Below are 72,089 nucleotides of genomic sequence, written 5' to 3' on the forward strand. Positions count from 1 at the left end.
AATCGGCCTGAAAATGTAGCTAAAACCGTCAAAATACCGTAAATCGGGGGGTACCGTTATATGGGGGCTATACCAAAACGTGGACCTATGTCCACAACTTTTGTTATATAAGTTTATTGACATTTAAGAACCCTAAATGTCAAATTATAGCTAAATCGACCTGAAAATGTAGCTAAAACCGTCAAAATACCGTAAATCGGGGGGTACCGTTATATGGGGGCTATACCAAAACGTGGACCTATGTCCACAACTTTTGTTATATAAGTTTATTGACATTTAAGAACCCCAAATGTCAAATTATAGCTACATCGGTCTGAAAATGTAGCTAAAAACGTCAAAATACCGCAAATCGGGGGGGTACCGTTATATGGGGGCTATACCAAAACGTGGACCTATGTGCACAACTTCTAATTAATAAGTTTATTTACACTTAAGAACCCTAAATGTCAAATTATAGCTACATCGGTCTGATAATGTAGCTAAAAACGTCAAAATACCGCAAATCGGGGGGTACCGTTATATGGGGGCTATACCAAAACGTGGACCGATATAGCCCATCATCGAACTTGAGCTGCCTGCAAACAAAAGACGCATTTTCCCAAAATTTCAGCGTCCTATCTCCATTTTTGTGGATGCTAGAGTGATTACCACAGACGGACGGACGGACGTGCTCAGATCGACTTAGAATTTTACCCTGATCAAGAATATATATACTTTATAGGGTCGCAAATGAGTATTTCAATGCGTTACAAACGGAAAAACAAACTTAATATACCCTCCATACTATGGTGGAGGGTATAAAAAAAAGTGACCAAGGGCTTTTTGACTGGCCATGTATTGATCTTAACCAAGAATACCAATTGTTTGGGGCTTTTACAATATCGAGAAAAATGTTGAGAATAAAATTATATTTTTCCTTATTAATTTTACTTGTTCAAATCTAATGCATCCTATTTTTGGGGTCTAACTATTGATTCTGGTTTGTAGCCATTTTTCTCGTCAAAATCTGCAAAATTGGATATTAACGGAAATTCCTTTATGTTTGAAAATTTCACATTAAGGGTGTATAGCGAAAACATTTTCGGAAATTCTATAGAGCAACAGTTGCATCTGCCTTCTTTAAAAATAAATGAAATCTCTTTACCCTCAAAGAAAAACAAAAACAAGAAAGAAACACGAATTTATGCAGTTTTCGGTTTCTCACAAACTAAGGATTACAATGTAAACAGCTGTTCACATACAAAGTTGTTTTTGTAAGGATTACAAAAAATACTTGTACTTTCTACCTGAGTTGCAATTAAGGCATTTTTCTAATCTTCAAGTAAACGTTTAAAGCAAAATAAAAATAAAATCACAGATCAGTTGATCTACGACTGTGGAGGGAGAAAAACGTGCAGGATAAAAAACACACACACAAACATGGATTTTGTTACACATTTTATCGTGCTGTTTGCTTTGGCCGATGCAGGTCATTCGTATACACAAGGAAATTCAGTATTACATTTGGGATTGTTCTCCTCAGTGTGGAATATTTTTGAAATTGTGATTTATTTTATTTGTGGACTATATTTGACAATTTGTATTTTACAACTATTATTTTATGTAATTTGGTGGCAAACTGTCGTTGTACGCAAAGTATATGAGAAACTGAGAGGATTATTGAATTCAAGAACATTTAAAAATTATATAAGGTAAAGATTAAAGATGTTAAACGAAAGCTTTTAATAATCTCAAATAACGAAAAATCATTTTTTTCTTTTGCAGATTTTTGGAAGCAAACTTTTGTCCATTATGAGGTCGGCTGTTTCTCTTCATCTTCTACTGTTTTGAATTGCCTTCACTTGTTTCCATTTTTTTGGTCAATTTCAATTTGTTAATTAATTTTTAAATATTCTACATTATGTATAAAGTCAAGCAATCTGTTTTTCTTAATTTTCTTTCTTTAGTGGATAAAATGTTTCTCTTTTTTGGTAGAATTAAAATCCTTAAATTTATACAATGTAAAGAAAGCATTCTGTTTCATGGTTTCTTTAGAGTAATTAAAAAGTAATAATATACAAATATATAATCCTAATTGATTTTTCATCTAACGCTGTTGTTCATTTGTTTTGCATTACCACTACAATGTTGGTTAGTATTGTGGTGTTCGTTATTTTAGGACGGTATGCTTTCATAGCCTCGCATAATATTTTGAAATAAATATAATAAAATCATAAAACTTCAATGGAAAGCAATAAATTGCGGTACCGTAATATAGATGATAACCTATACGTGGACATCTGTTGACCCAAATTATAAGGTTATTTTTAAACCTTTGAGTATATAAAATTTGAATTTGCAACCTATTCGGGTGGAATCATGGATCAGTGATGTCCAGTTATTTGGTTATTTTGTGCATAGAAATGGTGCTATTGCAACGTCAACGTTTTTGCAAAGATACATATTATGTATTATACCTCCGCCTACTTCGTTGTTGTTGTGTTTGTATCCCTCTCATTCACAGTGGAAAACACTGCCTTAAATTAAAAAAGGATTGCCTAACCAGCAAACAAAATGCCCGATACACTTGAATAATTTCTGAAGAATCTTCAGATAAATTCGTTTCGAGTTCGTTTCGATTTCAATTCTACTTGTCATATTATAAGGGAATTTTTGACTTTGTGTTGAGAGAAAAGAGGATTTAGCGATTAGTTGCCTGAGTTGTTTGTGTATTTTTGTTGCATATGCTTATTTGTTTTTTTTTTGCATTTCTCTATAGCGATCATTTTATTATTGAAAAAAAAAAAATGAATTTAATCTTATTCAAATTTCGGTTACTTTGGTTAGATAATACCGGATAGAGGTTGACGCCGTTATATGGGGGCTATATTAAATTGTGGACTTATTCCCCCAATTCTCTATACCCATATCAAAGACTAAATAACAACTTCAGTCATGAAAAACGTCTCTACAAGTGGCAATTTAGGACCCGCCGTTCGGGCTCGGCGATAAAAAACTAGGTCACATATCAATAACTTAATATGAATCCATTGATATAAGAGAAGCCTCCCTTGTCCCTCCCTTGGACCATTATTTCAGGAAGAATGGCCTTACCCCGGACAAATTGTACCGTTGCAATAGGGAACGCGAAAAAAAAACTCCTTCAAAAAATTGAAATAGATCCCTCAAACTGCACTTTTCCCAAATTTTGTGTGGGAGGTACTCGAAGTACAGAAACAATATAGTCCATATTCCAACTTGATACATGACTGGATGAAATAATACGATGTGCAAAGTTTGGACCAATCAGAAAATCCCCTTGAGAGTTATCTTGCGGATTTGCAATTTTATTTAGGTTTCTTGTTTATTTTTCAGGGTTTCTTGGAGCTTTTCGGCCATAATCTCAGGAAGTTTGGAATTGCTATTGCAATTGTATAATACAATAAAAAAATTTAAAACGGTTCTAGAGGACTCTTAAATTTCACTTTTACGAATTTTGTGTGGAACGTCCCGAAGGTGTGGACCGATATAGTCTTACCCGATCAGCCGATCGGTTGCTCACTTAGCTAGTTATCGTTCACACAATTTTTCGAAAAAATTTTAAACTTGGGGTCTAAAACCATTATTTCGATGAGACACATCTTTGGTCGTATTTTGTATGTATTCCCTTTACAGTAAATCCGGAGGTATAAAATAGGTGACGAGGGGCCCCTATGCTGCAATGTTTGTATAAAAAATTCAATTGGACAACTGAATTGAAAATTTCTCTGTCATAATAGAGACAATTTGTAGCATGGGAGGCACATGTACTTTTCTACACAAAACCCATTATATATTAGGCAGTAGGCCCGTTATCTAGCAGACACATTATTGCAATTTGCATCAGGGGAAAGATCAGTAGATATTTTCCCATATGTAGGCTACTTTGCCGGTATATGCCCTCCAGGAATTAAAATATAGACCAAAAATAAAATTTGTATAGTTCTCATACGAAAGTAATGGTCTATGTCATCCGCTAAATAATATCAGATCATCATGCAAAATTATAGGCATTTTCTTCAACCTATACTCTTACCTCGTGCAAAATTTCGTGGCTATTGAGTTATAATTGCGACCTCTAGCGTGCTTATGATTACACTACAAACAAAAAAACTGGATATATTAGGCTGTAACTCTGTTATCTCATCACGTACATCGACATAATTAACATCAATGGAAAGGTGAAGAGATCGTCTTCCAAATATAGCTCCCAAGGGAGGAATGTGTCCTTCAAGAACAAAGATATAAGCTGTATATTAAAATTTTTCACAAGCCAAGCCGAACTTGTTATACCTTCCACCAAAGTTGTATTAAAGTAAAAAAGGAACAGCTAGTTGCCTTTCGTTTATGAAGAAGACTAAATACCAAATTTCAGCAAGTTCGGTAAAACAATGTAGCTAATCTTCAAAATGTCTTTCGGTGAAATATTGACGTCACACCCTTCAGAATTAGACAAATCGGGAGGTATCGAAACGTGGACCTATACCGACGAATTTCAGTCAGAAAGGCTTGTACCTCCGACAAAGACTTAATACCAAATTTCAGACATTTCAGTGCGTTGCTGTGACCACATCCTTCAAAATATCGAAAATCAGGAGGTACCGTTCTATGGGGGCTATATGAAGGCGTGGGCTTATACCGAAAAATTTGCTGTGGCCCGAAACCTTCAAAATATCGAAAATCGGGAGGTACCGTTCTATGGGGGCTATATGAAGGCGTGGCCTTATACCGAAAAATATCGGGGAGAAAGTTTTATACCCTCAACGAAGGCTAAGCATAGTGATACTGAGGCCACAACCTTCATAATACCGGAAATAGGGAGGTAGCGTTATATGCGGACTATACTAAGCAGTGGACCTATAACAACAAATCTCATATGGAACGTTTAATGCCCCAAATGAAGACCAAATACCAAATTTCAGGCATTTCGGTGGAATATTGAGGCCACAACCCTCAAAATACCGGAAATAGGGAGGTAGCGTTCTATGGGGACTATACTAAGGTGTGGAGCTGTAGCGACATGTTTCTCGGGGAAAGTTTTTACCCCCAACGAAGACTAAATATAAAATTTTAGCCATTTTTGTGGAATATTGAGGACACAACCTTCAAAACATCGAAAATCGGAAGGTACGTCCAATGGTATAAAGGCGTGGACCTATACCGAAAAATTTCTCGGGGAAAGTTTTATAACCCTATGGACCTATGTTGACGATTTATAGTGAAGAAGTTTCGTGACTACTGAAAATCCAAATGTCAAATTACAGCTAAGCAAATTTTTGGTGGAGAAGTTTCATGACCACAGAGAACCTCAAATGTCAAATTACAGCTAGTTCGGTTAAATATTGTAGCTAAAATCTTCAAAATGCCGAAAATCGAGGTACCGTTATATGGGGTTATACCAAAACATTGACCTATGTTGACGATTTTTTAGTGGAGAAGTTTTGTGGCCACTGAGAACTTTGAATGAAAAATTACAGGTAGTTTTAGCTAATTTCCCCAAAATACCGAAAATCAGGAGGAACCGTTTAATGGGGGCTATACCAAAACATGGACCTATATTGACGATTTTTAGTGGAGAAGTTTTTTGACCACTGAAAACATCAAATGTCAAATTAAAACTAGTACGGTTAACAATTATAGCTAAAATCTTCATAATATCGAAACTCGTTATATGGGGGCTATACCAAAACGTAAACCTATGTTGAACATTTTTGGAGAAGATGTTTTGTGACCATTGGGAACTTCAACTGTCAAATTACAGGTAGTTCGGTTAAAGTCCTCAAAATACCTAAAATCGGGAGTTACCGTTATATGGGTGAAATATCGAAACCTGGACCTATGTTGACAAGTTTTCATGGAGATGTTTTGTGTCACTACGAACCTCAACTGTCAAATTACAGGTAGTTCGGTCACAAAATGTAACTAAAATCTTCAAATCCCGAAAAACCTAAACCTATGTTTACGGTTTTTGGTGGAGATGTTTTGTGGCCACTGGGAATTTCAAATGTTAAGTAATAGGTAGATTGGTTACAAAATGTAGCTAAAATCCTCAAAATACCAAAAACCGGGAGGTATCGTTATGTGGCGGCTACACCGAAAACTGGACCTATTTTGACGGTTTGTGGTGGAGATGTTTTGTGACCACGTCACCCCAAACGTCAAATTACGGGTAGTTCGGTCGAAGAATGTGGTTGAAATCCGCAAAATATCGAAAATCGGGACGTACTGTTCTATGGTATGCTAGAGTGGTTACAACAGACGACATGGCTACATCGACTTAGAATTTTATTCTGATCAAAAATATACATTTTATAGGGTCGGAAATGTATATTGCAATGCGTTTCAAACAAAAAACAAACTTAATCTACTCTCCACTTCCATACTATGATAGAGTAGGGTGGGGCGATTTGTGTGGAAGGAAAAAAACCTTAATGAGCCCTTCGCGTTTCTGATTCCTGGGATTGAACTGAGCAAAAAAGTCCACTGGACCATATATCTGCCGTGAAAATCGAGCCTCCCGATTTTGACTTTAAGTTTTTTATTGACGTTTTTTGGATATTTTGGCATATAACAGCCAAACCATTGAGATTTTCGATCCAACACAAAGACAAACATTGTAGCCAAGACAGTAATTGAAAACTCTCTAATACATCGCAAAGGCATTGGAACGCTCCTTCAGGCAGTTTTGGCCTTAAGAATGTGCAAACTTTTCGGAAAATGTCGATAAATGACATTGTGCTACAAAATTTGACCCGAAAAATATTCAAGTGTTCTGATGCAAAATTATATCGTTTCGGGATCCATGTACAACGACAATGCCTTTATTTCGTTTGGGTCACTTCGTTTTATTTTTTTATAACGGTAAAAGTAGTGAACATCTGGGTTTCTTACATTTTCAAATTTAAACGGGCATATCTTATTTTTTCCACAACGGATTTCTTTTGATCCTTCTCTTTTTTAAAGGGGTGAATAATGTCTTTTGAATAAGCTAATATTGTTTTAAATCGATTAACAAATGGCTAAGTTATAGTGCTTTATGTCTGAAAACCCCCACAAAAAACCTATAAAGGAATTTCTCATAATTTTCAAAATAAATATTGAACAAAACAAAAAAAACATTATATTTTTGAAAATTATGAGAAATTCCTTTATAGGTTTATTGTGGGGGTTTTCAGACATAAAGCACTATAACTTAGCCATTTGTTAATCGATTTAAAACAATAATAGCTTATTCAAAAGACATTATTCACCCCTTTAAAAAAGAGAAGGATCAAAAGAAATCCGTTGTGGAAAAAATAAGATATGCCCGTTTAAATTTGAAAATGTAAGAAACCCAGATGTTCACTACTTTTACCGTTTTAAAAAAATAAAACAAAGTGACCCAAACGAAATAAAGGCATTGTCGTTGTACATGGATCCCAACACGATATAATATTGCATCAGAACATTTGAATATTTTTCGGGTCAAATTTTGTAGCACAATGTCATTTATCGACATTTTCCGAAAAGTTTGCACATTCTTAAGGCCAAAACTGCCTGAAGGAGCGTTCCAATGCTTTTGCGATGTATTAGAGAGTTTTCAATTACTGTCTTGGCTACAATGCTTGTCTTTGTGTTGGATCGAAAATCTCAATGGTTTGGCTGTTATATGCCAAAATATCCAAAAAACGTCAATAAAAAACTTAAAGTCAAAATCGGGAAGCTCGATTTTCACGGTAGATATATGGTCCAGTAGACTTTTTTGCTCAGTTCAACCCCAGGAATCAGAAACGCGAAGGGCCCATTAAGGTTTTCAAATCGCCCCGGCCTAATGATAGAGTCTATAAAAACACAAAATAAAATTTGAATTGTCGAAACCCTTTTTCCCCTACGATTGAGACACCTCCCAAACAATGGCTTTAAAAGATTCAACAACACAGCACAGCGACGAATATCGTTGGCGACGCATTTTTTCTTGATGTGCTTGATGCCAGTGCTTTCGGCGAATGAGCCATCAATTCCAGATTTTTGCCCACATTTTGGCTCCTATTGTCATGGTGTCCAATGTTCGTTTTTCGAATTCCTTCTAAGACATCAGGCAAACAAATGTTAGTGTATCACTCGCCAGATTACCGTCTTTTGATTGAAGAAACCGTCGGCCATTTGCTTTGGTTCGATTTGGCTCGTCATTGAAGGCCAAATCACCGATTTGTTTCTGGCTCATACGCATAAATCCCTTATTTCGTTCAAAATCGCAAAATATATATTAAAGCTGATACATATTCATAGAAATAAGGATAAGTACTCAGCAGGAATTATAACACAAAATGCCATATAAGAGCGACGAATGTGGTTGGAAAATTCTGGGATATACCAAACCTTGAACCTATGTGCTTACAAATTTCAAAACACCGAAAACCGGACGGAACTTTAGTATGGGGACTATACCAAACTAAGTTTGGACGCAATATTTCAAGATCCAGAGTTTGAAGCAAATCGATTGCTTCGATTATGAGATATCGCGCATACAGTTTTTATATAGATTATATATACTTTATAGGGTCACCAAATGAATCTTTCGATGTGTTATAAACGGAATTACAAAATTGGTCATACTCTCCATTTTATGGTGGAGGGCGTAACAACAAAATTGAAGCTAACCTAAATTACATTGGAAATTATATTCTCAAGCCTAAAATATAATGTACACTAACCGCTAACAAATTCCATGGTAATGTGGCCCGTAGAACACCCCTTATCGAAGGCAACACAAATTTGAAATTAATCACTTTCGTTGGCGATGAATTTTTAGTAGCATTCCTATGTAAACATTAGCCACAATATTTTTGAGTGCAGCCAAAAGTTTGCCATCCTCCTCCATACTGCTTTGTATTCCATTGGTCATTACACGGTGAAGTGATTTGTAGCTAAATGTTAACTGGATTCGAAACAACCACTCAATAAATAAGAAGAAAAAAACTGCCAGCACAAGTGCCGGTATTTGTTTATTTGTAATCCTGTCACGTCCTTACCGTAAACATGGCAAAAACAGGGAAAGGCACAATTACATTTCACCTTTGCTGGGTGCCGGCAAGAATGATTTGAATTTTTTGGCGTCTTGGTTGTATTCTTTTGGAATTGAAAAGATTTGTGCAAAACTGTCAATTTTGGAATTAATGTGTTGTCCCGGGTATTTGAAAACAATTCGTAAATTATTTGTTTTTTGTAAATATTTACATTTTGGGAATTTATTTGAATATGTAACAAAACTAGCATGACAAACTCGCCTGATTGGACAGATGTTAAAATCGTAGCTGGTGGCATATGATGGAGTACGAAGGATCTCTACTCTATAGAGTGTTTGTTGAAGACGAGCAAGGACGTAGTCGATTAATTGTTAATTTCCACGGAATCACTAAAAGCATGAGTTTTGTCACTTACAGAATCCAAAGTCAATACAGTAGCTTTCACTTAGCTGCATTAGTTTTAGCTGCGTTTTGGCGATAGCTGCCCAATTTCATTTTTCTTGCGTAGAACAAATATGCTATTTATAGCCTCAGCATTTATGCTAACGAGGGTATATACACTTTCATACGGGTAAAATGTGCCTCATCGAAATAATGGTTTAGACCCCAAGTATATTTGGACGAAATCCGTTTCAGACAATTTGGAGTCGATTTAGCAATGTCCGTCCGTCCGTCTGGCTGGCTGGTGCGCACGATAACTCTCGGACGGACGAACCGATTTGGTCCAACATTTGGCTTTCGTAATATTTTGTTCAAACTTAGTTTAAGTTCCAAGATGGATTATATCGGCCCACTCCTTCCGGTACCTCAGACATAGATGATGTTTTAGTATGGACTCTATCGGTCAACTCCTTCGGTTACCTCCCACACAAAGTTTTGGAAAAGTTCAGTTTGCTCTCGAATCGCCTTGATTTTTGCTGAAACAACTTGTATTCACTGCCCTCCATACGACGGTACAAGTTTCATCAGGGAAGTCCATACTTCTTGAGAAAATAGCCTGAAAGGTGCAAAAACACCAATGACACCATGTGAGTGGTTGAACGCAAGATAACTCTCGAACGGATCCACCGATTTGGTAAAAAATTTGTACTTCGTAATATTTTGTGCAAACATAATTAAAATTCGAAGAAAAGCCATATCGGTCCACTCCTTCAGGTACCCCCCCCCCACAAAAGTTCAAAAATATTCGGAAAAATTGTTCGCAAGATAATTCTTGAAGGGAGTGACCGATTTGGTCCATACTTTACACAACCTAATATATCTACCAATTGTAGATCAGTTCACTTTAAGAACTGCTCTCGAATCGCTTTGATTTTTGTTGAAGCAACTTGCATTCGCTGCCTCCATTACGATGGTAAAAGTTTTTTCAGGGGCAAGTCCATACTTCTTGAGAAAACAGCCCGGAAGTTGTAAAAACCCCTATGGCACCCTATGTAGTGGCTGGAGAGCACGATAACTCTCGAACTGATCAACCGATTTGCCAAAAATTTGGCCTTCGTCATATTTTGTTATAGTTTTAGTTCGAAGATAAGCTGTTCGACTGTTCGAAGATCCTTTGGAAATGTATACCAATGCTGTTCGCTGTGGTCCTGTTTACAGCGATATTATATTTTCGTGGACAAGTCCATGCTTCCTGGCATACTGGTCCACTGAAATGACAGGATGTTGAGTTCGGCTCGGTTGTTGTTGTTGTAACAGTGTTTTTGTTATGTTTATTTGTTCGTTCCTCTGTTCAATCTGGCTCTGGGTCTATCTACAGTTCCAGAAAAGTGGCTGCTTCGAATCACACAATCTCGGGGACCAGACTGGAGCCGCATAGCTTACCTCAGACCGACCTATCGCGTTATACGTGGTCAACAAGGTTTCTTTATCTGCACCCCAAGTGCTGCCGGCTAGGGACTTGAGGACCTTGTTCCTACTTTTCAACTTGTCGCAGATAGCTGTGGCGTGTGCGCACGACGTGAATGTAGTGTCGAATGTGACCCCTAAAATTTTAGGGCAGTTTGTGGTCGGAATTCTGCTACCGTCGACCACGACATTCAACTCACGTCCAAACTGCGCTGTCCATGTGGTGAACAGAGTGGCTGTAGATTTTGTGGGGGAAATCTGCATATTCCTAGAATGGAAATGGTGGTAAGATCGGTTAAATAGTTGTTCAGTCTCTCACAGATGTCATCAGGATAGGTACCCGACGCCAGGATCGTGCAATCATCCGCATACGTCACGATCTCAATGCCGTCTGGAGGGGGTGGAATACAGGAGAGGTAGAGGTTAAAGAGTTCCGGAGATATCACCCCACTCCCTGCTTCACTCTACGGGGTTTGGACTTCTTATTCCTGAACTCCACGTACGACTGGCGTCCACACATATAGTTGACTATCCAACGTTTCAAGCTTGGCCGGAGGGTTGTCTGCTCAATGTCCTCAAACAGCGTGGAGTGCCTGACTGTATCAAAGGCTTTTGATAAGTCAAGCGCCACCATCACTGTTCTATCGCACGGCCGTCTCTGGTTGAGTCCTTTACAGATATATGTGGTAATGGCGTGCAGCGCTGTTGTCGTGCTGTGCTGCTTACGGAATCCATGTTGATGATCGGCAACTTGATAGCTATTTCTGATACTGGGGAGGAGCAAGGCCTCAAGTGTCTTTGCTACGGGTGACAAAAGCGAAATCGGTCTGTACGATTCACTTTTGCTGGTATCCTTGCCTGGCTTCCGTAGTGGGACCACCCTGCCCATTTTCCAGACTTCGGGAACAACGAGGGTGGCTAGCGACAAGTTGAAGACTTTGGTGAGATACTCGACTCCCGGCTCATCCAGCTGCTTCAACATTACCATGGAGATTCCATCAGGGCCCAACGCTTTGGATGATTTAGCGTTCCTGATGGCATTGGCAACATCATCCATTGCAAATTGTGGTGGTTCATCCTCAGCAGGAATACTCTTCTCTTCGCCCTGTCACTCTCGGGATGCTCGACAAACTGTCGATTGAAATTACTTGCGCACTTCTTCGGGTCAGTCAACGTAACGTCGCTAAACGTGACTGAGGTCCTATCTTCCCTTCTTCCAGGGTTCGAGAGTGACTTAACCGTTGCCCACAATTCACCTACACCGGCTCCAATGTTGCAGCTCTTCAGATGTTCAATCTGGCTCTGGGTCTATCTACAGTTCCAGAAAAGTGGCTGCTTCGAATCACACAATCTCGGGGACCAGACTGGAGCCGCATAGCTTACCTCAGACCGACCTATCGCGTTATACGTGGTCAACAAGGTTTCTTTATCTGCACCCCAAGTGCTGCCGGCTAGGGACTTGAGGACCTTGTTCCTACTTTTCAACTTGTCGCAGATAGCTGTGGCGTGTGCGCACGACGTGAATGTAGTGTCGAATGTGACCCCTAAAATTTTAGGGCAGTTTGTGGTCGGAATTCTGCTACCGTCGACCACGACATTCAACTCACGTCCAAACTGCGCTGTCCATGTGGTGAACAGAGTGGCTGTAGATTTTGTGGGGGAAATCTGCATATTCCTAGAATGGAAATGGTGGTAAGATCGGTTAAATAGTTGTTCAGTCTCTCACAGATGTCATCAGGATAGGTACCCGACGCCAGGATCGTGCAATCATCCGCATACGTCACGATCTCAATGCCGTCTGGAGGGGGTGGAATACAGGAGAGGTAGAGGTTAAAGAGTTCCGGAGATATCACCCCACTCCCTGCTTCACTCTACGGGGTTTGGACTTCTTATTCCTGAACTCCACGTACGACTGGCGTCCACACATATAGTTGACTATCCAACGTTTCAAGCTTGGCCGGAGGGTTGTCTGCTCAATGTCCTCAAACAGCGTGGAGTGCCTGACTGTATCAAAGGCTTTTGATAAGTCAAGCGCCACCATCACTGTTCTATCGCACGGCCGTCTCTGGTTGAGTCCTTTACAGATATATGTGGTAATGGCGTGCAGCGCTGTTGTCGTGCTGTGCTGCTTACGGAATCCATGTTGATGATCGGCAACTTGATAGCTATTTCTGATACTGGGGAGGAGAAAGGCCTCAAGTGTCTTTGCTACGGGTGACAAAAGCGAAATCGGTCTGTACGATTCACTTTTGCTGGTATCCTTGCCTGGCTTCCGTAGTGGGACCACCCTGCCCATTTTCCAGACTTCGGGAACAACGAGGGTGGCTAGCGACAAGTTGAAGACTTTGGTGAGATACTCGACTCCCGGCTCATCCAGCTGCTTCAACATTACCATGGAGATTCCATCAGGGCCCAACGCTTTGGATGATTTAGCGTTCCTGATGGCATTGGCAACATCATCCATTGCAAATTGTGGTGGTTCATCCTCGGCAGGAATACTCTTCTCTTCGCCCTGTCACTCTCGGGATGCTCGACAAACTGTCGATTGAAATTACTTGCGCACTTCTTCGGGTCAGTCAACGTAACGTCGCTAAACGTGACTGAGGTCCTATCTTCCCTTCTTCCAGGGTTCGAGAGTGACTTAACCGTTGCCCACAATTCACCTACACCGGCTCCAATGTTGCAGCTCTTCAGATGATTTAACCATTTGTTCCGCTTATGCTCGCCGACCAGCCTGTTAACTTCCAGTGTCAGCTCCCTGACTCTGGGGTCATTGGGGTTGATACGACGAAGCTCATCACGCTCATTTGCTAATCCCGTCGCCTCTGCTGGGAAATTTGGTCTTACTTCGGGTATTCGACCAGCAGGGATATGGCGAGCGGCTGCAGCAGTGATGATGTCCCGGAACGTCCTTTCCGTTACCGAACATCAGAAGGATTGGGCAATTCTCTGAAGCGGTGATTAGTGAACTCTCTGAAACTCGGCCAATCAGCTTTTTTTATGATTGACGAACGTGCGGCGTTCAGAGGAGATGAAGTCGGGTGGTCTGCTAATGGAGACAATTATGGGGAGATGGTCTGATCCAAGGGAAATGACGGGTTGCCAGGTATCGTCATTTGTCAGACCAGGTGACACGATGGTTATGTCAGGCGAACTGTGACACTCCTCTAATTCTGGTAGGGGCGTCCTCATTGACCGTGCAAAACGTAGAGCTATCAATCTGCTCAGCCAGCGCTGTACCTCTCTGGTCGTTTCCGAGGGCCGAATGCCACATCTCATGATGTGCATTAAATCCCCAAGGACCAGACGATTATGACCTTGCAAGAGCGGGCTAAAGTCAGGCCTATTATCAGGGATATAGCTATTTCTCGGCGGGATGTATACATTCAGCAACTCTATCTCGGCAGCTCCACACCTGACTGCTACCCCCATACATTCCATGTACGGGTCATTAGAGACAGGCTCAAGCGAGATAGGTCTGTATTGGACAGACTGGTGCAATAGGAAAGCCACCTCCACTTCTGGTGCGATCATATAGCCGTACCTCCCTATTTAAGGCATTTTTCATCTATTAGCCACATTTTACAATCAAATTGGCTGTAATTTGGCACAGTGAGTCCTCATGGAGTATAATATATCCTTGCAAACATTTGTCAACGTAGGTCCACGCTTTCTTGTAGCCGCCATATAAGGGTCCACTTTTTGATATAGCCGTACCTCCCGATTTCAGAAACTCATATTGGGGCTACAAGAAAACGTGGACCTACGTCGACAATTTTTTGCAAGGATATTTTATACATATTGTGAACTCACTGTACCAAATTACAGTCAGTATGATTGTAAAATGTAGCTAATAGTTAAAAATACCTTAAATCGGGAGGTACGGCTATATGGGGGCTATATCAAAACATGGACCCAGGGACTGCATTTTCAATACCTTTATTACTATTAATATAAGAAAGTTTTGAGCCAAATTTTGTCAGCCAACGTCAAGTGGTTCGGCAGTTAATGAGTTTTTACCCAATACTTGGGTAAATACTCGAAATCGGGGTACCCTTATATGGGGGCTACAGGAAAAAGTGGACCTACGTTGACAAATATGTGCAAGGATATTTTCTACTCCTTGAGGACTCACTGTGCCAAATTACAGCCAATTTGGTTGTAAAATGTGGCTAATAGATGAAAAGTACCTTAAATCGGGAGGTACGGCTATATGGGGGCTATATAAAAACATGGACCCAGAGACCCCATGTTCAGTACCAGAAGTTCTTTTGACATAAGAAAGATTGGTATCAAGTTATGTCAGCCTACGTCAAGTGGTTCGGCAGTTAAAGAGTTTTTACCCAAAATTTGGGTAAATACTCGAAATCGGGGTACCCTTATATGGGGGCTACAGGAAAAAGTGGACCTACGTTGAAAAATATGTGCAAGGATATTTTCTACTCCTTGAGGGCTCACTGTGCCAAATTACAGCCAATTTGGTTGTAAAATGTGGCTAATAGATGAAAAATACCTTAAATCGGGAGGTACGGCTATATGGGGGCTGTATCCATTTTGAAACGAATTTACAACCTAAACCCAGTAATAGGGTGTAAAATGTTGTATTTGCCATTCAATATAGTAAATACCCAAATAAATACCCACAAATGGGTATTTACCCACCGTGTGGGTATTTACCGGGTAAATACCCGGTAAATACCTTCTCTATTCCGACTCATAAAATCTACTATCTCCTCGATCTTACCTCGGAGTCCATTGCAATTCAATTGCAAAAAGGCTGCATTTTCGGGGATTGGGACAACAACGGCTGGTGTTAAAGGCTGCGTGTATGGTTGTTGCCGAGGGGACTGCGGGGGAGTTTCGTAATCAGACGACGAGGGAGTCTCGTAATCCGACGACAACTCACTGGGGACTGTGTTCACACAGCATGCAGCAACATAGTCCCTGTCGTAGTCCCTCACGTGGACGAGTCCAGAGCAACCCCTTAGATGCACCCACTCCTGACATCTATTGCATCTCACCGAAGGTTGAATGTGGGTGAAGATGCGGATGTGACAAACTGAGCACAGATATATTGGTCCTGGGTTTTCCTCCGTCCCGGCTCGGACCAATAGAATTCGGAGCAGGCATTCCGGGATATGCTGCTCTCAATACAGAAAAACGAAACAAATACGAACATGTACACACTGAGGTGGCAGCCGCTGGCCGGAACATTGGTTTTGTGTTGTTCCGGGTCAATCCGGTACGAAAGAACCCGCTGCCGTGGGATTGAGTTCGGCTCGGTAGTCTTCGGGTGTTGGGCTCGCCTCGGTAGTATTTATTTTATAGTCTCATGGAAGACTAAATACCAAAATTCAGCCATTTCGGTGAGAGAATATGGGAAGTGCCGTGCCGAGGGTATAAACATTATAACGTCAATAATATGCTTTTACAATCTCAGAGACAAACATTCCATATCTGAATAAATATAACGTCGACAAAGAAAAAAACTCTATTTCTCATACAGAAGTCGCTGGATATAATTAAAATTCAGGTTGCTCCAGCAATGATACAACAGTTATTTTATGACTTTATTTGGCTAGTTAGAGCAATATTCTTTTCTAACGAAAGCTTTTAGTCATAGGACATTTTTACACCCTACACCAATCTGTGGAAAGGGTATTATAAGTTTGTTTTGGTAAAAATTCATGTAACACCGCGAAATATTCGTCGGAGACCCCCAATGTGGTATGCCAATCTTCATATCTCGACGAGATAAAGCGATTTTGAGGTGTGTTTCCGTCTGTCCATTATAAATTGTAATCAAACTCCAGGCCGCAATTATGGAGCGATCGTCACGAAATTTTGTATGGAGGTCGGGTTCAGACCAGAATAGATCCCTATTTTTATTTGTGATGATCGTGAAATATTTAGCGGGTGAAATGGACCAAAAACATAATATTTATCCAAGTTTGTAACGGCTCTGTATGTCGAAATTTTAAATAAGGTAAGGGTATATGAAAAAGAAGAAGCTTGCAATTAGAGATGGTGATCAGATAATATTTAGAAGGTTAAATGGACCATAACTTTTGTTATCTTTATTCCTGGAGGAGACATTCCGAGCAAGTAAGTTATACTTGAAAGACGATCTTTTGACCTCTCCATTGATGTCAATTATGTTGATGTATGTGATCAGATAACAGAGTTACAGCCTTATAGTTCCAGTTTTTTGTTTGTAGCGTTATCATAAACACGCTTGAGGTCGTAATTACAGCTCAATAGTCGCGTAATTTTGCTGAAGGTAAGAGTTTAGATTGAAGAAAATGCCTATAATTTTGCATGATGATCTGAAATTATTTAGCGGGTGACATAGACCTTTCTTTTGTATGAAAAATATTAGATCATTAATATGTTTTTATTGCCGAATCCGAAAGACGTGCCATAAGTTGCCACTTGTAGAGAAGTTTTTCATGGCTGAAATACTCAGGAAATATCGCCAACATTACAAAGGGGTATTTTTACACCGTTGGAAATTTTATGTGGTCAGATCCGGGAATCGAAACCGGCCCTTCAGCGTGCAAGGTGGTTGCACATAGCTAATTCCTAGAGGTTGTGGTGTAGGGTATCATATGGTGGGCCCCTTCCGACTATAGACTTTACTTACTTGTTTCTCATACAATTTCTAATAAAAATATAGCTCTCATATAAATAAGATAACTATTCACAATCTCATATCCTTTTGGTTTCAATGAAATTTCACAAACCACGAAATACGGATTTTTTTCTTTAATTATGGTTGATTGCATTATTTTGTTTTCTCTCTACGTGGTATAAATTATGGTTTTGGTATTTGAAACTCAAAAGAAAAAATGTGTGCTACAAAAAAAAAAAAAATAAATAAATAAATAAAAATTATTTCAATACAAAAAGGATTACAACATTTTTATAATAAACGCTGCGATTGCACAAAGTTTCCACAAACAACAAAAACAACATTTTAAATTTATGTTTCGCTGTTTGAAAATAAATCTGTACAAAAACAGTAGTGTATAATTTAATATTTTCTCAATTGAAATGTGTTATAATTTTTGTTAGTGTTTCAGTTTTTCTGATGATTAATATCAACAACCAAATAAATTTAAATTTCATAAATAAATATTTCCAATGAAACCAATGCGACAGGCAGGGCATGCACAGCAGGGCATACATTTTTGTACACAAATAATATATCAACGACAGCTTGGACATTGGCAGCAACAATATTCCCATGATAACAAATTCATATATAAAACAAAGTCATAAATAAACAAAAACAAATATTTAATTTAATACATTTTTTTCGTTCATTATTATTTTATTATGGCTGTTTTGAAATAAATAGGAACTTAAAAATAATAAACGTGCTAAAAATAATTAATTTATTGCTGTACAAAATGACTACTTAAAAAACTAGATTTTTAGGCCATTACACCGGCCTGCCATCATTTCAAACTGTCTCCTCTTTAATGGCTTCAATGAAATGTGTTATTTGTCGCCGTGTTGTTAATTTCCAGGACACACATGCCACTGAAGATATAAAAAATCCAATGCCTGCAAAAAATAAATTAAATAAAAAAGGTTTAAATTAGGTTTAATTTAATTTGTTATGAAATAAAAAAATTGAGATTATAGATTTAAATAAATATATCATTGATAAATAAATATTGATATAAATGTATATGCGCATATAAAAATAAGAACAAATTCACAATACAACAAAATTAAGTTTTATTGCAATTCAACACACTTCACATTTTCATTTTATTTTGCTCTCGGCTTGATTCGATCATGCGAACTTTTGATTTGTAGCCGAACATACTTTGTTTAAACGTTTACATGTACACCACCAACTGTTTCTTATTTTGCTAAGAAAAAACTCGCTTGCCGACGGTGAACGTTGAATGCACAACCCTAGGATTTGTAGTCGGACACACTACCGTACTCATTACTTAGTAAGAAGAGAAAAAAAGTAGTTTTGCCTTGATATATTACTTTGTAATAGGTTACATAATGACTAACGGATCCGAATTTAAGCTGGGTCTATACTTTCGAAATTTTGTTTTATACCCTCGATCACATAATGGAGGGTATATTAAGTTTGTCATTTCGTTTGTAACCTGCGAAATATTAATTTGAACACCTATTTTAGAGGTAATGGTCGAAATGATCAAAAGTGTGCCTTATTAAAATAATGGTTTTGGACCCATAATAGGTTTGGACAAAATCCATATCAGACAATTTAGAGTCGATTTAGCTCTGTCTATCCATCTTCCTGGATAATAAGCCAACCTATATGGTCCAAACACCTCGTAACATTTTATCCAAACTAAGATGAAGTTAAACAAGTACGAACGACATTACGTTCGGCCGGGATGAAATTGTCATACCCTCCACCCCGAGATGTATCGAAATAAAATGGAAAAATTAGTTACCTTTTTTATGAAGAAGACTAAATACCAAATTTCAGCAATTTCAAAATACCAAAATTCGGTCTTACCGACAAATTTCTGGCGGAAAGGTTTTAGACTGAAAGAAGACTAAATACCAAACTTTCGGTAAGATAATGTGGCTAAAACTTTCCAAATACCGAAAATCAAGAGGTACGCTTCTATGGGGGATATAGGAAGACGTGGACTTGTATTGTTAATTATTTTCTGGAATATTTTATAACCCCATGGATAACAAACTTTTGTAATTTCGGTGGGATATTGGCGTCACAACTAAGTTCCAAATTTCAGTTATTTCGGTGTCATAATGAAGTTAAAACCTGCCAAATACCACAAATCCGGAGGTACCGTTCTATGGGGGCTATATGAAGCCGTGGATCTATACCGACAAAATTCGGGGGAAAGTTTTATACTCCCAACCATTTCGGTTTAATAATGAAGCTAAAACCTGCCAAATACCACAAATCCGGAGGTACCGTTCTGTGGGGGCTACATGAAGCCGTGGACCTATACCAAAAAATTTTCTGGGGAAAGTTTTATACCCTCAATGAAGACTAAGTACCAAATTTCAACAATTTCGGTAGAATATTACTGCCACAAACTTCCAAATACCGGAAATCCGAAGATACCGTTCTATGGGGCTATATGAAGCCGTGGACCTATACCGACAAAATTCTGGGGAAAGTTTTATAACCCCAACGAAGACTAAATTCCAAATTTCAGCCACTTCGGTGACTTAATGAAGCTAAAACCTTCCAAATACCGGAAATCCGGAGGTATCGTTCTATGGGACTATATGAAGCCGTGGACATACACCGACAAAAATTCTGGGGAACGTTTTATAACCCCAACAAAGACTAAATTCCAAATTTCAGCCATTTCGGTGACTTAATGAAGCTAAAACCTTCCAAATACCGCAAATCCGGAGGTACCGTTCTATGGGGGTTATATGAAGCCGTGGACTTATACCGACAAATTTCTGGGGGAATGTTTTATACCCCCAACCATTTCAGCCATTTCGGTTTAATAATGAAGCTAAAACCTTACAAATACCGCAAATCCGGAGGGCCCGTTCTAGGGGGGCTATGTGAAGCCGTGGACCTATACCAAAAAAATTCTGGGGAAAGTTTTATACCTCCAACGAAGACAAAATACCAAATTTCAACAATTTCGGTAGAATATTACTGCCACAAACTTCCAAATACCGGAAATCCGAAGATACCGTTCTATGGGGCTATATGAAGCCGTGGACCTATACCGACAAAATTCTGGGGGAAAGTTTTGTACCACCAACGAAGTCTAAGTACCAGATTTCAGCCATTTCGGAGGAATATTTAGGCCACAACCTTCAAAATACCGAAAATCGGGAGGTATTTTTCTATGGAGGCTATATGAAGGCGTGGACCTATACCGACAAATTTCATATGGAAAGTTGTATACCCCAAATGAATACTAAATACCAAATTTCAGCCATTTCAGTGGATTATTGTGGCCACAACCTTCAAAATACCGAAAATCGGGTTGTACCGTTCTATGGGAGCTATATCAAAACGTGGACCGATATAGCCCATTTGCAATACCAAGCATCCTAGGAGTAATAGAAACTTCTATACCAAATTACCAAGCTCTATCATAGAAATTGCGAGCAGTATATTGATTTCAACAGACGGACGGACGGACATGGTTATATTGACTTAGAATTTAATCCTGATCAAGAATATATATACTTTATAGGGTCTACGATGAATATTTCGATGTGTTACAAACGGTATGACAAATTTAATTGTACCCTCCATATTATGGTGGAAGGTATAAAAAGGACCATACTGGTACACTCCTACGGATACCTACCCCACAACATTTCAAAAATATGCTTCTAACTTCCAGCCGTAGACTAGGATCAAATATAGACTATAAAATTTTAAAATTTTTCGCAGGACAGGTCTCGGATAGTTTTGATTTTGTTTTTTGCAAATACACTATTTTGTGGTTTCCAATCTATACTTCCTGACAAAGGGCCCAAAAACCACATGCAGACGTCCAATAAAATGACTGATGAGTAATTTGACGGCGGATTGACCCAAAACTTCACTACACCTGCGTTCCGACTAGCAGCTGCCACCTCCGACTAGCGCACTGTGGTCGAACTTGTATGGGAAGAACGGCCAAATATGAGCAGATATCAATACGAAAACTTCATTAAAGGCTAGTTTAGCAACACAAATAAAAAGAAGCAAAACAAAAATCAACATATGTAGGTCCAACTTTAGGTATAGCCCCCATAGAACGGTACCCCCTGATTTCTGGCATTTTGGGGGTCTTGACTACATCTTTCAATGAAATTGGCTAAAATTTGCCTATCGGTATTCCCTAGTGTTAGAAAACCTTCTTGGCAAAAATTTTTGAATTCGGTCCACGTTTTGATAGAGTCCCCATATAATTATACCGCCCGATTTTCGGAATTTTGAAGGTTTTATATAAGTTATTAATTCGAAATGGCCGAAATGCCACTTAATCTTTCCTACCTCCAGGAAAGATTAAGTGGCATTTCAGCCATTTCGAAAATTGTCGATTAATGTAGGTCCCCCCTTCGATCTGTACCGGCCAATATTCGGTATTTTTAGGCTTCTAACCGTAATAATCAATCAAAATGGCTAAATTTTGCAAATTTTACATTGACGTATCATATCGTCGGTGTCATGCTTAAGTGTTCCATACGCCATTTTTGACATTTTGAGATAAAGGTACCTTACAAGGTTTTGAACCATGCTCTTTCAGATTTTTTGGTCGGTTTTTCTCTATCTCTTATAGTTTCTGATATATTCAAATGCCAGTATGTTCCATATCCGCTTCCATATCCATAAAGCCTGGCGTATGGAACAAAACAACTTTTTTGTTCCATATCCATGTCGTTTGGCGTATGGAACAAAAAGAGACAAAAACGAATTGTTCCGCACAAAAATGATGGAGTTGGGAACAAAAAATTGCCTATTTTTGCAAAGTTACGAATAATGTGGCGTATGGAACAAATTGTTTTAAAGGACTTGGTTTAAAAACTGAAGAATAATAGATTCTAAATCCAAATATTTGTGAATATTGTATTGTTATATGAAAACGAAAATTTATAAATCGTTTAAACAAAAAATCTCTAGTTTAAAGTCAAAATTTTGATGTAAGTCCACAAAAATATACGCAAAAACGTGCTGGTGTGGACACCAACTATAAAAATGGTATTATAAGAAAAACGCGGTTAAATGTTTTATGTTACCTAGGAAATGCAAAATATCAATCCATTTTGTCCGATCGAAATTTTTACAACAAAAAAATAGTGATCATTGGAGGCAATCCCTTAAATAAATGTTAAGGAAACCTTTAATAATGGTCCCTATTGCATTTATATGAGAAAAATAAATGTTTCATTTAAAGGCCTGATTTTTCAACTCCACAGTATCGCTTCATATAAGGGAGGTGGAACAAGATTGATAAAAAGTGTTTTGGTTGAAATGTGACAAAACGTGTGACACAAACTGCCAAAAACATAAAAAAAAATACCATGGAACAATTCAGCAACTTTTTGTAATTATAAAAATTGGCCGTAACTTCTAGACTATCGCAGATATCTGACTAAAATAAACCACTGATATATTCTATGAGTTTAGTTAAGTAGAACTGAGCTCTTAAAGTATTGGTTTATTGCACCATTTTTATCCTGTATGGCCTTAAACATTAACTTGAGTTTTTCTCGAATCAGGCAAATGGCGTATGAAACACTTAAGCATGACACCGACGATATAACTTCATATAATATAACTGAACCGCACAATGTCTCTTCTATATACGAGGGCGGTTCGGAAACTTCTTAGCCTATCAATGAAAGAGAATAGTTAGTTCTTCAAAATTTTTTTATTTTTCAATATAATCTCCTGAAACTTCAATTCACTTAGTCCACCGCTTTTCTAGCAATTCTATCCCTTGATTAAAATATTTTTCCTCAAAGTCTTAAAAATAGTGGTTTACAACTGTAATTGCATCTTCATTTGAGGTAAAACGCTTGCCAGCAAGGATTTTTTTTAGATTTGGGAACAAGTGAAAGTCACTGGGAGCTAAATCAGGAGAATAAGGTGGGTGGTCAAGCAACTCGTACTTTAATTCGTTGATTTTAGCCATTGTAAAAACACTCTTGTGCGCTGGTGCGTTGCCTTGATAAAAAATTATTTTTTTGTGTTGTAAGCCAGGACGCTTTTCTCGAATTTGTACACTTAACTGATCCAAAAAGTTGCAATAGTACTCTGAATTTATTGTTTTACCCTTTTGCAGATAGTCAATCAATAAAATACCTTTGAAGTTCCAAAAAAACCGTTGCCATAACCTTACCAGCCGATTGAATTGTTTTTGCCTTCTTTGGGGCACTTCCTCCAGCTTCAGTCCATTGTTTGGATTGTTCTTTTGTCTCTGTAGTATAGTGGTGGATCCATGCCTCATCAACAGTTATGAAACGACGCTTAAAATCCATTTTATTTCGCTTAAAACGATCCAAACAAGCTTGAGAAATGTTCATTCTTATGCGTTTTTGATCGACTGTTAACAAATGCGGCACCCATCTTGCAGAAAGCTTTTTCATCTGTAGTTCTTCATGCAAAATTAAATGGACTCGATCATTTGAGATGCCCATGATACATATTAGCAATGCCATGCACTTTTATTCGTCGATCATTTAATACCATATGATGCACTTTGGCTACAATTTCTGTTGTTGTTGCTGTTTTTGGACGTCCACTACGTGGTTCATCTTCAATGCTTTTACGACCACGTTTAAATTCAGCAACCCAATTTTTTACTGTTGCATATGAAGGAGCACTTTTACCTAACACATTCACCATAAATATTTAATGACATGTAAATATTTAATGACAGCAAGAATTTCTAATTTTTCCATTGTAAAAAAATTGGGGATGCGTCTTTTTTGAACATCTGTTTCTATATGAAGGAGTTGCCAGATCGAAACAAAATTTAACATGTGTTCATAACAGAGATGGAATTTTCCAATACACTTAACTTTTTTCTGTTTATACTGCGCTTTTTGTGCTAGGCTAAGAAGTTTCCGAACTGCCCTCGTATTTAAAAAGCTGAAATGTATGAAAAATGACAAAAACACCCTGAAAGATGCCCTCAGTATTTTGGGAATCATTTCCAAAGACGCGGAAAGACGCAGCTGATAGTTTGAAAATAGAATCTTTAGACTACATACTACTGATCTTTAAAACAAAATTTCGTTGGGGGGAAAGAGAGGGAACATAACTAAAACTTTACATGAAATTCAATTATACTGAAGAAATTACATTGCAAAAGTCCTTCAGTCAACACGCGTATTCAATAATGAATCCCAAAAATTAACAAACACAAAACTGCATAAAAATTAAGTTAATACATTGTTTTTCAATATTGAGTTCATTAAGTTTGATATTAATATTTTACTTTCACCTAACTTTTGCACTAAATTCACCTCAAAATCCAACCTGTTCAAAATTTTATTTTTTGATGCTATTCTCGAAGAGTACAGTAAGAAGTAATCCATAACAAATTTATTTTAGAGAAATTTAACATGTTAGGAGTAGATATGAACACATATGGTGCCAAAAATTAGACTTTAATTTTTTTTTAATTTTGGCTAATGGCAGCGACCACTGTGTAGCGGCTGCCACTATCTATCTAACTTCTCGCCATCTACCTTTATTTTTATACAACTCTTCCTTTCTATCTTTTCTCTTCTAGTTACAGAATGAACACAAAAGACCTTTGGTCCCTGATTGAACCGACGTTATTTATTACAGCTACGTGTTTTTAAACCTAGACAACTAAATCTATATATTTAGGAAAATTGAGATATCTATAAACAACTAGCGGACCCGGCGAACTTCGTCTCGCTATTAAGGAATACAATTTCATACAAAAACTCAATTTTCGATTTTTTCCAATTTTCCGACTTTTCCAGAGAGATTTTCCAAAATTTTCTTCCGTAAAGACCTTCTCCTCGCAAATACGAATAAGTGACAAAAAAGATTACAGAAATCGGCCTAGCCGTTCTCATTTTATGAATTACTATACATTTTTTACACCATTTTTATATATATAGATGTTTGATGTTTTGTAGAAGAAATTTTGGGAATTTTCCCTTAATTTTTGGACTACACAAATGTGATCTAATAACCCAAAACCGATATAGGATTTCTTTATTACCAATATGTACCTTAAAAAGTTGTTCGATTGTTGTATTGCGAATTATTGTTTACCATTGCACACTATCCGAAACATTTTAAAATATTTAGATTATCCTTTCACTTACCAATTAGTAGAATTGCTTCCGATGTTTCATCCTGTATTGTCTTTGAGACTAAACACAACAGGAAAAGGCCACTTAACAAACAAAAGGATCCAATGACAACAGCAATTGTTATAAATATCAATATGGGATCCTTGAGGGCATCGTTGAGAAATGAAGAACACAAGGGTTTGGGTGGAGCACCACTGAAAACAAATTACACAAATTATTATTTCTTATCACTTTTAGATTATTTAAAATTATTTTGTTAAAATATTTTTGTTTTTATTCTTTGAGATAATTTCGATATTCGATTATGATATTTTCTTTAGAAAATTTTATTTTAAATCACACACCACGACTGATCATATGTTGGCAGAGCACAATCGACACGTCTTACTTCCATGATGAGTTCTTCAAAACTAATGCTCTCAGTGATTTCCTCTTTTACATGGAAGTGATGATGTTTGTTGTGGATGGAGATGGAGCTCGTGCTGCAATTTGTTTACCGTCGCTGGCGCTATTTATAAATTGCTACAAACGGAGGAGTGGTATACCATTTACATCGATTGGTTTGTATTTGAAGTTGGAAGGAAGTGCAATGAACTATAATTGAAAAATGGAAATCTGATTGGAGAAAATAAACAAAATTTTAAGCGTTAGGGTATTGAAAACATTCCTTATATAAAAGAAAGTTAGATGGGTGGTGAGAAGATTTAACAAAGTATTCTTCAAATAAAACTAATAAAAACCATAAAAAACTAATGTCCAATTCCCATCGGGAAGAACTACTCTTGTCCACATATGTATATTGACTATAGTCCAAATATTTATAGAAATTAGGTCACAAAACGTTTCTAAAAATTTCTTCAATCTGTTGGAACCTCTATATGGGGGATTACCAAAACATTGACCTATATGGACGATATTTAGTAGAGGAGTTTCGGGGACCTCTGAGAACTTCAAATGTCAAATTAGTCAAAATCTTCAAAATAGCGAAAATTGCGAGGAACCGTTCTAGGAGCTATACCAACAAATGGACCTATGATTTTTGCTGGAGAAGTTTCGGTTTCACAGATCGCTGGAGATCATTGTGGTTAGAGGTCTTGTAAATGACGTATCCCGGCAACCTGACATTTAACTTGTCTCGGACCACCTTTCTATCAATTACTTTATAACCAAAGATTTTTCTGAACCAAGTCAAAGCCGATGGGCAAGGTATCAGAAAATTTACCAATCGTCACTCCACGGAGTTGCACAGTTTTTCAGATTCTCGGGTAGCTTATAGAATTTTTCAGGACATCATCACAGATTCAGCTGCTCGCTGTGCACTTGCTGATCGAAAACCAGAAGTAAGACCAAATTTCGTAATGATATGTATGGATGGTTTTTTTGCGAGGGAAAATTTTCAATTAACAACCAATTCGATAGAAAAAAATCTCAAATGGGGCTACTACCCTTATAGGGAGGCTACATCAAATCGTGGAACATTATCTGATTTTTTTGTAACGTAACGTACCTGTGTAACGTAACGTACCTGTGCTAATGTTTTGTGTCTTAAGAGAAGAAAAAAGTATTATACCCTCAGCGAAGACTATATTCAACATTTCGGCGATATACATAGGTGGATATTGGAGCCAAAATCCTCAAAATACCGAAAATCGGGAGACACCGTTCTGTGGGGGTTATATCAACGCGTGGACCTTTCAGATGGAAAGTTTTATACCCTCAACCGAAACTAAATACATACCAAGTTTCAGTCTTTTCACAGCCTTCGAAATACCGAAAATCGGTCGGTACCGTTCTATTGGGACTATATGAAGGCGAGGACCTATACCGACAAATTTCAGGTGGAGAAGACTAAATAAAAAATTCCAACCTTTTCGGTGGAATATTGAGGCCACAACTTTCAAAATACCGGTTCAATGGAAAGTTGTATGGAAACTAAAAACCAAACTTCAGCCATTTCGGTGGAATATTGAGGCCACAACCTTCAAACTACCGAAAATGGGGAGATACTGTTCAATGGGGTCTATATGATGGTTTGGACCTATACCTACAAAATTCAGGACGAAAGTTGTATAACCTCAATGAAAACTAAATACGAAATTTCAGATAATACGATGGATATTGAGGTCACAACCTTCAAAGTATCGTAAATCCGAAGGTTTACCGACACATTTCACATGAACAGTTGTAAGTTTCGGAACCAAAATTGTAGCTAAAATTCTCAAAATACCAAACTCGGCGGGTACATTTATATGGGGCTTTATCACAACATGGACCTATGTTGACAATTTTATTGGTGGAGTGACCGCTGAAAACCTCAAGTGTTAAATTACAGCTAGTTCAGATAAAAATGCTAGCAAAAGTCGTCAAAATACCGAAAATCGGGGATGCCGTTATATGAGGGCTATACCAAAGCATTGACCTAGGTTTACGTTTTTTGGTGGAGGAGTTTCGTGACCACTGAAAACCTCAAGTGTCAAATTACAGTTAGTTCGGTTAAAAACTGTAGCCAAATGCCTCAAAATATCGGAAATCTAAGGATACTGTTATATGGGGCCTATCCCGGAACATGAACCTATTTGACGATTTTTAGTGGAGAGATTTCGGGACCACTGAAACCCTCAAATATCAAATTACAACTAGTTCGGTCAAAAACGTTAGCTAAAATTCCCAAAATAAATTAAATCAGGAGATACCGTTATATGGGGGCTATACCAAAACGTTGACCTATTTTGATAATTTTTAGTGGAAAAGTTTGTTGGCCATTGGGAACATCAAATGTCAAATTTCAGTTAATTCGGACAGAAAATGTAGCATAAGCCTTAAAATACTTTAAATCGGGAGGTACCGTTATATGGGGGTTACACCAAAAAGTAGACCTATCTTTGCAAATTTTTTTGGTCATTCAGAACCTAAAATGTCAAATTTCAGCTAATTCGGTTAAAAAATTTAGGTAATGTCCTCACCATACTTTAAATCGGGATATACTGATATATTTTTGGGGCAGATGTTTTTTGACCTCTTGAAACTCTAAGTTAAAAATTGGAGCCAATTTGGACAGAAAATGTAGCTAAAATCCTCAAACTACCTTGAACCTTTATATATGGGTTACACCAAAACATGGACCTACATGTCTTCTCAACTTTTAGCGAACAAATTTCTTGGTCATTGGGTACCTTAAATGTGAAATTTTAACTAGTTCGGTCAAAAAACTTAGCTAAAATCCTCAAAGTACTTTAAATCGGCAGGTACCGTTATATGGGGCCTATACCAAAATGTTTATCTATCTCCATCATTTTTGGTGCAGAAGTTTTTTGACCTCTTGAAACTCCAAGTGAGAAATTGGAGCCAATTTGGGCGGCACATGTAACTAAAATCCTCAAAATACCTTAAATCAGGAGGTACCGTTATATGAGGGCTATACCAAAACGTGGTCCTATCTTGACAATTTTAAGTGGATAAATTTCTTGGTTATTGGGAACCTCAAATGTCTAATTTCAGCTAGTTCGGTGAAAAAATGTTGCTGAAATTCTTAAAATACCTTAAATCGGGTGGTATGGTTATATGGGGGCTATACCAAACCGTGGACGTGCATAGCCCATTTTTGAACTTGACCTGTTTTTGGAAAAAAACGACACTCGGGTGCAATATGTTAGCGTTCTATCTCAATTATTGCGGACGCTGGATTGATTACACCAGACGGAAATGGGTAGATCTTCTGAGGAAAATACCTTAAGTCGGGAGGTACCGTTATACGAGGGTTACTAAAAAATCTTCTGACCTAGGCAACACATAAAGACATTCGACATTTTTTTGGAAAGTTAAACCGGTTTTAGCTTTAGTGCACTCAGGACAGTTTGACATACGACCATGTGTTGGGTTGTTTACAGTGGCTTGATTAAAACACCCCAAAACATTGTTTTTGAACAATTTTTCGCGTTCATAGTTTCATGATTCGTCACCTGGATCCACCTAATAAACGTCTCTTGAAGCACCGGCTTTGTAGCACCGCGTATTTTTTCGAAATTTTTTGCGCCGACCAACACGGGATCCGACGAGAAAACCCCCATTTTTGGCGCCAAGCGTCAAATGTTAGTTGTTGAAATAAATGCCCAAGGATGCCTCTATCTCACGGTACATAACATGGCGATCTTGCATTATCGGTTCACGTACGGCTTAGTTTTGTCTGGCACAACGACCGTTTTTGGACTATCCTCACGAACTTAGTTTTTTGGCGAGTGTCGGCCAGGATTGAATTCATTAAACCAGTGTTTCATAGTGCCATGATGCTCCTTTATCGACATACAAAGATTTAATTTGATCGATCCACTCTTGCCGTGATTATCCACGTCGAAAGTTGTGAAAAATTATCGGACGAAAATGTTCACCAGTAAATTCACTTTTTTTTGGAAAGTGATTTTTTCAAGTCACTGTAAACACATCGTCGTATGTGAAACTATCCTGAGTACGCTTAGGCTATAAACTGTCAAACTTTCCAAAAAAAATGTCAAATGACACCTGGGGACACTGGTTGTTGCCTAGGCCAGAAGGTTTTTTAGTGACGCTCGTATGAAGGCTATACCAAAACGTTAACCTATCTTGACAATTTTTATTGGATAAATTTCTTGATGATTGGTAACCTCAAATGTCAAATTTCAGCTAGTTCGGTCAAAAAATTTGGCTAAAATCCTCAAAATACCTTAAATCGGAAGGTATCGTTTTATGGGGCTATAATAAAACGTGGACCTATATAGCCCATCTTCGAACTTAGCCTGCCTATAGAAAAATGACACTCGGGTGCAAACTTTTAGCGTTCTATCTCAATTATTGCAGAAGCTAGAATGATTACAAAAAACGGACTGACGGGCGGACATGCTAGATCGTCTTAGAATTTTATCCTGATCGCGAATTATATACTTCATATGTAAATAATTACTTCGATGTGTTACAAACAGAAAAACAAACTTAATTTGCCCTTCATACTATGATGGAGGGTATAAAAATCAAGTATCGAAGAATAGAGTCGCCAGAAATTATTGGTCAGCATATCTATAATTGATCCTAATTCACCCTCATTACTCTCAAATTCATACAACCAATAGAGCAAGATGTAGGGTGCATTACACATTAGAAAAATTCATCTTAACATTAAATTCTGATGACACTGATTTCTATAAATATCACACCACCGATCGTCACGCACAAATGCGACGTTTATACGAATACTCACATATATCTTTGCCAGACAGTTTTTATTTCTTACAATGGGGAGAATAAAACTTATTTTTGGAATACTCCACCTATTGTTGCCCTAAAGAGTCGCGTGCCATACATAAAATATACACAATGTGGTAAAACGTTTCCCTTCTTCACATACAGATCTGCCTGCATACATAGAGCATTGGGGATCTTATGAGATCTTCAATGAGACAACATTCTTATTAGAGTTGCATATGTCCAATGAGAAACGCATTGGACACATTTATGTGAGAGTTTAGTTTAAATGAGATTCCCATTGAGAAAAATTGTCTGCTAGAAGCAAAAAGGAAGTATTGTGTATGGTGTCTGTTTAGCATAAAAACGGAACTAAGTTATGAAAACATGTTCAAATCTATATTTAGTCACATATGCATGTATCCACACTCATACTCGCAGCAACAACAAAAATCAATGATTGTGGCTTGCATATGGTTTATGGTTTTTCTTCCCTAGTGATGGAGTGCAACAGATGATGATGACGATGTTGGGTAACATGAAACAGACCTATGATTTTCGTTGGGGGTGGGTTTTGTTTATTTTTCTCTTTTCGCTTGGGTGTGGAAACATTTGATTTTTTATGGTAAATTCTTATAAGGAAGTCAAAAGACGAGTCGTTGTTTAGATGAATGAGAGTTTTAAAGAAAAAGGTCAATAATCTTTTAGTTATATACTGGGAAGACCACTATGGGATTCAACGCCGAAAATTCATGGAGCCAAGGTGTAGTTGAGTTGTTTGCTTTAATGATCTGTTAGACGGGGTTTCAGTATTAACGCAAATTTGTTTGCTTCTTTTGTTCCGATGAAAACCTTCTTCCAGCGACCATAAACACATTCCACCACTTAAAATATTTTCTTGTTTCCATATAACCTCCCTAGTCACCGTCAAAATAAGCTGTAACTCTTTGTCCAGTCTTTTGATATTCTTTTTATATCCTCAGTCTTTAGGCAACAACTGAAATGATGGGAGATGATGACGCGATTTATATCGAATGGAATAACTCCCAAAATAAGATGCACTTTCAAAATGGAGAATGCGGCGCATTGCTTTTGCCACCTCTTCCGTAACACTTTTGAACTATTATCTAAATCGATATTTGTGTAGGCAAAAGGGCCAACAATTCTAAAAACCTCTTAAATCTATAATTTTTCTGTAAAACTATGTTGATTGGCTGCGACGAGCTACCAACAACATTTTGTTATGTTACGAATGCACATTTGTCGAAATTCAACGACATATAGCAGTGGAAAAAGGTTTGGTTTGTTTCGCAAACACTTTCGTCAGATTTGTGTTAGGTTGCCAAAGAAAAACTTCTCATTGAAGTTTTTTCTTTGTTCACCTTTACACTTCGAGCTGACGATTGATGTTTTTGTATAAAAAGTTTCATGTTGAAAAAGTTATTGAAAAAGAACTTCGGTGGAGAATATCCACAAACAAGAAACAAGGGAACTGATGAGATCCAGTGGCATGGATCGAAACTAGTCTTCCCTGCCTTACCCCTTGGCGAACAATGCCAAACTTTTTCCACTAACAAATTAGTTGTTTTAAAATAATAAAACAACAACAATGGGATTAAGCCAGACTATTTTGAAAAACAAGATTGTATTGGCTATCCCAATAAAAAAAAGACGCCACCAATGTTCAATTTTTTTTCAAAAATTAAAGAAAATCTACTCCATGGGTTTTTATAAAAATCTCATATACTAAAAAAATGTCTTCCGTACTTAGCTGGCCCATTACAGAACATTTCGAGCCCTTCCCGCGAAAAAGGTGTAAGCGACAAAAAGCTAATTTTACAGGAGACGGCTTTTATTGAATAACTTTTGATATAACCAAAATTGTTTATTCAAATTTGGTATAGTTCTGTTATTAAATCCTACTTACTGAAAAAATAAAAAAAAAAAATTGTGGAATATCTTCAATATAACGGTAGTTTGTGGTGTCGCTTACATCTTTTTCGCTGTCACGCAATCAGGCTTTTACTTTGAGAAGTGGTGGTTACATCAAAAAAAATATTTGAAACAAATCAAATTCTTATATACAATTTAAAAATAAAGCACACTAATTTTATAGCAAGTATTTATTCGAAGAATTATAAGATTAAAACGTATTTTTTGTAATATAGTTGAATAACGACATGGTATGTAAATGTGCAATTTGATGTAAGCGACAATTCGCTGTCACAAACAAATGTACACAAAAAGCAAAAATGGCGCTTACATCAAATTTGTTTTTGCTCTAATTTCGTAACGGTACATGGCTGAGTTCTAAAAATTTGGGAGATGGTGTGTTGGAATATTCTTCATAGATAAAATAACGAAATTCGAAAAAATGTCGCTTACATCATTTTCGCGGGAAGGGCTCGATTTGTTCCATAAGCCGAGCTAAGAAAAGATCTCCAATTCTCTCTGTTTAGTGCTTCGCTTTCTGGAATACCGCGCCTTGTCATCTCTTCATCCACTTGTTTGCCCCATCTAAGCTTAGACCTGCCAATTCTGAGTACACCGCCATGTGGCACGTATTTATACGCCTTTTTAGCGGGTTCATCATCGCTCATTCTTATGATATGGCCTAGCCAACGCAATCGTTGCATCTCCATACGTTTATCTATACTGACGTTGTATATCAGATACAGCTCGTGGTTCATACGACGTCGATATTCACCGTCAACGCTGATTGATCCATAGATCTTTCGAAGAAATTTTCTCTCAAACACACCAAGCACTGCCTTGTCTGCTTGCGCAAGTACCCAGGCTTCGGAACCATACATCAGCACGGGTAGTATCAGTGTTTTGTAAAGAGTTGTTTTTGTTTGACGAAATGTGGCTGTATTCCTAAACTGTTTACTCAGCCCGAAGTAACATCTGTTGGCCAACACTATTCTTCTTCGTATTTCACAACAGATGTTGTTGGTAATGTTTACGGCGGTGCCGAGGTAGACGAAGTCCCTTACTACCTCAAAATTATATGAACCAACGTCAAGAGTTGGCCCGATCTCTATGGACGCATTGCGCGACGACACTATTAACTTTGTCTTCTAACCATTAACTTTGTCTTTCAAAGGTATCAGTTACTGCCTTTACCGATCGACCTATGATTTCAATGTCATCGGCATAAGCAAGTAACATATGGCTGTTTGTATATATTGTGCCACTTCTGTTCACCTTCGCATCTCGTATAACCTTTTCCAGCAGAATGCTGAAAAGATCACACGAGAGCCCATCACCTTGTCTGAAACCTCTTTTGGTACCAAACTATTCGGAGAGGATCTTTCCTATTTTAACTGACGATGGAGTATCAGTTAATGTCATTCTATAAAGCCGGATGAGCTTTGCAGGAATACCAAATTCAGACATGGCTTGGAATACCTTTGAACGTAGGGGTCTGTCGAAGGCTGCTTTGTAATCAACAAAAAGGTGGTAAGTGTCGATCTCTTGGGTCTTCTCCAAGATTTGCAGCAGGGTAAATATCTGGTCAACGGTAGATTTGCCAGGTCTAAGGCCGCATAGGTATGAACCAATTATTTAATTAACCATAGGCTTTAGTCGTTCGCACATTATCCCTGACACTATCTCGAAGGCAGTAGGGAAAAGACTTATGCCCCTATAGTTAGAGCATACAGTCTTATCTCCTTTCTTGTGGACAGGGCACAGGATGTTCAGGTTCCAATCGTCGTGTACTCGTTCTTCCTGCCAGATGGTGCTAACTAGCTGATGAATACACCTTAACAGCATGTCGCCTCCGATTTGAACAACTCGGCTGGTAAGCTATCGGCTCCTGCTGTCTTATTATTCTTCAGCGGATTTATTGCTGACTTTACGTCATCTTGGCTGGCCGGTATACATTCAATGCCATCTTCTGGGATTGGACCTGTGGTATCTTCACCGTCTTCGCTACTATCGCATACCAACAGTTTGGAGAAATGTTCTTTCCATATCCTGAGCACACTATCCGTATCAGTTACCAAATTACCTTGCTGGTCTCTACAGGAGGATGTGCCTATAGCAAAGCCATCAGTTTGATGTTTCACTCTTTGGTAGAACTTTCGGACTTCATTCTGGCTCCTGTGTATCTCGATTTTTTCACACTTCCGTCATTCCATTTCTCTGTTTTTCCTGCGGAAAAGACGTTTCTCCTCTCTCCTTTTCTCCCGATACCTACGCATTGCTATTGATTGTAAAGTAGCCCTATATTCCGCATTTTTCTCTTCGGTAGCAGCACGACACTCCTGGTCATACCATGGATTCCTTGGTGGAGGTCTCTGGTATCCAAGTATGGATTTTGCGGATGTTTCCATAGAGTGGGCAATATTTTACCATTGTGCTGATATGTTATCGGGACGAGGAGTGCTTTCATTAAGCAATTGTTATGTTTGCAGCTTACCGATGTCCAACTTCCGCATTGTATCTGTTCGTGCTTTATTTGCAACGTTTTGACGGGTACGTAGTTTTGCTGCAACGATGTAGTGGTCCGAATCTACGTTTGCTCCTCGGAACGATCGTACATCCAACACGCTCGATGAATGTCTTCCATCTATCACAACATGATCAATTTGATTATTTGTTCTTTGATCTGGAGACAGCTAGGTGCCCTTATGAATATCAAGATGCTTAAATCTGGTACTGCTGACTACCATGTTTTTGCAGCTGCAGAGTCTATCAGCCTCATTCCTTTGTCAGATGTTTCACTGTGGCGACTGAAATTCCCGACTGTTGGGCCAAAGATATTCTCCTTTCCAGTTTTGGCATTAAAATCGCCTAGTATAATTTTAATGTCATGGGCAGGGCAACGGTCATAAGTTTCTTCTAGGCGCTCGTAAAATATATCTTTGGTCTGTTCGTCCTTTTCTTTAGTGGGAGCATGAGCGCAAATAAAGCTGATGTTGAAGAAATTAGCTTTTATTCGAATTGCAGCAAGTCTTTCATTCACTGGGGTGTAGCTGGATACCAGATGTTTTAGTCTCCGACTAACTACAAAATCCGCAACCAACCTCATGCTTTACGTCATGGCATCTATAATAAATACAGTGCGTCATCTTTAGGTGTTGCTGTGACGCCTTTCCCAATCAATCGTATTTCCTGTATGGCAGTAATATGGGCCTTGTATGCGAAGACTGCACCTTCTCTATAAAGAGGTGACACCACGGGGAGGTTAGTGTCCACTTGAGATGAAAGAGGGACCAAGATAAATCCTGGGCTTTGCCATATTAAAGCCGGTCAGGACCGTTTCTTGGTATCTTCCATCCCCTAAGTCACCCACACAAAAACGTCAATTTATGTAAAAAAATGTATTCATATGGGAAACGGTATGGAAAAACACCCATTTTTACCCATGTAATTTCAATAAATTTCAAAAAGTGTTAAACGGATGGAACGGGATGGGTACAAAAGAATATATGTGCTGAAAGAAAAGACTCCCGGGAATCGTCCTGTGAAAACAGAACATTGTTCCATGTTGCTCTACAAAAATTCTAGTCAACTAAATTTGGAATTTCATAAAATTTAGTAACTGAAGAAAAATAAAATAGCTCATGTTGTGTAAACGCTACGATAATTTATTAAAAAGATTTTCAAATACCACAATCCTACCTACCTAACAAACAAGGAACGCAATATCTGTTATAGTTTTCGAGAAATAGCTACTTCTTTCTCCAGAAATTTTTAAAAATTACGCATTTCTCAAAAATGTGGAAAATTCTCGTCTCCACACCTTCCAATATTTTGATCTAATTATTTTGGTTTCCTTAGTTGCAATATGTTCACTATCGAATTCCACACAGAAATTAAATATCTTTCACAAAACAAAATTTTGATTTTTGGCCAGGACAATCCATTTCTGAACCAACGTGCGTCGCTTCAATGAGCTGTCCAGTTTCTCAAATTCTCGGGTAGCTGATATAATTTTTCTGGACATCATCACAAATTTAGTTGCTCGCTGCATACCTGCTGATCAAAGACCAAATTTCGCGATGAGCTTTATCATACGAACCCTGAAAACCTAAGAGATAGAGCACTTACTCATGAAGTCAACATGCTAGAAGCAGAAAAATGTGACTAGACCACCAGAAGCTGTTCAATATTGGTACAGAATTGGGTAAATTTTGGGCATCGGTTAAATCACTCTCTAATCCCAAAAAAACTTGATGATAGGTCGACTGTTGCTTTTAGCGGCCTGTAGTGCGATTCTCAAAGTCATTTTTGATTTACCGACGAAATTTTTAAGCGACCAAAAAGTAGTCCTACAGTTTTATCGATAACAAGAGCGCTATCAACTTTTATTTAAAATTTTCATTCATAATTTTGCGTTTTAGTTTTACCGATTATTTACCGGTAACTCAAAAAATGGCACTGCTGTAGTTTTTTTAGGTACCGACAAAAATCAGTAAAATTAAAGTGCTTATAAATTCGATAATAAACGATATTTTTCGGTTTTTTCGATAGCTATCAACTTTTATTTGAACTTTTCATCCATAATTTTGCGTTTTAATTTTGCCGATTTTTTGTAGGTAATTTGGATAGTCGAACTACTGATAGCGACAGATCCGACCAGAGTTTGAAATTGAGCCGCGATTTTAATGCAAAAATTTGAAAAGAGAATATTTTTGGCCCAACAGGTTAGCAGCATGTTAAGGGCACAACTTCACATCACATTGTGATTGATGTAATACTTTCATCAAGAATGTTGATGTGCAATCGTTCCTAGTAGCAAACATCGGCTCGGATCACTTGTTCGTCCGTTCGTTTTGCTGTGTTGGGAGCAGCATACCCAGGATGCCAGCTCCGTGCTGGGACCGGGTAGAACTGAGGACCAATATGGAAGTGCTCAATTTGCCACATCCTCATCTACTGCACCCACGCTTCTGTAAGATGAAATAGATTTCAGGAGTGGGTGCATCTCAAGGGTTGCTGTGGACTCGTCCATGTCAAAATCGGTAAAATTAAAGTGCTTATAAATTCGATAATAAACGATATTTTTCGGTTTTATCGATTGGTATCAACTTTTATTTGAACTTTTCATTCATAATTTTGCCTTTTAATTTTGCCGATTTTTTGTCGGTAACTCAAAAAATAATTTGGAGAGTCGAACTATTGTTGGCGACAGCTCCGACCAGAGTTTGAAGTTGAGCAGCGATTTTAATGCAAAAATTTGAAAAGAGAATATCTTTGGCCCAACAGGTTATCAGCATGTTTAGGGCACAACTTCATATCACATTGTGATTGATGTAAGACTTTCATCAAGAATGTTGATGTGTCAGGGACTACGGCAGAAAATTTGTTACTGCATCACTGCAGCAATCACTGAAACAGCATTTAAATCGTTCAATGAAGGTGCATCCTTTTTGCAAATTAATTGCAATACACCTCAGGATAAGATCGAATAAATAGTGGACTTTTCAAGTCATAATAATGACAAGTTCGCGGCGGTGCAGGAAAACAAGCTCAACAACAACTGCAGCTTACAGCGTTGTGATGGTTTCAACGTGCTAAGGAATTAAGTGAACTAGCTTTTCAGCCTTTTCAATACACTTCTATCTCGCATGAGCCTTTGGCTCTAATGTCAGTCAGGCAGTCAGGCCTGAAACTGCCGAGGTAGAGTTGCATAAAGTAAACACTTCGCCGATACTACAGGTTAAAGGTCCAACATTAACCCGCATTTCTTTTGGGCCAGACCGTCTCCCTATAATTGTATCATTAACAGAACAGGCACAGGTGGCTAAATCGTTTAGAATATTGCAGCCAGAATTTGTGCATTGTAGGCTAGGGTTGTCATTCTCGAACCCTGACAAGAAAGCAGATAGTTGCACAAAATACCAAAAGTCAAGAGGTACGCTTCTATGGTGGATATAGGAACCCGCGGACCTATACTGATAATTCCCTTCTGGAATATTTTATAAGCCCATGGAAGATTAAATAACAACAGTCTTTCGGTTGGTCACAACCTTCAGAATTCCGAAAATCTGGAGTTACCGTTCTATGGAGGCTGTATCGAAAAGTTGACCTATACCGATGAATTTCAGTCAGAAAGGCTTTACCTCCAACAATGAATAAATACCAAATTTCAGCCATTTCGGTGGGTTGCTGTGGCCACAACCTTCAAAATTCCAAAAATCGGGAGGTACTGTTCTTTGGGGGCTATATGAAGGAGAGGACCTATACCAACAAATTTCATATGGAACTTTTAATACCCCAAATGAAGACCAAATAGCAAATGTCAGCCATTTCGGTGGAATATTGAGGCCACAACCTTCAAAATACTGGAAATAGGGAGGTACCGTTCCATGGGGGCTATACTAAGACGTGGGCCTGTGCCAACAAGTTTCTGTTGAAAACGAAGAATAAATACTAAATTCCAGCCATTTCTGAGGAATATTGAGGCCACAACCTTCAAAACACCAACCATCGGGAGGTACGTTCTATTGGGGGCTATATGAAGGCGTGGAACTATACCGACAAATATAAAACGTTTGATACCCCAAAAGAAGACAAAATACTAAATTTCAGTCATTTTGTTGGATTACTGTGGCCGCAACCTTTAAAACACCGAAAAACGGGAGGTACGTTCTATGGGGGCAATATGAAGGCGTGGACCTGTACCGACAAATTCATGAATGAAAGCTGTATACCTCCATCTAAGACTAAGAACTAAATTTCAGCCATTTCCGAGGAATATTTAGGCCACAGCCTTCAAAATACTGGAAATAGGGAGGTACCGTTCCATGGGCGCTATACTAAGGCGTGGGCCTGTGCCGACAAGTTTCTGGTGGAAACGAAGACTAAATACTAAATTTCTATGGGGGCTATATGAAGGCGTGGACCTATACCGACAAATTTCATATGGAACGGGAGGTACGCTCTAAGGGGGCAACATGAAGGCGTGGACCTATACAGACATATCCCAGGGTGAAAGCTTTATACATCCAACGAAGACTAAGTACCAAGTTTCAGCCATTTCGGTGTAATAATGAGGCTTAAACTCTCAATATGAAGGCGTGGACCTATACCGACAAATTTATGGGGGAAAGATTTATACCCCCAGTGAAGACTAAGTAAAAATGTCTGCCATTTCGGTGTGATAATGAGGCTAAACCCTTCAAAATACCGAAAATCGGGTGGTACCGTTCTATGGGGACTATATCAAAACGTGGACCTATATAGCCCATTTACAATACCAAACATCCTAGGAGTAATAGAAACTTCTATACCAAATTACAGAACTCTATCTTAAAAATTGCGAGCTGTATCTTGATTTCAACAGACGGACGGACGGGCAGACTTAGAATTTTACCCTGATCAAGAATATACATATGTACTTTATAGGGTCTCCGACGAATATTTCGATGTGTTACAAACGGAATGACAAATTCCATATTATGGTGGAGGTTATAAAAAGATGTGTTAGCCAAACAGCGTGATGAGCTTCGTCGTGTGAACCCGGACGATCCAAGAGTAAGATGAAGATGAGTACCCGCTGAAAAAGTGGCTAGACCACCTGATTTAATGCAGCACACCGTGACTGACAGAGTAAAGAGGAGTGTGTCCTCTCATCCTATGTGCAAAATCAACCAACGCGTTGGGGGGCACACGAAATTTCAGTGGTAACAATTGCATGAAGCTGGAGTTGAGTTATCGATATGTGTTCTCTAGTTGTCGTTAGTCACAGGCCAGGCAAAGCAGAAGCAGAGGCGAATCGTACAGGCCAATTTCGGTTCATTCCAGTAGCGAATTTTCTAGAGCAATCCTCCTCCCCATATTTAGAAGCTGTTGCCGTGTTGCATGAATTTACACCATATCCACTCACATATATCGTAATGTATGAGGATGATTCTACCATCCTGACATAGGGTTCGATCGTTAATGGCATATATATGTGATAGCTTCAGCATCTGTCTACATATCTTACATGAGAAATAATGAAAATATGTACCACTTATGAAAATATGTAACACTATTCACTAGTAGGATTGCTCAAAAGAGATTCTTCATATTGGCCCATATTATTCGTCAAACTAATTACCCAAAACTTGGGAGGGTTATTCGAAATATCCATTTCTATCATTCATTTTCTCTGTAAAATACACATGGCGGATTATTGTTATATTCTATTTAGAGTTATAAAATCGAAGGATACAGTGACAAGCATTAGTCAATATTTTATTCATCAATGATCCTCACGGTAATTAAAACAAAATATTACCTATCTTACTTATCATCACACGGTATACTGACTGGCTACATGGTATCTTTAAATTCGTTCTCTGTTAAATACATTTTGTTTTCAAATTTTGTTTGACAACCCATTTTCAACATCCGGATTATCCTACATTATTCACTAACTTCTAGCAGCTTTATTAACATTAAACAAAATCACCAGAGCTTTAAATCTGATTAATTTTGCTTTCTTTTACGTTATACATTTTCACTTTTTTTCTAGTCCACCCTCAATTTTAATGGCAATTGTGGCAGTAACCATTATGGTGGCACCGTAAAACATTCCTTTCAGAGAGCCACAATCAACGTCATCAGCATCAACAGCATAATCAACATGAACATTGGCAGCTCCCAGCAGCGGTGGCAATAGCAAGCAGAATCATCAGTTCTGATGCCATTGTCGTTGTCGCTGCTGTTTATAGTTTATAACTTACTTCGTTGTATTTTCTTTTTTTGTTCTTGGATTGTTGTTGTGGTTGTTATTTTTTATGAATTTTCCCCTTTTTTTGCTACAACCATATATCCTGTGTCCTTCCTTGGCTGGCTGGCTAACCGCCTGCTTGCCATTGCGTTGTCCAAGCTGGGAATAAATATGAATTTGTTAAAAGTATACACCCGACAATGCCAGTGGATTTTTATGAAGTTGTTAAATGCGTAACATGGCTTACGGAAGTGCTGATAGCCATTATACGAAGTATTGAATGAATGAATGCTTGCAACACAGGACATAAGAGAAGTTTATAATCTCAAAACGGATAACTGAAGAAATACATCGAGTTGCTGAAGTGAACTGGGTCTACTACGGGCTTGATTTAATGTTCGTTGCAAAATGTGAATGGAGAAGAGTTGTTTAATGCTTAACATGAATTATGGTAACAACACAATCTGCGATGGCAACAGTAAGTTATAATTTATGTGATTGGAATATGTTGTTCTTGTGTTGTAGTATCTAGGCCAAAGTGTGCACTTATGCATGTGACACACACTGATATTCTTACTGGATTTGTCCAAAGAGTTACAGATTTAATATAAAAGTAATATAAAATTTAAAGAGTATATTATTGAATTTGCAGGTCCCCTGGTTGTAAAACAGCGATAACTCAGCTAAACGTGGTTTTATGGGGGTTATGAAAAACAAAAGTAAAAGAGTAATATTACATCTACATTGGACAGAATTAGAAAATCCAGTAGTTTTATGCGGTTTATGAAAAACAAAAGAAAAAGAGTAATATTACATTTAATTGGACGGGATTTAGAAAATCCAAATTCCATTGCTTAACGTCAAATAAAGTATGTTATAGCATGTTTTAATTAATATTTAATTTTATATTTGTCTACTGTCGACATCTACTCAATATGCTTCTCTCTGGAAGCCCTATTAACCACCAAAATTTCGTGACGATCCTATCAAAATTGCGAACTGTAGCGTGGTTACAAAATAAAAGGAAAAATGGGATGCATTACCGACTTTTGCGCTATCTCCATTTCTTGACCACCTACGCTAACTTACTTTGCATCATTGTAAACATGGCATTTTCTACTTTCATAATCAGGCTTTGTTTTTGGAAGGTCCCCAACCAAAGCTGTGATATTCGCCATTATAACTTAAATCGCAAATATGAAAAATTGGGTTTCATTAGCGGCTATTGCGTTGTTTCAACACCTACGACAACCTCCTTTACATTGTTAGAAAGGTGGTGTTTTGTACTTTCATTGAGGTACTTTTGTACTTTCTGGTATACCCCTTATAGACGCTGAGATATTTGCTTTCGAATAAACCGTTGAATTTTTCCCCAAATAAGTTTTTTGCCCATTCCGACCCCTGAATATTGTCTGGCCATCACCAAAATCAGTAACCTTCTTCCTCCCCGGGACCCCCCTTGAACACCGAAATATCGTGACAATCCCATCAAAACTGCGACCTGTAGCATGATTTCCAAAAGAATGGAAAAATATGATGTATTACCAACTATTGTTATATCTCCGTTATTTGGCCACCTACGCCAACTTACTTGGCATCATTGTAAAACTGGGATTTTCTTCTTTCATATTCAGGCTTTGCTTCGTGATTATAATTAAAATTGGAAAATGAAAATTTGGCAACTGCATCCGTGTGAATACTATTTAAACCTGCTTGATATGCATGTTGATCTAGAGGTTCTCTCCTATATTGTTGGACCTCCCTCTCTAGAGCATGAATATCCTTCCTGGTATGCCTGAATGTGTCGGGCTTAGCCAGCAGATGGTGATTGGGATGGCTCTTACGGTAATACCCAAGCAAGTACTGCAAGGAAAACTTCTCATTGTGTTGCTTTACTGGAAGAATCTTGCCTCCTCATGTAGATGGTCCACTGAAGACTTGAGGAAGCACCCTGTTGCTGTTCTCAGGGCGGCATTCTGGCTGGTTTGAATATTTTTCCAATTCAATACCGGGGACCAAACTGGCGCCACATAGCTTACCACAAACTATACCCAAGTGCTGCCGGCTAGGGACTTGAGGACCTTGTCCCTACTTTTCAGTTTGTCGCAGATAGCTGTGGCAGTTTGTGGTCGGGATTCTGCTACCGTCGACCACGACATTCAATTCTCTTCCAAACTGCGCTGTCTATATGGTGAACAGAGTGGATGTAGATTTTGTGGCGGAAATCTCCATATTCCTCGCGTGGAAAAATTTGGTAAGATCGGTTAAATAGGAGTTCAGTCTCTCACAGATGTCATCAGGGAAGGTACCTGACGCCAGGATCGTGCAATCATCCGCATACGTTACGATCTATATGCCGTCTGGAGGGGCGGAATACAGGAGAAGTAGAGCTTAAACAGTTCCGGAGATATCACCCCACCTTGGGGAACTCCCTGTTTCACTCTACGGGGTTTGGACTTCTTGTTTCTGAATTACACGTACGACTGGCGTCCACACATATAGTTGACTATCCAACGTTTCAAGCTTGGCTGGAGGGTTTTCTGCTCAATGTCCTCAAATCCTTTTGATAAGTCAAGCGCCACCATCACTGTTCTATCACACGGCTGTCTCTGGCTGAGTCCTTGACAAACATATGTGGAGATGGCGTGCAGCGCTGTTGTCGTGCTGTGCTGCTTACAGAATCCATGCTGATGATCAGCAACTTGATAGCTATTCCTGATACTGAGGAGGACTAAGGGTCTTTGCTACGGGCGACAAAAGCGAAATCGGCCTGAACGATTCACTTTTGCTGACATCCGTAGCGGGACCACCCTGCACATTTTCCAGACTTCGGGAACAATGAGGGTGGCTAGCGACAAGTTGAGAAGCTTAGTGAGATACTCCACTCCCGGCTCATCCAGCTGCTTCAGCATTACCATGGAGATTCCATCAGGGCCCAACGCTTTGGATGATTTAGCGTTCCTGATGGCATTCGCAACATCATCCATTGTAAACTGTGGTGGTTCATCCTCGGCAGGAAGAGCTCTGATGCGACGTAATACTCTCCTCTTCGCCCTGTCTCTCTAGGGGTGCTGGACAAACTGTCGATTGAAATAACTTGCGCACCTCTTCGGTTCAGTCTACGTAACGTCGCCAAATGTTAGTGAGGTCCTATATTCCATCCTTCCAGTGTTCGAGAGTGACTTAACCATTGCCCACCGTTCACTTATATCGGCTCCAATGTTGCAACTCTTCAGATGATTTAACCACTTGTTCCGCTTATGTTCGCCGACCAGCCTGTTAACTTCCGGTGTCAGCTCCCTGACTCTGGGGTCATTGGGGTTGGCTCGACGAAGCTCATCACTCTCATTTGCTAATTCCGTCGTCTCTGCTGGGAAGTTTGACCAGCAGGGATATGACGAGCGGCTGCAGCAGTGATGATGTCTCGGAACGTCCTTTCCGCTACCCGAACATCAGAAGGATTGTGCAGTTCTCTGAAGCGGTGATTGGTGAACTCTCTGAAACTCGTCCAATCAGCTTTCCTATGATTGACGAACGTGCGGCGTTCAGAGGTGATGAAACCGGGAGGTCCGGGTGGAGACAATTATGGGCAGATGGTCTGATCCAAGGGAAATGACGGGTTGCCAGGTGACGCCATTTGTCAGATCAGGTGACACGATGGTTATGTCTGGCGAACTGTGACTGCTCAGCCAGCGCTGTATCCCTCTGGTCGTTTTCGAGGGTCGAATGCCACATCTCATGATCCGCATTAAAGTCCCCCAGGACCAGACGATTATGACCTTCCAAAACCGGGCTAATGTCAGGTCCGTAATCTGAGATACAGCTATTTCTCGGCGGGATCTATACGTTCAGCAACTCTATCTCGGCAGTTCCTAACCTGACTGGTACCCCCATACATTCCATGTACGGGTCATTAGAGACAGGCTCAAGCGAGATAGGTCAGTATTGGAAAGACTGATGCAATAGGAAAGCTAATCCCCCTCCCACCACTTCTGGTGCGATCATTCCTTAACATGTTGTAACCATCACAACGGTGTAAGCTACAGTTGTTGTTGTAATCTACTATTTCCTCGATCTTACCTCAGAGTCCATTGCAATTAAATTGCTAAAAGGATGCATTTTCTGGGATTGGGACAACAAGGGCTGGTGTTAAAGGCTTCGTTGGCGTGGGTATAATAACGTCTTCAACGCCAACGAAGCCTAATTTGACTTATTCTAATTTTTAATTATTGATAAAAGTCGGCACATACTCGTATAGAAAAAGCTGTATCCATTATAGAGAAATCCTAAGACACAGCTCTTAAAGTATCATTTATCGATCATGGTGGACGTTCGAGCAATAAAAACTACGTAATCAGTCAAAAAATTACAAAATGGGAAAGTTTGGCCGTGCTGTGCTTTTTATACCCTCAGCCATACTCTCAACCATAAAATATTCTGAACTAAAATGCAATAATTAGTTTTCTTTCCTGCCTACAGTTTTTGGTGGTGATATTTTATTAATGCACCTAAAAATGTCTTGCGGGCGGCAACTTTATGTTGCTCTATACACGGACCGCACCCCCTCCGTAGGGGAAAGGGGAGAATGCTACCCTCATGGATTCGTGTAACAATCTTAGCAGCAGCACAAGGCGGTACCCATCGCATTAACTTCATATTTACACGGGGAATATTTTTGGCCACTTTCACCATACAAGTGGATCCACTGTGCTATGTTGACCTGGGAACCTCAAATGTCAAAATACATAAAGTTCGGTCGGGAGGTATCGTTATATAGGGGCTTTACCAAAATGGACCTGTGTTGACAATTTGTTGTGGAGAAGTTTTGTGACACCTGTGAATTTCAAATACTATTGAACTACGTTAGCACCCAAATATCTGTCCACAATTTTTGTTGGTGATATTTTATGACCACTGATACCCTAGAAAAATGTACCTAAATTTGTTTTAATCGGTCAGCACATTTATATGGGGCTATACCAAAACACGAAACTGTGTTGACAATTTTTGGTGGATACGTTTTGTGACCACTGGGCATTTGAGTTTCCCAGTCAAATTACAGGTAGTATGGTCAAGAATTAAGAAAATAATGAAAATCGTCCAAAACATGGACCTATGTTGACAATTTTTGGAAAAGAAGTTTTGTGAAAATGTCAAATTATAGTTAGTTTGGTTAAAAATTGTAGCTAAAATCCTGAAAATACCGAAAATCGGAAGGTACCTACACATGGAGGCTATACCAAAACGTAGGCCTATGTCTTCAATTTTGGTGGAGGACTGTTCTGACACCTGTAAATCTCAAATGTCATATTACAGGTAGTTCTGTCAAAAATTTAGCTAAGATCTTAAAAATGCCGAGAATTGGAAGGTAACGTTATATGAGGGCTCTGGCAAAACATGGACCTATGTTGACGACTTTTAGTACAGGTGTTTCGTGACCACTGGAAATCTAAAATATCAAATTACACGTAGTTCGGTCAAAAAATTCAACTAACATCCCGAAAATACCTAAAATCGGGAGGTACCGTTATATGGGGGATATACTAAAACATGGACATATGTTGATGATTTTTGGTGAAGAACTTTCGTGATCACTGAGAACCCTAAATGTTAAATTATATCTAGTTCAGTTAAACATTTTGGCTTTAATCCCAAAAAATAACGAAAATTGTTAGGTACTGTTATATGGGAGCTATATGAAGACAAGGACCTACTTTTGGTGGAGAAGTTTCGTGATCACTGAGAACCTCAAATCTCAAGTTGCAGCTACATCGGTTAAACATTTTAGATAAAATCCTCAAAATATCGAAAATTCGGAGGAACCGTTATATAGGGGCTATACTAAAACATGAACCTATGTTGACGAATTTTGGTGGAGAACTTTCGTGGCCATTGAGAACCCCCAATGGCAAATTACAACTAGTTCGGTAAGAAATTGTTCCTAAAATCCTTAAAATACCGAAAATCTCCAGGTACCGTTATATGGGGGCTATACCAAAACATGGACCAACATTTTTGGAATATACATTTTTAGGTCACTAGGAACCCTAAATGTCAAATTATAGTTTATACCCTGAAAATGTGAGTAAAAACGTCAAAATACCGGAAGATCTGGCTTTAACGAACTCGCAACACCAATGACCGCTGTTAAAAGGGATATTTTCAAATACTATCTATCACAAGCATATATCAGATGGGATAAACACACCAAATATCAAAATCTACATGGCCACATTACAAAATCAAACTTACAAAATTTTAAAGTAGTAAAAATGGATATAAGTTCGTGGCCGAACTTTTTATAACCCTTATCATCAATTATATTGAAGGCATGTTTACAAAATTTCGGTTGGATTATAGCGTTAAATTTGGCCGAGCCGAACATTCTATAACCTCACCAAGATATATTCTGTTGCGAAAGTACATATGTCCATAATTGGTGGCGGGGTAGTTTTCTGAGCACTGGAAACCCTCAATGGCAAACTTCAGCCAATATAGACCGAAAATGTAGATAAAAACTTTAGAATACCTGAAATCAGCCATACCAAATAAGAACCATACCAAAAAGGGGACTCACATATGTCCGCAATTTCTGGTGAAGAATTTTTGTCACCACAGGTCAAAATGTACCTAAAATCGGGAGGTACCATGGACCGATATAGCTCATATTCGAGCTTGACCTGTCTATGAAAATATGGCGTTCTAGCTCAATTATTGACAGACGAACAAACCGATATGATTAGATTCCGAATTTTACCGTGATCAAGAATTTTTTTATGGGACCGGAAATGAAATTTCGATGAGTTAGAAACAGAAAAACGAACTTAATATTTTTTATACTAAAACTAAATACAACATTTCACTTATTTCGGTTGGAATGTTGCTAAAATCGTCAAAATTCCTTAATTCCGGAGGTAGCGCTCTATGAAGGCATACAACTATACCGAAAATGGCATTGAGGTAGAATAATATGGTATGGTCAAAATCCAAAAAAAAAAATTTTAAACAAATTATGTACTATAAAATTGAAAATATTTTTTTTAAAGAAAACGCGTTGCTGATGGTTTGAATTTCGTTAGGAAGAGTGTTTCACAGGCGAATCGAATTAACGTACAACTGTATTTTAAATATAAGGCTTCGTCTACATGGAAATAGTTTTTTGCCTCTGTTGGACTGTGTAAATTTTAGTTTCTCGAAGAGATATATTGGTTTCTGTTTAACAACAATTTTATGTAAAAATAATAAAGACTTTATCCTCAGAAGTGCATTGGAACTAACTCCATAAAGGGACTGTGCAAGATGAGACACATGTTGAGTTTTTTAGTCCATAGATATAGCCAATAATGTTGTTAAATGCAACGTTCAGCTTCTGTTGGCTCAAATGAGTCACATCCAACAAAAAGTTCACATCCATAAATTAAACTGAAAAGCAAGAAAGTTTTTGCCAATAGTATTCGAATATTAATTGGCTCGATTATCATATCTCCGATTCCAAAAGCAGTGTCTAACAACACCATTTTACAGACATTTTACATAGCTGAGGTTACGCTGAGGGTGTTTTGCCACCGTTGAAAATGTGATATAGCCCAGCCTGTGAATCGACCCCGGAAATTATGTTTGAAGTGCTTTCCATTGCAGCACGAGAGTTTACTTTGAACAGTCATTATAACCACAATTTCGCACGCTGGATAAAAAACGCTGTTTCCTTTAAGGAGTTGTTAAAATTTGATATGACGGTAACAATTGAGTCATATGAGGAGAGCAAGGTGGCGAAAATGAAATGATATGATATGAAAATTGTTCCACCCGATTTACAGTTCGAATTCCTTCCCTTCCGAATGCCACTTAGATTCATCGATGCAGAACCCTTATGGTAAAAATTAATAGATCCAATGCCAAGTCCTTACTTACGGTTGTGTTGAAGCTTTGAAATCTTACTTACTTACTTAACTGGCCCATTACAGAACATTTGTTCTATAGGCCGAACTAAGAAGAGATCTCCACTCCTCTCTATTTGTTGCTTTGCACTCTGGAATACCGCGCCTTTTCATCTCATCATCCACTTGTTTGCGCCATCTATTCCTTGGACTGCCAATTCTGCGTGCACCGCCATGTGGCATGTATTCATAGTCCTTTTTAGCGGGTTCATCATCGCTCATTCTTATGATATGGCCTAGCCAACGCAATCGCTGCATCTCGATACGTTTAACAATATTGATGTCGTTGTATAGCAGATACAGCTCGTGGTTCATGCGACGTCGATATTCACCGTCAACGCAGATTGGTCCGTAGATCTTTCGAAGAATTTGTCTCTCAAACACACCAAGCACTGCCATGTCTGCTTGCGCAAGTACCCAGGCTTCGGAGCCATACATCAGCACGGGTAGTATCAGTGTTTTGTAGAGCGTTATTTTTGTTTGACGAGATGTGGCTTTGTTTTTAAACTGCTTACTTAAACCAAAGTAGCATCTGTTGGTCAATGTAATTCTTCTTTTTATTTCACAACTGATGTCGTTTGTTGTGTTTACGGAGGTGCCGAGGTAGACGAAGTCTTTTACAACCTCAATATTATAGGAACCAACTTCCACAGTCGGTCCGAGCTCAATGGACGCATTGCGCGTCGACACCATCAACTTGGTCTTCTCACCGTTTACCGCCAGACCCACTTTAGCAGATTCTCCTTCGACCTTTATAAAGGTATCAGTTACTTCTTTAACTGATCGGCCCATGATGTCTATATCATCAGCATACGCAAGTAACATGTGGCTATTGGTGTAGAGTGTGCCATTTCTTTTGACGTTTGCCTCTCGTATAACCTTTTTTAGCAGGATGTTGAAGAGGTCACACGAAAGACTGTCTCCTTGTCTGAAAACTCTTTTGGTACCAAACTCTTCGGAGAGGTTCTTTCCTATTTTAACTGAGGACCTTGTGTCAGTTAAAGTCATTTTACAAAGCCGGATGAGCTTTGCGGGAATACCAAATTCAGACATGGCTTGGAATACCTTTGAACGCAGCGGGCTGTCGAAGGCTGCTTTATAATCGACAAAAAGGTGGTAGGTGTCGATCTGCATCTCTTGGGTCTTCTCCAGGATTTGCCGCAGGGTAAATATCTGGTCAATGGCGGACTTGCCAGGTCTAAAGCCACATTGGTATGGTCCAATTATCTCGTAGACCATAGGCTTTAGTCGTTCGCACAATATCCCTGACACGATCTTGTAGGCAATAGGGAGTAGACTTATGCCCCTATAGTTAGAGCATACAGTCTTATCTCCCTTCTTGTGGACGGGGCACAGGATACTCAGGTTCCAATCGTCGGGTACTCGTTCTTCCTGCCAGATGGTGCTAACTAGCTGATAAATACATCTTATCAGCGTGTCGCCTCCGGTTTTGAACAGCTCGGCTGGTAAGCCATCGGCCCCTGCTGCCTTATCATTCTTCAGCCGATTTATTGCTGTCTTTACCTCATCTTGGCTGGGCGGTATACATTCAATACCATCTTCTGGGATTGGGACTGTGGTATCTTCGTCGTCTTCGCTGCTATTGGATACCAACAGATTTGAAAAATGTTCTTTCCATATCCTGAGTACACTATCTGTATCAGTTACCAAATTACCTTGCTGGTCTCTACAGGAGGATGTGCCTGTACCAAAGCCATCAGTTTGATGCTTGACTCTTTGGTAGAATTTTCGGACTTCATTCTGGCTCCTGTACATCTCGATTTTTTCACACTCCCGCTTTTCCATCTCTCTCTTTTTCCTGCGGAAAAGACGTTTCTCCTCTCTCCTTTTCTCCCTGTATCTCTCTCGTGCACTACGCGTTGCTACGGATTGTAAAGTAGCCTTATATGCCGCATTTTTCTCTTCGGTGGCAGCACGACACTCCTCATCATACCATGGATTCCTTGGTGGAGGTCTCTGGTATCCAAGTATGGATTTTGCGGCTGTTTGCATGGAGTGGGCAATGCTTTGCCATTGCGCTGATATGTTATCGGGATGAGGAGTGCTTTGGTTAAGCAATTGGGCTAGTTGAGTGGAATAGGCTGTGGCTATCTGTTGTGATTGCAGCTTACCGATGTCTAACTTTCGTGTTGTGTCTGTTCGTACTTTGTTTGCTACGTTTAAGCGGGTGCGTACCTTTGCTGCAACAAGGTAGTGGTCCGAATCAATGTTTGCGCCTCGGAACGATCGTACATCCAACACGCTCGATGAATGTCTTCCATCTATCACAACATGATCAATTTGGTTTCTTGTTTTCTGATCTGGAGACAGCCAGGTGCCCTTACGAATATCGAGATGATTAAATCTGGTACTGCTAACTACCATGTTTTTTGCAGCTGCAAAGTCTATCAGCCTCATACCATTGTCAGATGTTTCACTGTGGAGACTGAATTTCCCGACTGTTGGGCCAAAGATATTCTCCTTTCCAATTTTGGCATTAAAATCGCCTAGAATGATTTTAATGTCATGGGCAGGGCAATGGTCATATGTTTCTTCTAAGCGCTCGTAAAATATATCTTTGGTCTGTTCGTCCTTTTCTTCAGTGGGAGCATGAGCGCAAATAAAGCTGATGTTGAAGAATTTAGCTTTTATTCGAATTGCAGCAAGTCTTTCATTCACTGGGGTGAAGCTGGATACCAGATGTTTTAGTCTCCGACTAACTACGAATCCACAACCAAACTCATGCTTTACGTCATGGCAGCTATAATACAGTGCGTCACCTTTAGGTGTTGTTGTGACGCCTATCCCAATCCATCGTGTTTCCTGTATGGCAGTAATATCGGTCTTGTACTTTTCAAGTACGTCTGCCAATGCGAAGACTGCACCTTCTCTATAAAGAGTGCGAACATTCCAGGTGGAGCTTCGCAGATCATGGTCCTTAAAACGTTTGCGGGGTTCGTCAACTTTAGAGGGGTTTGTTTTTCTTTTCTTTCGTTTTTTCATAGTAGGCTGTTTTTTCTAGGGGAGGGTTACTAACCCGACGCCCAAACCCAAGTTTTTAACGTTCTTATGGGTGAACGCGCGGCACATGTTAGCTCACTACCTTTAACGGGTGTTAAAGGCAGTTCCCCAGGTGACACCACGGGGAGGTCAGTGTCCACTTGAGATGAAAGAGGGACCAAGATAAATCCTGGGCTTTGCCATGTTAAAACCGGTCAGGACCGTTGCTTGGTATCTTCCATCCCCTACGTCACCCAATTTGAAATCTATGATTCCAAAATGCCTATACCCAATAGTCGTCGGGTATAGAAGTCGTAGGCAATGCTCTGAAAAAATTATAGTTTCATATTTTGCCCGATAAAGATCTTACAGCTTCACAGATCGATGCCAGACCGAGACAACACATCATTGGATGGGGTAATAATACATTTTGAGAGTTTTAAATTTTCTTCAAATAAAATGCATATATGAAATTCACAATCATTGTTCACAACTTCGAGTTTACTTCGCCTTTTGGCTTTAGCATTTCAAACCGTTTCAATAAACACAATACCGAAGCACTTTTGGATATCTATTGCTTTCAATCATGACTAGTTTCCACAAATTCGCCCCACAACAAAACCCCCCAAAAAATCCATTACCATTGGAAAAGCGGATAGATAAGCTTTTTCATGGCAAATTGCTTTACGAAATTGACACTCTTTGAAATTGTTCTCAATTTTCAGTGTTATAAAAGAAACCCTCCTAGCCAACATTAGCTTTATCCATGAAAAAAGTCATTTGAAATCAAAGTGAGTGTTAGGAAAATCACAAAATTTTATTATGGCATTATCGCTAAAGTATTTATTGTAAATTTTCTCATTCTTTTTATAACGTCTTGTGTTGAAGTTCATGTAAAACATGCAAGAATAACCTCAGGCAAATCGTGTAACCTCTAACCTTCACCACACGACAATGTTCAAGAACAATGTCTGCAATATTCACTCCAAACACACTCACACACACAACCCCGTTTTCCTAGAATATAGCCCAGCCCGCCAAAAGAACAAGAAAAAGCCACAAACGTAAAAAGGAACAACTCGAAGAAAAACAATAAAAACAAATTTCGTTTTTTTCTTAAGCGTAACAATAAAACGTTTTGAACTTTTAAGTCATCTTTCACTTTACTATTGGTAAATGTGCAAAGAATTCGGTTATATTTGTTGAGGATATGGATACATGGCGTTTCAGACGGCGGCATTTACCATAACCCACACTGTTACAAGCCCACCGACCCCTCTCCTTTGGGAGAAAAAACATTATTCTCGTCCCAGCTTTTTGTTTTTCATTTTTGTTGTGGAGTCCCCCAACTCTATCACATCAAGGGGGAAGTTTATTACATGAAGAAAAGCACGAACACTCTACCTTCCCCGGATTAAACCACACCATAGTAAAGAAGTAAAGGACATTATGCTTTAACAGAAGGCAAATGAAACATAGAGGTGGACCTTTAAAGGAAAGGTCGCCGTCGACAAAATGTATGAAATAAATGTAAAGAAGTTTTATAGATGCCAATACCAAACAAATGTTGTAACACATTGCCATGACGTGCCCCCGCACTCAAGTGCAATTTTTGTTTTTCGTTGATCCACGGCCATCTCTGTATGTTATCGGTTTAAATACAGTGGTTTATTCTAGTGAAAAATTACATATACAATTCTTCTAAAATTAGAACGACAGAATGTTAAGTGTTCGCTTTAAAAGAATGAAGATGAAGTGATGTTGATTTACTGCGCTGTTGGGATAATGCCTCTATAGTATTCATAACTGATATCAGTCTGCACGATTCACATTTTCTGGCGTCATATCTTGGCCTCAGTAGCAGAACCACCCTGTCTATCCGACCACGGTTACGATGTGCATGGCTATCAACAAGTTAAAGACTTTTGTGAAATAGGTGACATCCTATGCAACCTTCTCCACAAAGGCATACAAATTCACACCTAAATGCAGGTTATAGACCGATATCGGATCATTAGTACCTAGGAATATAAATCCTTGGGTTTTTGTGATGTAACCGAACATGACTTAAAGCCGGGCGAATAACATTTCCATCCAACGTTTTTCGAGAAGTTTTTGAACGGTCTTTGAAAATCTCGACTACACTACAAACTGAAAGTCAGGGTTGATTCCCAAGATTGCCAATGTCACATTTTCAACGGTGACAAAAAACAATATGTTGGTGGTGCACATATAAACATTTAAACAACCCTTAATGTACGTACGAGTGACACAGTGTGTAGTGTGTTTGGCTATAAATTAGAAGTTCGCATGGTCAAACCCAGTAGATAGCAAAATAAAAAAAAAATATGAAGTGTGTTGAAATTGAATTCTATCACAACTGTTCTAAAAATAGAACCATTAATATGTTCTTTTAACTTATGTTTATACCCTCCACCATAGAATGGAGGATATAAGTATATATATTTTTGATCAGGATAAAATTCTGAGTCGATCTAGACATGTCCGTCTGTTGTAATCACTCCGGTGTCAGCAAAACTCGAGCTAGAAGCCTGGATTTTTGCACCCGAGTATCTTTTTTCCATATGCAGGTCAAGTTCGAAGATGCTATATAGGTCCATTTTTGGTATAGCCCCCATATAACGGTACCTTCCGATTTTCGGCATTTTGAGGGTTGTAGCTACAATTTTTAACCGAACTAGCTATAACTTGACATTTAAGGTTCTTAGGGATCACAATAATACTCCACCAAAAACTGTCAACAAAGGTCCATATTTAGGTATAGCCCCCATATAACGGTACCTCCGGATATTTTGAGGGGTTTATCTAAAATTTTTAACCGAACTAGCTGTAACTTGACATTTAAGGTTCTTAGGGATCACAATATTACTCCACCAAAAACTGTCAACAAAGGTCCATGTTTAGGTAATGCCCTATGTAACGGTACCTCCCTATATTCGGTATTTTGAGGGTTTTAGGTTTGATATTTGAGATTCTAAGGAGTCACAACACATCTTCACCATTGTCTTCATAGGTTTATGCTTAGGTGTAGCCCCATATAAAGGTACCTCCACATTTTCTGTATTTTGAGAGGTTTGCCTACATTTTTTGACTGAACTACCCGTAATTTGATTTGATACTCCCTGCAGTCACGAAACTTCTCCACAGAAAATTGTAAACATATTTTGATATGACCCCCATATAACAGTACCTCCCAATTGTCGGTATTTTGAGTTTAGCTACATTAATTGACGGAACTACACGTAATTTGACATTTTAGGTTCCATGCAGTTACAAAACTTTTCTACGAAAAATTGTCAACAGAGGTCCACACTTAGATATAGCCCCCATAGAAACGTATCACTTGAGTGAACACATTTCTTAGATTAGATTAGAAAATGTTGGCATCTGGCATCGAAAAATGTTTGCACCTACAATTTTGGACAGGGATGGAAACTAATTATTCCATTTTAGTTAAGAATACTTTATGGTGGAGGGTATAAAAAATTCGACCCGAAGTTGACAGTGACATGCCCTTGTTAAAATAATAGGTTAGTAAGAAGTTTTGTTAGTGGTTACGACGGTGCCCGGACATAACTCCCAAAAACGTTTTGGGCGTTATGTCCGCTGCTCTTTGCGGACATAACTCCCAACGACTTTTTTCCTTAATTTATAATTTATTTCTTTGTTTAATTTTGAAATTTATAGCTATAATTATAGCTATACTCTAAAGAGGGTATTTACACTTTGATACAACCAAAAATGTGCCACATCGAAATAATGGTTTTAGACCCCAAGTATGTTTGTACGATATCCGTGCAGTTTAAGGCCTGCTCTCGAATCGCTTTGATTTTTGTTGCAGCCACATTTATTTACTACCCCCATTACGACGATATAATTTTTATCAGGAGCAAGTCCATACTTCCTCAGAAATCAGCACAAATTTTCCTGTCGTAGTTGGAGCGCACGATAACTCTCGAACGGGTCAACATATTTGGTTCAAATGTTGGGTCTTTCAATATTTTGTCCAAACTTAGTTTAAGTTCGAAGATACACCATATCGGTCCACTCCTACCGGTACCTCCCCCACAAAGGTTCAAAATTTGTCGACAAGGTTGTGGGCATGATAACTCTAGGAGGGAGTAACCGAATTGAGCCAAACTTTGCTATTTGTAATATTACTTTCAGGCGTAGATCGGGTTTTAATATTGGCAAGTCCATACTTCCTGAGATAATGACCCAAAAAGGTCCAGAAAATCCCGCCGGCACCACCTAAACTGGCTTATGTGTAAAATAACCCTTTAAGAGAGAAATCGATTTAGCTCAAACTTTGTAAATTGAAAAGTAAAATTGTAATATATTTAAATTCAGAAAAGTAAGTACAACATTTTTAATTATATCGACGCCTCCAAACAATAGTATGCTATGTCGACTTAGCATGTTTTCAAGTTCGTTAATTTTTTATATTTAACGTCCTTTAACTTAAATTCTGTCAAAGTTTGGTAATGGTAATGATCGGACAATCCTAACAGACGTTATAAACAGATATTTACTTAGCATAGTACTGAAGGTCAAAGAAATTTCCAAACTTTTAGAGCTTGTCCTGCAAAACTCGCTTTTCAGAGTTAGCAAACTATTATTTTGAGGTGTCAAACGTCCTCTAACTTAAATTCTGTGTAATTTTGGTAATGATCGGTCAATCCGAACAGAAGTTACAAACAAATATTGACTTAGCTAGTACTGAAGTTCAAAAAAATTTTCAAACTTTGAGAGCTTCTCCTGCAAAACTCACTTTTTAGACTTAGCATACTATTATTTGGAGGTGTCGATATAGTCTGTAAAGAAAATATCCATAGACTAATAAAGAAAAAAAATTATGTCCTACAGATTTGTATTAGGTCCCAATATGTACTACATCGGATCACTCCCACGGGTACGCCCTACCCACAGTTTGGAAAAAAAAAAACATTCGTCTTGGATCATTCTGAATTTTGTTGCAACATGTAGTTTTTTGCGGCACTTTCCATCCTGGAAAATATTCCTAACAGCTAAAAAACCTGCAGAAGTATTGTGTTAAGTTTTTTTCTTCGTGTACGTGGCTGAGGGTATATCTCTGTCGGCTCAGCTGATGCGGCGCCGAAAATATTTGAAAATCGTGCGATTTTTTTCAAAAATATTTTCGACTGCAGCGCTATTCGTTTTTCAGAAAGTATTTGAATATTTGTACAAAAACTTTTTATCTTCTTAAATTATGAAAATTTTTTTGTAAAAAATCGCGGGTTTTTTTTTAAATATTTTCGACTGCAGCGCTTTTCATTTTTCAGAAAGTATTTGAATATTTTTATAAAAACATTTTATCTTCTTAAATTGTGAACATATTTTTGTAAAAAATTGCGCGATTTTTTTTTTAATAATTTCGCCTGCGGCGCATTTCGTTTTTCAGAAAGTATTTGAATATTTTTACAAAAACTTTTTATAGTTTAAAATTGAGAAAATATTTTAAAAAAAATGCGCGATTTTTTACAAAAATATAGGACCTCAAGATGCATGTTAAGGCTGGATGACAGCGTACTTGCTTTAGGGCCGGACATAGCTAATATTACATCGTCAGCGTATAACAGTTGAATGCCACCTGGAGGGGGTTCAGGCATATCGCTGACGAATATATTATATAGCATGGGGCCCAGGAGAGAGCCCTGGGGGACCCCTGCCATAATTGGCTTTGCAATTGGAAGACTATCCCCTACTTTAAGCCTAAAACCCCTGCCCTTTAGAAAGCTGGCTACAAGCCTACAGGTTTGGTGGTCGAAGTCCAACTGCTTCATCTTGTAAAGGATACCATTGTGCCAGACTGAGTCAAATGCTCTAGCAAAATCAATGGTTCCATGTCTCCGATCGAATCCCTTCACGACAAAATTAGAGAAAACCGTGAGGGCATGTGATGTGGAATGGCTGTTCGGAATCCGAATTGGCAATTCTTAAGGATTCTTTTATCCCCAACAATCATTTTTAATCGAGTGAGGATAAAGGATTCGAACAGCTTTCCGAAAGCAGACAGCATAGAGATTGGCCTGTAGCTTTCACATTTGTCGGATGGAGAGCCCTTTTTTAAAATAGGAACTACCATGGCTTGCTTCCATGCGTATGGAAAGTAGCCTAAGTTCAGACAATGATTGAAGAGAATGGACAGAAAGGCAAATATGACATTCCCAGCTTTTTTCAAAGCGGTGTCAGGAATTCTGTCCAAACCAGACGATTTTTTAGAAGGTCTGCAGGCAAGAGCGTTGCCTATAGAGCTGGGATGAATAAAACCTGCTTCCTCCCATCTCGCAGCATTATCGATAGATGCACCATCAGCAGTAAACGTGTCGCTAAAGTTTGCCATTGGTGACCGATCGTCCATCTCCTCCGCAATTCGATTAACTGAACTCCGGAAGGTATGGTCCACCGGCCCATCCATGGGACTCAGTACACCCTGCATATGATCTGCGAGAACTTCAGCTTTTAAGGTATCGCTGGGTATATGTTCACCGTTTGGATTCTTAAAGTCCCTAATAGGTTCGGGGTCAAAGGTTATTTTTGGAGGCATTATTCAGTTTTTTTAATTTTTCTCAAAAACGGTAATACTTAGCAAAACCCGCTAAAGTAAAAGTTGTAGATTCAATAATTGTCTACAAGATTGGTCTTTATGATTCTTAAAAAATACTTACCATTTTCGAGAAATCTCGATCTAAAGGTCAAATAAAAAATTAGCCACGTAAGTACATGATGAGGCGACCCGGTTAAAGTAACGACACAATGTGTTAGATACTTCCGTAAGCTTTCACACGATATCCACTTTGCAGTAATCGGTTCAGTGGAACCGGGTCTAACCCGGTTTTTAAATTTGGCCTTTCTGGTCGAATAACCGGCGAACCGGATCCGCAACCGTTGAAAATTATACATTTCCGTAATCAGCTCAACAAACCCTACCTTCGGACAAAACTTGAAAAAAATCGGAGAGTTTTCGTTGGGGTCGTTCCCGTTGGGCTTTCGGTTATACATGTGGGTTAAATGGGCTATTTTTGCATAAAATGACTCTAACATTGAATAACTCTACTTAACACACTCCGATTTTGTTGGAATTTTTTTAGAAGATAGCTATAATTTCGCTCTTCAAGAAAATATATATTTTTTGGGGGATAGACCCGATTACTTCGCTTATTTTAGCCGGTTCTTCTGAATATGTGCATATTTCCCTTACAAGTGCATAAAAATCAAGTGTTTTTTAGAACAGCTATATCTCAAGAATGGTTCCTTCTAAGAAAAAAATATAAGGGTCAAACTTGTAGATAATTTTTCTGTCTACAATATTTACTTTAGTCACTTTTTGAATAGATCAACCGTTTTCAAAAAATAAATCCGAAAACCTAAAAACCCTTAAATTTTGACCTTTGACCCCGAATAATTTTATTTGCTCACATGGGATCGATGGGGACTTTTAGGACGTTGCTTCTAATGGCAAACCCTAGCTCTCCACCAAAATTCAGCTTTGTGGGAATTTTTGCTATTTCAATGTCTATTTTGACCGGACTAGATTGTCGTTCTTTTCGATCGTTCATTTACTGATCGATTTGTTTTCTTTGTAGTCCATTATTGTTTTGTGTTTCAATTCATTTTGTTCCCTGTTGTGTTGTGGCCCTACCAAAGGGATTAGAAAATAAGATTGTTGATCTATGATCGGCAAACAAATTGAAATAAAATAAATTGAATTTTAAACCGTAAAATTAAGTGTTTTTAATTCTTGTTTTCTGTGCGAACATACATAAATCACAGGACTTATGTATGTGCGCTAGGGGGGGTCGGACCTAGCTCCCAAAGAATTTGGGAGTTATGTCCGCAAACCAAGGCGGACATAACTCCCAACATCGTTTTGTAATGATTTTTTCTGCTGGGATATAAGTCTCTACCTAGATCCCATTAAATCCATCCACAGTGCTGCCTTAACATACCAAATCATAACCGTTTCAACAAATTTACTATTGACGCAGAAACGATATTTCCAACGACATCGCAACGTCTCAACCAAGAAACCAAGAAATTGTAATTTTCTTTACCTTATTTTTGTGTTATCGCTTACCAGCCCATTTTCGGTATTGGTATGTGTGGTAATAAAGGTATTGTGTGTCTTCGGTATTGCAACGAAAGAATGACTGTAACGGCAGAAAATGACAGCAGCATGTTGAAGTTGTGGTAGAATTTACCACAACTGGAAAGCGGAAATTCGACTCGTTGTGTTGGTATGTGTTCCTGTTCCCAAAATTCAATGTATGAAGCTATGCGGCTGACTATTGCACGACGTCAGGCTCCTTTCCCCAATCTCTTCTTTGGCGTCTGTAAAATGAAAATTGTGTGTGCAACACAAATGAATTATGACCGAAAGATGTATGACTTTGTTGGTGGGTTGTGTTGGTACTTTTGTTCAGGTGGTTGTGATGTTTCCATATCGCCATTGTACGAAATTTTCATTCACAAGCATTTTGCCAATTGCGGTTGTTTTTGTCGTCATAGAAGCCAATACGTGTGATTGAAGGTGTATAAGTGTGTTTGTGTGTGTGGAGAATGTTGAACAGCGAGAATATCCTTATGTGTATAGTATTGAGGTTTTCTACGCCGCCAAACGTTATACACAATGAACCGTGACATGTTATTGATGCCGTTTTTGGAGGGAATATTTATATGTAAAAACAGTGTTGGTAAGAAAGTTTTGCTTACCAAATTACCTATAGAACAACGGAACATTTATTCTTGTAGCCGAGTTCAGTATAGACTTGGTACCTTCCATTTGAATAGAAGTTCTTTGAATTAATTAATTTTTCCAGTAATTTTGTGAGACCAACTCCAATAATATGTTCGTACAGTTCTGTACTGAACTGTATGATATACAAAATATGACGTCTGTCCCGTTACACCGTTATGTTTGTTTGTGGAAACGTATTTGTATCCACTGAATTGATACATACAAATCATACATATTTATTATGTATTTGAAGTAATACATATATTAGGATGGATGTTTTATTGTATAACAATTTTACTTGTATAAAGGATGCAACATTGAAATTGTCAGGCCTGTTTCTCCAAGACGATTCGAAGCCAAATTTGTTCGAATTGCTATCAACATTTTGTTATTGTTTTGTTTATTTTAAAACAAAAGTGGGCCAAATATTTTTTCAAAAACAAAAATTTGGTACTAATTCGAACGAATATACCTAAATAGGACCACCCATTTTTGTGGCCTGCTGGCTAGTTCAACCATGTACAATACAACTTCCCATAAAGGTGGTCTCTTGCAGAAAGTTGGTTGGTAATATTTTTTGATATGTGTGGTAACTAACCGAAATATCCCACCTTCTCCGATTGCAGACACAAACCTTGAAAATATTTATTGGTGAATGTAAAGGCTTTCCTTGCCAATACCAACATACTAATGTACGTACCTACATACCATACATACATATATACATACATACATTTATCATGGTGAAAAAAGCAATGAAAAACGTTTATTTAACTTTCACAAACACACGGTAACGTTACGAACAGGATATTAATGGTCGCGTGCATACAACGGAAGCAATCCAAATACAAACACAATATCCGATTAAAAAAAATAATGAGTAATGTCTCAATGTTGGTGAAAACTTATCTGAAAATATTATATTAACAATATTATTGATTTAAGTTGGTATCAAAAGTTGCAAGATTTTAAATAGTGAGGAAGAGATGAATTGTACCAAGGAATACAAAAAAAATTACCCCCAGAATATTGTGGTAGAATTCTGCTACAATCAACCATGACATTCAACTCTGTTCTCATATCTACTGTTCATGTGGTGAAACGAGTGGCCGTTGATTTAGTGGCCGATATTTGCATATTCCTCGCGTAGAAAAAGGTAGTACGATCAGTCAAATAGGACGCCAAGATCATTTACTTCGTCTGAAGGGAGCGGAATAGAGGAGAGGTAGAGGTTAAACAGTTTTGGCTTGCTTAGTAGTGGGATTCTCTAACGCATTTTTTGGTTACTGACGAAAATTGGTAAATTAAAAAAAATTATAATTTCGGTAATTACTGAAATTTTTCCGTAATACCATGTTTACACTTACGCTCAAAAATCCACTGGATTTCGCGAAATCCTGAAAAACATCCCGGTGTTTACACTTATTTTTTGTTGATTTCAAACATGTCACAATAATCAAGGTAGATGCATATGCGCAGCTGATCGAACATGAATTTTCAAAACAAGCTGTTGTAAATTTAACTAGTCATAAAAAATACGACAATTTAGAACTTTACTGCTTTATTTCGAAAATTATCTATATATCGTATAAATTGTGTATAACACGGATTCTGAAACAGCAATGTTTATAGATAAGAAAAATAAAAATAAAAAAAAACAGAAAAAATCGCCGGAGGGATTTTTAAATAAATCACGATCAAAATTCACAATGTTAAGGTTTTTTTAGGTTTACACGATTTTGCTTGGAAACCGCAAGTCGTATCGAAATGAGTCTATAGAAAATGTTGTAGCTGTAAAAATTCTCTACAAGACTGAGCTTTAGGTTTTTTCGTAGGTTTTACCATTTTTGAGATATAGAGGTTCAGTTAAATTTTTTAGGTTTTTATCTTAAGTATTCAAGATTTTGCTTGGAAACCGCAATTCATATCAAAATGGGACTAAAGAAAATGTTGAAGCTGTGAAAATTCTCTACAAGATTGGATGATTTATTTTTTCCTAGGTTGTACCATTTTCAAGATATATAAGTTTAATGTGGGAAATTGCAGTAATTACATTGTTTTATAAGCAGGCGATATAGTCAGTGCAATGTCTAAATTTGAACTTCTATACCTCAAAAACGGTATAAACTACGAAAATATCATAGGTTTCAAGCAAAACAGTGAAAACCTAAAGAACCCCTAAAAATGTGAACTTAAATCGCGATTTATTTGCAAATCCCTCCGGCGATTTTTTTTGTTTCTTGATATTTCTCATCTATGATCATCTTCTTCCCAGGTGTAAGCACCTTCCATTTAAATTTGGTTAAGGCACACCGTGTAATATTTTGTCCAAACTTAGTTTAAGTTCGAAGATGGGTTATAATGGTCCACCCCTTCCGTACCCACAAAATTTCGAAAATGTTCGGAAAATTGTGCGAACGGTAACTCTTAAAAGTAGTAACCGATTTGGTCCATATTTTCACATCGTGAAATTTCTAGTGGACATAGATGAGGTTCAAATATGGATTCTATCGGTCCACACCTTCGGGTACATTCCACACAAAATTTCGGAAAAGTTCAGTTTAGGGTCTGCTCTCGAATCGCTTTAATTCGCTGCTCCCCATATGACTGTACAAGTTTCATCAGGAGCAAGTCCATACTTCCTGTGAAAATAGCATGAAAGTGCAAAACACTCCTATGATACCGTCTGTAGTGGTTGGAGCGCAAGATAACTCTCCAACGGAACTGCCGATAACTCTTGATGGGAGTGATCGATTTGGTCCATTTTTTACACATCCTAATATATGTACCTTACTTACTTACTTACTTAGCTGGCCTTTTACAGAACATTTGTTCCATAAGCCGAACTAAAAAAAAATCTCCAATACTCTCTGTTTGCTGCTGTATTTTCCCAATCTGGGATATGTAGTTTACTGATATCTCGTTTCACTTGTTCGCTCCAAAGAAGCTTTGGCCTTCCAGATCTGCGAGAACCTCCATGCGGCCCGTATTTATACGCCTTTTTAGCGGGTTCATCATCACTCATTCTTATAACATGGCCTAGCCATCACAATCGTTGTATCTCGATTTGTTCAACTATATTGATGTCATTGTATAGTTGGTACAGCTCGTTGTTCATACGACGCCGATATTCGCCGTCAACACAGATTGGCCCGTAGATCTTTCGAAGAATTTTTCTCTCGAACACACCAAGCTCTGCCTTATCTGCTTGAGCAAGTACCCATGCTTCGGAACCATACATTAGCACGGGTAGTATCAGTGTTTTGTAAAGTGCTACTTTTGTTTGACGAGAGGTGGCTTTATTCCTAAACTGCTTACCCAGCCCAAAGTAGCATCTGTTAGCCAACACTATTCTTCTTCGTATTTCACAACTGATGTTATTTGTTGTGTTTATGGCGGTGCCGAGGTAGACAAAGTCCTTTACTACCTCAAAATTTTAGGTACCAACATTCACAAATGGTGCGGGGTTTGTGGTAATATTACGCGTCGATACCATCAACTTGGTTTTTTCGCCGTTTACTGCCAGACCAACTTTAGCAGATTCTCTTTCGACTTTTGTAAAGGTGTCAATTACTTCCTTTACCGATCGACCCATGATGTCAATGTCGTCGGCATAAGCCAGTAACATATGGCTGTTCGTGTATATCGTTCCATTTCTTTTGACCTTCTCGTCTCGTATGACCTTTTCCAGCAGGATGTTGAATAGATCACACGATAGGCCGTCTCCTTGTCTGAAACCTCTTTTGGTAATAAACTCTTCGGAGAGGTTCTTTCCTATTTTAACTGAGGATCTCGTCTCAGTTAATGTCATTCTACAAAGCCGAATGAGCCTTGCAGGAATACCAAAATCAGACATGGCTTGGAACACCTTTGAACGTATAGGGCTTTCGAATGCTGCTTTATAATCGACGAAAAGATGGAAGGTGTCAATCTGCATTTCTTGGGTTTTTTCCAGGATTTGTCTCAAGGTAAATATCTGGTCAATGGTGGATTTGCCAGGTCTAAAGCCGCACTGATAGGGTCCAATAATTTCATTGACCATAGGCTTTAGTCTCTCACACAATATGCCAGATACTATCTTATATGCAGTAGGGAGCAGAGCACACAGTCTTATCACCCTTCTTGTGGACTGGACCTAGGATGCTCACGTTCCAATCGTCGGGTACGCGTTCTTCCTGCTAGATGGTGCTAACTAGCTGATGCATACACCTTATCAGCGTGTCGCCTCCGGTTTTGAACAGCTCGGCTGGTAGGCCATCTGCTCCTGCCGCCTTATTATTCTTTAGCCGATTTATTGCTGTCCTTACCTCATCTTGGCTGGGCGGTATACATTCAATACCATCTTCTGTGATTGGATCTGTGGTATCTTCGCCGTCTTCACTGCTATCGGATACCAACAGTTTGGAAAAATGTTCTTTCCATATCCTGAGCACACTGTCTGTATTAGTTACCAAATTACCTTGTTGGTCTCTACAGGAGGATATGCCTGTACCAAAGCCATCAGTTTGATGCTTCACTCTTTGGTAGAATTTTCTGACTTCGTTCTGTCTCCTGTACATCTCTATTTGTTCACACTCCCTCTTTTCCATCTCTCTCTTTTTCCTGCGGCAAAGACGTTTCTCCTCTCTCCGTTTTTCCCGATACCACTCTCGTGAGCTACGCGTTGCTACTGATTGTAAAGTAGCCATATATGCCGCATTTTTTTCTTCGGTAGCAGCACGGCACTCCTGGTCATACCATGGATTCTTTGGTGGAGGTCTCTGGTATCCAAGTACTGATTTTGCGGCAGTTTACATGGAGTGGGCAATATTTTGCCACTGTGCTGATATGTTATCCGGACGAGAAGCGCTTTCATTAAGCAATTGGGTCAGTTGAGTGGAATATGCTGTGGCTATCTGTTGTGTTTGCAGCTTAGCGATGTCCAACTTTCGTGTTGTGTCTATCCGTGCTTTATTTGCAACGTTAAGACGGGTACGTACCTTTGCTGCAACGAGGTAATGGTCCGAATCTATGTTTGCTCCTCGTACATCCAACACGCTCGATGAATGTCTTCCATCTATCACAACGTGATCAATTTGATTTATTGTTCTTTGGTCTGGAGACAGCCAAGTGCCCTTATGAATATCGAGATGCTTAAATCTGGTACTGCTAACTACCATATTTTTTCCGCTGCGAAGTCTATCAGCCTCATTCCATTGTCTGATGTTTCACTATGTAGACTGAATTTCCCGACTGTTTGTCCAAAGATATTCCCCTTTCCAGTTTTGGCATTAAAATCGCCTAGAACAATTTTAATGTCATGGGCAGGACAACGGTCATATGTTTCTTCTAAGCGCTCGTAGAATATATCTTTGGTCTGTTCGTCCTTGTCTTCGGTTGGAGCATGAGCGTAGATAAAGCTGATGATAAAGAATTTTGTTTTTAATCGAATTGCAGCAAGTCACTGGGGTGAAGCTGGAGACCAGATGTTTTAACCTCTGACCAACTACAAAACCGCAACCAAACTCATGCTTTGTGTCATGACAGCTATAATACAGTGCGTCACCTTTAGGTGTTGTTGTGACATCATTCCCAGTCCATCGTATTTCCTGTATGGCAGTAATGTCGGCCTTGTACTTTTCAAGTACATCTGCCAACGCGTACACTGCACCTTCTCTATAAAGGGTGCGAACATTCCAGGTGCAGATTCGCAGATCATGGTCCTTAAAACGTTTGCGGGGATCGTCAACTTTAGAGGGGTTTGTTTTTATTTTCTTTTGTTTTTTCATAGTAGGCTGTGTTTTTCTAAGGGGGTGGGGGGGGGGGGGGTAACTAGCCCGACGCCCAAACCCAAGTTTTTAACGTTCTTATGGGTGAACGCGCGGCACATGTTAGCTCACTACTTTTAACGGGAGTTAAAGGCAGTTCCCCAGGTGACACCACGGGAAGGTCAGTGTCCACTTGGGATGAAAGAGGGACCAAGATAAATCCTGGGCTTTGCCATGTTAAAACCGGTCGGGACCGTTGCTTGGTATCTTCCATCCCCTACGTCACCCATATGTACCAGATATACATATATACATATATCAGGTTTGAATGTATTTAGGGGGTTTTAAAAATTTTGGGCGACAAAAATGTTGATTAGGATTAAAGATCAAAAGTTTTGCGGAGGAGATACTAAAAGGAATGGATCCGCATTGACCATACACCCTTCGGGCTGTTTGCTCAAGAAGTATGGACTTGCCCCTGAAAAAAGTTTTACCATCGTAATTGGGGCAGTGAATGCAAGTTTCTTCAACAAAAATCAAAGTGATTCGATATCAGGTCTTAAAGTGAACTTTTCCGAAATTTTGTGTGGGAGGTACCGGATGGAGTGGACATATATAGTCCATATATGAACCTGATCTATATCTGGTAGATATATTAGGATGTGCAAAATATGGATTACAGCGGTCAATCCCTTCAAGATTTATCGTGCGCACAATTTTTCCGAACATTTTTGAACTTTTGTGGGGGAGGTACCTGAAACAGTGGACCGATATGGATTATCTTCGAATTTAAACTATGTTTGGACAAAATATTACGAAGGCCAAATTTTGGACCGAATCGGCAGATCCGTTCGAGAGTTATCTTACGCTCCATCCAATACACACGGTGTTATAAGGGCTTTTTCCAACTTTCAGGCTTTTTTCTCAGGAAGTATGGACTTGCCCCTGATGAAACTTGTACCGTCGTATGGGGGCAATGAATACAAGTTGCTGCAACAAAAACCAAAGCGATCTAAGTCTGGTAGAAATTTCACGATGTGCCATGTATGGATCAAATCGGTTACTTCCTTCAAGAGTTATCGTGCGCACAAATTTTCCGAACATTTTCAAACTTTTGTGGGGGAGGTACCGGAAGGAGTGGACCTATATAGCCCATCTTCGAACTTAAACTAAGTTTGGACAAAATATTACAAAAGCCAAGTTTTGGATCGAATCGGTTGACCGATCGTGCGCTCCAGCCCGCCAGACTGAGAGACGGACAGACGGACGGACGTTGCTCAATCGACTCCAAATTGTCTGAAACACATTTCACCAAACATACTTGGGGTCTAAAAACATTATTTCGATGAGGCACATTTTGCCCTTATGAAAGTGTATATACCCTCGTTAGCATAAATGCTGAGGGTATAAACAAGACTCTTCGGTACTTAATAAGCCCACAAAAATACATGATGATCAGTCCATTCGTTTTCGAGCTTTAGACGACACTGCAAAAGGCTTTGTTAAAAAAGAGATTAAGCATTAAAGGGTTAATGGGGTGGTCACTGAGAAATTTAACACTTACATACGATCTTTGATACGACCAAAAATGTGCCTCATCGAAATAACGGTTTTAGACCCCAAGTATGTTTGGACGAAATTAGTTTCAGACAATTTGGAGTCGACTTAGCCATGTCCGTCCGTCTGTCTGTCTGTCTGCCGGTCTGTCTGTCTGACTGGCTGGTGCGCACGATAACTCTCGAACAGATCAACTGAGTCGAACCACATTTTGGGTATCGTAATATTTTGTCCAAACGTAGTTTAAGTTCGAAGATGGGCCATATAGGTCCACTTTTTCGGGTACCTTCCCCACAAAAGTTCAAAATCTGTCTGTAAAATGGTGTGAACGATTACTCTCGAAGGAAGCAATCGATTTGGTCCAAACTTTGCACATCGTATTACTCCTTCTAGGTATAGATCGGGTTCGAATATGGAGTATATTATCCACACCTTCAGGTACCTCCCACACAAAATTCGGTTAAAGTGGAGTTTAAGAGCTCCTCTCGGATCGTTTTGACATTTGTTTCAGTAAGTTGTCCTTGATGCTCCCTTTACAACGGTACAATTTTCTTCTTGCGCAAGTCCATACTTCCTGAGATATTGGCCTTAATGTTCCAAAAGAGCCTGACGGCACCATCCAAAAATGCAATTCCGCAAGATAATGCTCGCAGGAGAATCTGATTGGTGCAGACTATGCACATCATATTATTTCATCCAGTCATGTATCAGGTTGGAATATGGACTATATCGGTCCACTTCATCGGGTATCTCCGACACAAAATACGGATAATATGAAGTTTAAGAGCTCCTCTCGGGACGCCGTGAATTTTTTTCAGCAGGTTGTCCTTGCTACTCCCTTTATGACGGTACAACTTTTTTCTTGTTAAAATCCATACTTCCTGAGATATTGGCCTTAATGTTTCAAGAGAGCCTGACGGCATCAAACAAAATGGCAAATCCGCAAGATAATGCTCGCAGGAGATTCTGATTGGTGCAGACATTGCACATCATATTATATTTTTCAGACATGTATCAGGTTGGAATATGGGCTATATCGGTCCACTCCTTCTGGTACCTCCCACACAAAATTCGAAGCAACCTAAAAAAGTAGACGTCAGAAGTATATTTTTGCTTCTTCTCTTTAGGTCCGAGGCTGAAGGTATACATCTGTCGGCACAGATGGCTTATACTTTCTGACATGTTGAAATTTAGGATTGCATTTTTTGTCGAGTTCTATTGCTTCTGTTGAGAAACGGTTCAGATCTCGATAGCTCCCATATGTAATTTCACCCAATTTCATATATTTAATCCACGACACACCCACGTCTACCCAATTTTGATGAGATTTGGAAAATATTACGGAATTTGATCTAGAAATAATTTCGACAAATTATATTGAAATCGTGGTGTTGTAGGGTATCACATAGTCGGCCACTCTCGACTTTGTTTGTTTCCTTACTGGTGATCTATACAGTCATAAGACTGTGGTTGACATACGAGTATAGTAGGATACCCTTTAAAGTTAGTTTATAGACTATGTATGTTGTCAGAACAAAGCAAAATACACCCTTAAATTAACATATACAAAAATTCCAAACTAAGCTCATGAGCGGGAGCGTGGTTTATAACATTGACTTTTCCAATGATATAATTAACTATTCAGTTTCTGCACCAACTGTTTTCTTTATAGCTAGAATTAGTGATATAAGTTAGTAAATTATTTTCCCTGCAGAGCGAAAACTTTGTAACTTTAATGTACTGTATTGCATTAAAATACATTTTCTGTAAATGAAACTTAGTACCATTATGTTGAAAATAGTATATCCTTATTGATTAATCTATTGGTAATAGCTTTTTATGCTCCCCAGAGTATAAATAATACTTAAAGTCAATTTTGCCATATCTTCTTTCTCATTTATCTAAACCAAAAACGTCCGCATCAATCATTTGACCATCATGAAAGCTGTAATCATTAATGTTTTCCTTAGGAAATGTTTTTCTTTTCTCGTTCCCCAATGTTGGTTGACCATTTTCAAATTGATCAATAAATCAAATGACATTTGAGACATTTTCTTGAATGTTTGTATGTACCGCAGTTTCAACAAAACCATTCGAAACGACTGGTCAAATGTGCACAAACATTACTGTATTGTTATCACATCAAGATATGTTCATAGACATTTTTACGGTTTCATTATAACTGACCGACAACAATTTATCGTTGTCACCACCCAGACATCACGGGAAAAAAAAGAAAAAAAAAAATGTGTTGGTTTTTTGTTACTTCGTTTTGGTATGTGGCTTTTGGTGTTTTTCTTACATTTGAAAACATTTATAAAATCTTAGCCGAAAAGAAAATCTTAGCGAAGAAGTAAATGAGAAACTTGAATATTTCTTAAAATTGTTAGTTGTTTAAGAAGTTTTCTAAATTTTAAGGGGGCACAAAACTCTAGATTTCCGTAGGATTTTCATTGTTATAGCCGCTTCCGATGACACTTTGTTTACAAGGCACCCTTTTTTAATGCAGAGGATAAACCAGATCGAAAACTAAAAACTATTTTTGTATATTTCTACCAATATTTTCAGCGAATTAATCAAACGAAGCTTAATTTGAAATTACCATTGTGCAATAGTTTGCATGCTCGCTGAACAGCTGAACCTCACACCAGTTATAGTTCTTGTTTCATTTTCTGTGTCAACAAAAACACGGTAATTTATGGCATTATAAAAATATTTTGACATGAGGAAATTGGTTGCCAAATAAATGACATAAAGCAACATTGAAGTGCAGAACGAACATGTGATAATAAATTACCAAATCCACATGTGTGATTTGTCACACTTATCACCCCACCCTCGCAAAATTCCGAGTTGTTTTCACTTTTTTTTTTGCCATTGTCAACCATTCTGCTTTGGTGAGCAGCAGCCAAGTTTCAACTTGAAGTAGACAGGTTGATTAATGAGCCTTTGTGTTTTTAACGTTTTGTCAACAAGAAAACCTCATGTTTTTTTGTTGTTCATACGCAACGTTGTTCTTCATACGCTCTATGGTGTGGGTTGAGTGGTTGAGGGAGTTGAGAACAAGTATTAGTAATGATTGTTTTTTATTTATTACATGTTTGTGTCTCAGGATGTTTCAAGTACATGGACATGTTAGTTATGTCAAATCACATACATATAAGGTTTACATGCCATTTGTTATATGCTATTGGTCTTGTTGCCCTGTTGGTAAAGGAGTATAAAGTCGCATGTTTTCAAACGAGAGTGATGATTTCACAAAGTCAAAAGGAATTTTTTCACGGTTTCTCCAAAGTAAAGTAATTTTTCACAAAAAAACTAAGCAAAACAATGTAATCCTCTTACCAAAATATTTTCTTGTTGTTGGCGACCTTGTACTTTGTCAAAATGTTAAAATCGCCTTTAAAATCCATGTTTCAAAATTGTGTAATGGAAGGTATTGACTTAATTTGAGTTCGGCGTTTTAATATAAGGGAATGGGTTAGGAATTTGTTGAATTTTTAGATGATTAGTGCTTTT

The 72,089-nt window shown here is 38.6% G+C and overlaps 1 protein-coding gene across 1 annotated transcript; it reads right to left on the reverse strand.

The window, feature by feature from the left end:
* Window positions 1-18,325: 18,325 nt before the first annotated feature.
* On the reverse strand, window positions 18,326-26,061 carry LOC141406318 (uncharacterized). Its single transcript, XM_073991577.1, has 3 exons — window positions 26,012-26,061; window positions 25,680-25,861; window positions 18,326-18,440 (listed from the first exon to the last, which is right to left on the reverse strand). The coding sequence occupies exons 1-3, from the start codon at window positions 26,059-26,061 to the stop codon at window positions 18,337-18,339; spliced, it is 336 nt and encodes a 111-aa protein (XP_073847678.1). The 3' UTR covers window positions 18,326-18,336.
* Between the last annotated feature and the right edge of the window lie 46,028 nt (window positions 26,062-72,089).

The sequence above is a fragment of the Musca autumnalis genome, unplaced genomic scaffold (genome assembly GCF_047663935.1).
Source record: "Musca autumnalis isolate F117 unplaced genomic scaffold, ASM4766393v1 scaffold_5, whole genome shotgun sequence".
NCBI classification, from domain to species: domain Eukaryota; kingdom Metazoa; phylum Arthropoda; class Insecta; order Diptera; family Muscidae; genus Musca; species Musca autumnalis.

Excerpts from the sequence above, each read along its gene's own strand:
- LOC141406318 (XM_073991577.1), bottom strand. The coding sequence starts at position 26,061 with ATGGAAGTAAGACGTGTCGATTGTGCTCTGCCAACATATGATCAGTCG. Across the intron at positions 25,862-26,011 it reads CCAACATATGATCAGTCGTG|TGGTGCTCCACCCAAACCCT; the intron begins GTGTGTGATTTA and ends ATTTGTTTTCAG. Across the intron at positions 18,441-25,679 it reads GGAAGCAATTCTACTAATTG|GCATTGGATTTTTTATATCT; the intron begins GTAAGTGAAAGG and ends TATTTTTTGCAG.